Source organism: Mastacembelus armatus, chromosome 5 (genome assembly GCF_900324485.2).
Source record: "Mastacembelus armatus chromosome 5, fMasArm1.2, whole genome shotgun sequence".
NCBI lineage: Eukaryota > Metazoa > Chordata > Actinopteri > Synbranchiformes > Mastacembelidae > Mastacembelus > Mastacembelus armatus.
In genome coordinates, this window is record NC_046637.1 from 17,178,781 (window position 1) to 17,238,601 (window position 59,821).

A 59,821-nucleotide genomic window follows, 5' to 3' on the forward strand; every position below is an offset into this window, starting at 1 on the left:
TCTCAAATGCTACTGTTTTAATATGTAAATTCAATGGTATATTGCACCATAAGTATACTGAGGCCTTCTATCATAATGACCTGTAGACATACAGCTGAAACATATGATATATGATATATGCAATATCAGTATATTGCACTCATGTAGTCATGTTATAATGTCAATGTACATGCACAGACATATATACAGTACAAGTGGACTGTATATACAAGGTTTAGATCAATGAGGACACCTTGGATGCATAGGCACCTAAGCTGATTGAAAACTCTTAGCTGAAGTTTAAAGGTGGACTCATAAACATGTCTTATTCAACTACCACATGCCTAACATTACTCGTTATTATTCACATAGAAAACATTAGTTACATGCACAGGGCATATAGCAGTTTATCTCTGTGGACAGACAGCAGCAAAGGCAAATTCATGAGTCGGTGCAAAGTGACACAATTGAACCTTACACTGTAACCTTACACCAATCTGTATTATAAGTGTATTACTGTCTACTGTAACATAAATAATCAGTAGTTTTAAGAGCACAGCTTGACTACCTTTGAAACAGAATTGACAATTCATCACATTTGTCTTGGAGATGAACATGACCAGTCTGGCATGTGAGATTGCTGAACTGTGGAAGAGCTTGGTACTTTACCTATGGTGAGGAATGTCTTGTCACAAACATCTCTGTCTGCCACACAGCATGTGGTACAGTTATGAGCTGTGTTTTTGCTATACAGTATGTATACTGTGTATTTCTAGTTCCAAAATAAATTGGATATTGGTAATACATTATCCCGATTCTGATGGGGATTCCTCTGGGCTGTGTTGTATGTCCTCACTGAAAGGCCCATATGTATTTGTTGGATGCATCAGATCCTTAGAGTGCCTGTGTTTCAAATCACTCCCTTAGTCACTCCTCCCTATACAATGTACAGTACACTTGGTAGCTCTCTTAATAGTGAGCAGTAAAATCAGAGGTCAGGCACTAATAATCATTGTCAGTATGTGTCATCACTCACTGTTGTACAGACAAATGTTATTTTCTCATATGTAATGTATGGAGCATTATGGGATTGTTACTTTCTACATTTGATTGTTGAATGTTTGAGTATACTATACATTGCCAGTGAAAGGTTTGGCAACATTTTCCCACTTAGTTAATCTCAATGAATATGTAGTGAGTCGCACAAAAATAATAAATGAGCCTGTATGTATTTTTTACTCATGGGTTTTCCTTTAATTTTTGATGCGAGGTTTGTATAGGTATTGATATTACCAGTCTCCTGCAAGGACGGCTTTGCTTTGGCACTTTGGCTGTTAACACCTGTTTTCTTGCCCATTATAAGAACATTTTAATCTGTTCCATCCTACTATATGCTAATAAAAGCCTATGAAAATTAACAATAGTTTATGGAGACCAGTTGTGTTTTTGTCAGGTGATAATTCTACTCTTTTTTTATATCATGTGTTGTTGAATGACTTTATCAGAAGAAAAAGAAGTTTTAAAAATGCTGAAAACATGTACTGATTTTCTTTAAAAATCAACAAAATGTCAATTAAAAAAAAGTCAAGTATCAGTCCAATTCATCAAGCATCTGACCTACTGGTGTCACAAGGCAAGAGCATATACAACTACTTGTCATTGCTGAGACCAGATAAACCAAATATCTTCTTTTACAAAGCAGAACAAGAAAATGTGTATGTATTGTATAGTTCTTACTTGCCAGTGAGAAAACTGGTTTCAGCCGTAAAAGATTATACAGACATACATAACATTATTGTGGTCAGATCTGATGATGATTACAGTAGTCATAAATACATCTTACATTACAGTGGCAGTGAGAGATAATCACCTCTGGTATTCCTTCCTTCCTTCCTTCCTTCCTTCCTTCCTTCCTTCCTTCCATCCATCCATCCATCAGATCCATCATCTATACCTAACCATGTTATTCCTAACCAGGGTCACAGGGATCTGCTGGAACCTATCCCAGCTCTCTTTTGGGTGAAAGGCAGGGGTACACCTTGGACAGGTCACCATTCTGTCACAAAAAAACAACCTCACACACTCACACACACTCCTATGGGCAATTTAGAGTCACCAATCAACCTAACATGCAAGTGTTTGGACTGTGGGAGGAAACCAAAGTACCTGGAGTAAACCCACGCAAACATGGGCAGAACATGCAATCTCCACACAGAAAGGTCCATGACGGGTTGTGAAGCCAGGACCTTCTCACTGTGAGGCAATGGTTCTAACCACTCATCCACCATGCTGCCCCCTCTAGTATTCCTTTATCTAGAAATGAAGTATGAAATAATAACTTCAACACCATTTTCAATAATTGCCCTTTGACTGCCCATAAATGCCCTAAAAGATCAGTTCCCTCTGTGTACAAAAGACATAATTTAAGACATCTGCTGCCAGTCCAATCCAGTACTGTGAGGGGGATTTCTATTGTTACAGGGTTACAATGTTATATATGAAGAAATTCAACAGTGACCACACAGTGTCCCAGTTAAGTTTGAATTGTCAGAGAATAAAGTAATAATATTGTTGACTCTTTCTGGACTCTTTTTTGGAATAAAACTAGCATATTATGAAAATAAAACTTATTATGTCTATATTTCAAATTTATGTCTACTGTATGTCACTTCATAATTGGTCACATCATACTATAAGTATTACATACAGTACATACATAAAATGCATAAAATACAATAACAGTGTGATATGCCTGCTTAGATAGTGTCTGAGAAGATAGGGTTTCTTCCACCTTTCAGAAGAAAGGTTTCCTCCTGTGGCACAGGAAGTAGAGCAGGTCGTCCACTAACTAAAGGGTTGGTGGGTGAATCCTTGGCTTTTGTAGTCGAAGTGTCCTTAGGCAGGACATCAAACTCCAAGTTGCTTTTAGTAGCCCTTCCATTGGTGTATAATTGAATGATTGCCTGATGGCCAGGACTGCGACTTATATGGCAGCAGTGCTACCACTGATGTGTGGGTGTGTGTGAATGGGCAAATGGGAAACAGTGGAAAAATCATATAATAGTGTATGTATTATATGCAATGTACAAATAAATAGTGAAAACATGCTTTGAGTGGTTTAAGTGCTGGACTCACTGGATGCTGTCATAGAGAGAAGCACAGAGAAAAAGGTAGAGGCCATCCTGGAATACACTGACAATCCATTTCACAACATCCTGATGAAGCAGAAAAGCAGCTGCAGTGGATGATTCACCTCACTGCACTGCAGGACGGAATGACATCCCCTATTGTCATCAGGCTCTGCAACATGCCAATGGCAGACGACTAAATAACATGAACTGGATTGTTACTGACTACTTTTATTACTTATTTCTTATCACTTTCACTATAAGACCCCCTGTAATCATACTTTACAAGTGTTGCTATTGGCAGATTATCTAACTAGCATCTCAGCACAACAGAGCAGGAGTTATAGTTTGCTTTAGTAGCAGCTAATGTCAAATTGCTACAATCAAATCACTGTTTCTGCTCATTTGGCTGTTTAACAATAAAAACAATTACTGAACAGTAGGTATAGGCATTAAAATACATTACGTATGGCAAGGGCTAAAGAGAGGTTTAACCACCTGAGACTGACTGTTGCAGTGTTGGCTATCATTAAAAATGTAATTTTTACATTTACTCAGAATAAAACTTCAGTCTCAGAAAAAGAGCAAGCAAATACATCTATCAAAGTGTTGGGAGCATTTGTTTAAACATCTTTCTGGATATTAAATCAATTACATTTTTGACCTTGAACAATAAGCTCTAGAAATTTCACCTGTGACAGCAAGTCATGTTTTAAATGATAAAAAAATAGAAGTGACACTATCCAGTACTAAAAGTATGGTTTTTAGAGAAAACGTCTGTTTGATTTATTTTTAATTTGTTCCAAAAAAAATAAAATATTCACCCTGCTATGTCTGAAACTTGGCCCATGTGTTCTTTTTTTTCAGATGAAAAAGTGCAATTCTGATGTGAAATGCTGTCACATATATGGCACAGTTCCCGCTGTCTTCATTTCCACTGCATCCATAAAAGCTACAAACAGTTCAGGCTCAGGTCAGATGGCCACTCATCAGATATGTGTCAGACTTTTTAATGGGGATTTTCTAATAAGCACATGTGTCACACAGGAGGAAAAATAGATCTGAGACACGCACAGTTGCCTTTGGCACTGTTGTGGACATAGCTGAATACCGCAAAAATGTTACAGGCACCTGCAGAAATTAAAAAAAAGGGGGCTAAGATATTTAGTCTCAGAGAAACCAACTTTAACTGGAAACATTTCCTTGCTGTAGTCATTAAAGGCTGTCAAGTTTAAGTAATTACAGTAATGAATAAATATATCATATTTCACTACATATGTTTTTATTTGCAGTTTTATTGATCAAAGGTATTAAGTTTCAATAATCATATCAGCCTTAATACTATAACTGATATATTCATTTTCAACAATCTCTTTTGATAAATTATTTAGGGTATCTGTGAGACATGATATATAATATATAACTATATATCAAATATAACTAACTGGTAGGTTTGGCTTCATACATCTTAGAGATTTTACCTAATTTTATTTATTTTAACATGCTTATAAAAAAGTTGCTACTTTGCAGGAAATAGAGATAGTACCTGACCTGGTGAAAGTAGCAGTGGAGACAGCAGAGTGGAGCCAGGTGGCAACTGTCATGAACCGGGTGGAATGAGGACCAGTAAATTACCAAACACCACAACTCATATGTAAAGTTTTTATTCTTTCATTATTTTCCATAAAGTATTGGGTGCAGCTGGAGTAACCAGGAGGTGGAATGTAAACCGAAGTGTTTATTGAAGGATTGATTACTACCCCAGCCTGGATCTGGTAACACCAAAGGAGCGAGGCAGATGGGAACTGGAGTCCAGGTTGTAGTTCCACAGAGCAAGATCTGGTGGCGTAGTGTCCTTGGTCAAAGGTTCCCAGGTGATCTGGTACAACACAAAAGACACCTTGGCTGAGTGAATTACAGACAATCTAGTCTGTGGCTGTGGGGAGGTATATATGCTGTGACCAGAAGAAAGAGAACAGGTGAACTCAATTACATAATCAAGTGTCTATAGATGAGTGGGTGACCAAACCAGGCATGAGTTTTCAGAATAAGGGCATGAAACACGAAGTGAAGCTGCCGGTCATCACAACAAGATTAGACTGTAGACCTCAATGTCTTTCTTGCGTTGCACATGCAGCTCATTTCATAAAGGACTGTGAACAATGTGAACAGCAATGATTTCCAGTTCTTGGTGTGACAAAACATCACTGACATGTAAGTTGTAAAATGTTTGTGAATTCTTGAACATACAGCAGTGTAGAGTGTTTTCCACGTAGGGTATTTTCTTCCTGTAATTTGGAATAAGTGCACATCTAAAGTCATTCAGCAGCTACTTCCACTCAGCCATCACTCTCATGATAGAAATGGTTTCTCCAGGCAAAAGAGCAACACTTACTGCAACACAAAATCTTTCTTTAAGTACTCAACTACTGCGTCACAATCTGGGTATATTATGCACAAATCTAACAAGTTATTTAAGAAAAATAAGACTATGTGTGCTAGTTGTGAATCTGTTTTTTTAACACATTCCTGAAAACTATCATTAGAGTTTCAAAAAGAAGACTTATAGCCTACCTGACGTTATTAGAAGATGAAAAGATTACGAAAAAGCTCATCTATGCTCAACATGATTACACTTTATGCAGGACTAGCATGTTCATGTTTAGCATGCTCCCAGGTGTCTTACCATATGATTTGGTTTAAGCTGGTCCTCAGTGGCAGGAAAAAACACAAAGACTTTTTTTCTCTTTCTTTTTTGTTCACATCATGATTTATCGCAGTCACTCATTACAGCCACTTGTAGTACCCAGTACCCAGTGAGTACTTGACAGTTTGTGAGTCATTACTGAAGCTGTTCTGTTGGCAACAGGCCCAGAACAGAAATAAGAACTTAACTGTCGGATGTTTGCTCAAGGCTGCATCCTGAGCCACATTCAACATAACAGTAAACCTGATACAATTCTGTAAAGCCATGACTTATGTTTTTGACAATGTTATTAATTGCCAACCTATTTAAAATTCTTTCTTTCTTCAAGAAAATATGACAACCACGGTGTGCCTGTGTTACTGGCCTCAGACCTAGGGGATATCTGGGCCAGCAGCAAAGGATACTCAGGCGTTAGGCACTGTGGACTGGTGAATAAACTGTGAAAAACACGAAAGAACAACGAAGTTACATCTTTCCACAGCGGCATTCAGTTTATTACTGACCCCGCTTACCAGGGGGAAGTAAATCTCTTGCGTCTTCCACGAGCACTCGATGCGCCATCTATTGGCATGGCAGTGTAATGCCACAAATTTATACTGTTTTACCTTCATTAGAAAAGTTCTCATGTTGTAAAAGTTTTTAAAAAAACACAGGTACACACAAATACACATATACACTGTTTTTCAGTCAACTCATAAATGGCATTTTCTCAACCCATTGCACCTGTGTTGTGGTTTTGGGAACAGACTATAATTAAGGTTCAGCAGCTAAACACTTTGGTTATGGCTAATAACCAAGTGGGATTGTCACAGGACAGAAACTCTTGCAAGACAATCTGGTGTGCACCATGCTAGTTTACCACTCCGGTGTCTACACTCCAACTTCTCCTGTGGTTGGGGGAAAATTGTTGGATTGTGACTAGGAGCAAACTCTTCTTCTGGCTTCCACATTAAGGTTAGTTATGTTACACCTTCATTTACAACTCTGATCTCCACACTTCTGCCTCATTTCATAAAGGCCACGCTACTTCTTGCAATAACAGTGAAAAGCATTAATCCATTAGCGCATACAACACATAAAAAACTACAGATAGTGTAGAAGACTAGTGTAGTATGTAGTGTAGAGGTATCAAACTCAAATTGGTGCCTACAGTTCAGTCTTCTACCATGGTTGTTATGGCCCCTAACAGTTTAGGATGTGCCCATTTCAAAAGGTAGAGAAGCTACAGAAAACATTCAGTGCCTACATTAGTGGCTGGGAGCTCCCCGCTGCCTAAGTAGTAGCCTGTATGGTAAAGGGATTTTTAAGCTCCCCAAAACAAGTTTAAGAGAGGAGTTTAAATGTGCAAAGGTTAGACTGGAGATGACTTTGTCAGAGTCTAGAGATGTGGCAGTATGGACCACAGAACCAACAGTCTCAGCAGGGAGGAAGTGGAACCCAGAAAAGGCAGTGTTGTAGGCTCTTAGACATAGGGATATTGCAGGGCATGTACAGTATGGTCACTATGGATTTGGTCTAAATACATCACTGGTTACTCTGAGTGAAACATCAGCAGCTGACAGGAGAACGATAGTTGTTGAGGAGGGGAGGAGACAGGAAGAGGCAGTTTCACAGGTACAGCAGGGACAGTGGATGAACTGGGAAAGTGTAGAAAGAAAGAAATTAAGATGAACAGATGTGTGAGACATGGTGGCAAGTAGGATTAGATTTATTATAGGTGCAACCTGTGATGTACTATCTCCTCAAAATGTAAATAAATGGGTAGGAGGACCTAAAGTGTCTTTTTTTCTGGACTGTTGAGAAGGCACTTTCTATCCAGCATCTTAGTTCCACCAATGATAGGTGAATTTTAGTTGTAGCAAATGTGTGGTGTTTGGCTAGCAATGTTTCGGGCTAGCAAGGTATGGTGCATAATACAGGCCAGAGGCCTTTGAGGTTAGTTTCTGCTTCTATATTAGTTTGTTCTGCTGCTGAGTGAGCTGTCCAAGCTGGCAACAATAGTTAGTGTTATTTAATGGTACCAACTATCAGCTTAGTTTCTGCTGAGTGGACTGTCCAAGCCAGTGGCAATGTTTATTTAATAGTGTCAGGTTAAGCATATTTTGTTAGCTTCTCTTTCCTTTTTCTAAGGAGACTCTAAGGTAGGCTCAGATTTGGGTGTGTGGGTGCAGGCAAAGAGGGAAAGGGATTCTGGGACCCTGGAATACACTGTTGAGCCTTCTCAGTGTCGAGGACCCAACTCAATGAAACAACATTATTGAAAGGGTGCCCCCCTGATGACCCTGTAGACTTGCCTGCTCTCTTACACCTACACTGAGGCTCTGTGGGGCTTGTGTATTTTGCAGTAATGAAAGCTATAGCAATAGTAGGAGCTATAGCAATAGTAGGTTAGTGACGAGAGGGCGGAAAGTAACATAGGATACATTATGCAACCAGGTTTAGGATAGGAAAGGTTAGAGCACGATCTTGTCAACGGGCTTTGAAGCATGGCCTGATAACCCCCTCTTTGGGGTCACATGACGGCAGTCTAGATAGGGAGCGTCCATATGAAGGCTCATCTATTTCTTGGCACATTCCATCGTGTATTTTGGTAACAGAAAACCATGTCTTGCTTCCATCTTTCCTTCCATGGTCAGTTGATTGAAGAATTAATTGAAAGCCCAATAATAAGATATTCCACAAATATATCACAAAATGATGCAGTTATTTTTTACTTGGCTGGGTTCTTTATCATAAAAAACTTACCATTATCACATATATAATTTTATATACAACATCTCATTATACATATTTATAAAACATATTGTATACTGTAGGTATTGTGAGAAAATATAATTTATAGTTGATATATATATTTAGAAACACATTTCATATACACAAGACTTTGGTATGATTCAGCTTGACGAAGAAGAAATGCTGCTCATTTTTGCTAACTATTCCTTCTGTTCCAAAAATCTTTGTTTCTAGTAGCAATGTTTTAATAAAATGGGTTGAAATAGTGGAGTCTGATGGCAGCAGCTCTTGAGGTTGACTTCATATGATACAGCATGAACATGTGTGTGCAGCACATCTACCAAAGTCGTTTATGGCTTACACAAACTGACTATATAAGCCATACTCAGTTGTGAGAGGATAATGAAAAACATCCACACATGTAGAACGCACTGCTAGAAGGGGCTGGGGTGGCATGCACTCCATTAGCATCCATGCTGTTACCCCTTGCTTTCAGTGTTCAAGCAGCTTTGCAGTTATTCATCCAGCAGTCTGATCATAAGACATTGAGCACACTATAGATGTGTCCATCTAGAGAAGTCTATACTGTTATAGAAATAACTGCTACTGTTCCAAACAAGAGGATGTGTTATGTATAGACAATGTACTGTGTGTCACTTTCTGAGCATAACACTTCATTTCCTAGCAGTCCTACTGTACAGATTTGCTGTCCTCTTGTCTATTCTGGGCACTGCTGGTGGCTGCCTCCTCTGGCTGCTGGAAAGAAACACACATAGATGTTTAAGGCTACATTTAATCAGGTGTCACTAAATGAACTGATAATTTGAGTAAATATAATTTGAGTAAAGGCCACCCTGAATCACAAAGTGGACCTTTGTGCCAATACTTTGCAATATTTTCTATGATGGGACAACTCAGGCTGAAGTGTATGTATGGTATGTATACTATAGGCCCTAATCTGATGATAAAATGGTGGCCATGTTTAAATCTTCATCTGCCAATCTGTTAATTCACCGACAGATGCAGCTTATGAGTTGATCTTGACATTATGATGTATGGAGCGAGTGCAGTGACAGTTGAACTTTGGCACTGAAAATATAATCGGAAGTGAAAAATAAAACATTGGCACTGAAGCATTTGTGCTGAAAAGAAAAACATTGTCACTGAAAAAAGTATTGATACAGTTACTACATGTCTGCATACAAATTCAATATTAAAGTATGAATAGTACAGCTCATGCCTCGACGTTCACTCTATGAACTGCTTTGCTGTGAACATCATCAAATAGTTTCAGCTCAACAGGACAGAGACAGAGCTTAGCATTACTTCAGTAATCCTTCAGTATTAACACTTTTTTCAATGCTTTTCAGCACAATGTTTCAATAACAATGTTTTTTTTTTCAGTTCTGATTATGTTTTCAGTGTCAAGTTTGATTTTTCAGTGCCAAAGTTCCCTGTTCTGACTTCATAGCATTGTAGTTTCAACAATAGGCATCAATGGTATAGAGCAATATATCAATGCAGTTCAACAGTTTGATTTGATTTTAATACACACCTCTATAAGTGGCTGTGGTGTAGGCCTATTAAATAGTATACAATGATATGGTTAAAAATGTAATTTTCCTTTGGTGTCTCTTCTTTTTGGTAACATTTATTATGAAAACAGCACTTGTGGAAATTGGTGCTAAAGATTTGATTCTGTTCATTTTCTGTGGCACAGTTACCTGTCCATGCAAAAGCTGCTGCAGTCAGAGTCTGTCTCCAGTGTACACACACAGCGCTGGGTCTCCATCCCACCCTTCCCCTGCTTAGTCCCAGGTGAGCGCCTCATACGCAGGGAACCCCGGTAGCTGGACATACCATATGGTACAGTGTGCCTAAAACAGATACATACATAAAAGCATTGAAAAGAGCATCTAAAAACAAAGACATTTAACATAAAATAAATTTAAATCAAATAAAGTAAATTAAAATAAAACATAAAAGCACATTAAGAAAACAAAGATGAACAATTATTTGAAGGCAGCAGTAAACAACAGTCTTTTCAGTCCTGATTTGAATGAGCTGACAGTTTGAGCAGACCTCAGGTGTTTAGGAAGTTTGTTCCACAAGTGAGGAGCATAGTGACTGAATGCTGCTTCACTGTGTTTGGTTCTGGTTCTGGGAACACACAGTAGACCTGTCCCAGATGACCTGAGGGGTCTGGAAACCTCATAGGGAACTAATATATCTTGAATATATTTTGGTCCACAACCATTTAGTGCTTTATAAACTGGCAATAAGATTTTAAAATCTATCCTTTGACTAACGGGAAGCCAGTGTAGTGATCTAAGAACTGGTGTGATATGGTCCAGTTTCTTGGTGTTTGTAAGGACGCTGGCAGCAGCATTCTGGATTAGCTGCAGCTGCCTGATTGACGTTTTGCTAAGACCTGTAAACAAGCCATTACAATAATCTAACCTACTGAAGATAAATGCATGAACAAGTTTTTCTGCATCTTGTTTAGACAGAAAACCTTTTATTCTAGCAATGTTTTTCAGGTGGTAATAGGAAGATATAGTGATGGATTTTATGTTGTTGTTAAAATTCAGGTCTGAGTCAATGATTACACCAAGGTTTCTGGCTTGATTTGTAGCTTTCAATGACATGGAGTCAAGGTGAGCAATGACCTTTGACCTTTCATTTTTGGGGCCAAAAACAATCACTTCTGTTTTGTCTGTATTGAGCTGGAGAAAATTCTGGCACATCCATTCTTTGACTTGATTAATACACTCACATAATGAAATTAGAGGACTATAATCATGAGATGATACTGATATATAAAGTTGGGTGTCATCTGCATAGGTATGGTAGTCAATGTTGTACTATTCTATAATCTGAGCAAGGGGCAGCATGCAGATATTGAATAAGAGAGGAACAAGAATTAGACCCTTGAGGAACCCCACATTTCATTTTTGTTCGCTCAGACTCTTGTAAGTAAGATTTTAGCCAATTTAACACTGTGCCAGTAACTCCCACCCACGTTTCTAGTCTATCAAGCAGCACATCATGATCAACTGTGTCAAATACCAGTTATGTCAAATGCAATATAGGAAACAGTAGTATAATGCAGTCCAGTAAAACACCATTAAAGACTGCAATCTTCATAATCTACAGTTGCAATGGTAGGGTTTATTGCATAACTGTTATTGGATTCCATATATAGAGCTACAAAATGTGCCAGAGGCTGGTTCTTGTCCATCTCCATCCTCTGGTGAGCTCATCTATGGACCCCTTTCAGTTTGCCTACCAGCCTGGCATTGGGGTGGATGATGCAGTCATCTACGTCCTCCACAGATCACTTTCTCACCTGGAGAAGCACTCTGAGGATCATATTCTTTGCCCTCAGTACCATACAGGCTCCTGAGGGACAAGCTGGAGCAAATGGGGGTGGACTTCCATTTATCAGACTGGAATCTGGACTACCTCACCAACCACAATCTGGGAGTATATATTGTGTGTCTGACATGGTAGCTTGAAATGCAGGGGCCCCACAGGGAACATTTTTAGCACTTTTCCTCTTTACTCTGTACACTGCAGACTTCATGTACAGCTTACTGAAATGTTTTCTGCAAAAGTTCTCTGACGACTCTGCGATTGTTGGCTTCATCTCAGACAAGGATGACAGGGAGTAGAGAGAAGTGATCCAGGACTTTGTGGACTGGTGTCTGAGAAACCCCCTTAAATCAGTATGGGGAAGACCAAAGAGCTGGTTGGAGTTCCACAGGTGCAGACACACCTCAAACAACTACAGTGAACATCCAGGGAATGGACATTGAGAGAGTGTACTCTTCTAAGTACCTGGGTGTTCACCTTAACAATAAACTGGACTGGTGTGATGTACTCTCTAAGAAAGGTGAGAGCAGGGTCTACCTGCTGAGAAGACTAAGGTCATTTGGAGTCAAGGAGACAATCCTATGGATCTTCTTGGACACAGTAGTGGCATCAGCCATTTTTCATGGAGTGGTCTGCTTTGGCAGCAGTATTTCAGGCAGAGACTAGACAAACTGATAAAGAGGGCCAGCTCTTTACTGGGAAGTCCCCTAGACCAAGTGCAGGTGGTGGGAGACAGAAACATCTCTGCTAGAGAATAACTCTGACCCCATGCATGAGACTCTGGCAGCATGAGCACTGGGCAGCTCTAACAGTAATGGAGTGCTTCATCCCAAGTGTGTGACCGAGTGCTATCACAGGTTTTTCCTTCCTGCTGCTATCAGACTGTACAACCAGCACTGCTCCCAGTAAACCCCCAGTAGATCCACTTTCCTATTTTTATTACATTTAATTGTAAACCTTGTTTTGTTTAGTTTTTTTCCTTTTTCCATTTTTAATTTACTTATTTTTATCTAGTGCCTTATCCTTTTCTGCTGTGATAATTTCCCCACCGTGGGACAAATTAAAGTTCTTCTTCTTATCGTAATTAAATATATAAATAGAATATTATGTAATAACTAATTATTTGAATAAATTTATACAATCTTCTAATATGACCATTAAATTGAAAAATAATGAAACATCTTTACAATTCAGGTCATTATGACATTTTCATTATATTTTAAAATTTTATTTCATCCTGCTTGTTTTCATAGTAAAGTTCTTTGCAACACACACTTTTAAATTCCAGCAGTTTTTATTTCAAAATGTAAGTTTCCAGTGTTGGCTTTTATTTCACAATGCTGTTTTCCCCAGTGTTCTTTTTATTTCATAATGCTGTTTTCAGCAGAATGACTCTCTGTCAATCAAGGGGGGTGGGGCCAGTAATGTAATTGGCTGCCTGATAGTACTGGATATTCAGCATTGTCACCCAGGTGCTGGCTGCAACAACAAAGCAAAATTACCATTGGCCTTCTTCCACCATTCTTCTCGGAATTGTGCAGGGTGAGCGAGCAAACATATTATCTATATATTAGTTGTTTCTGGCAGGAAGCACAAACTGGAATTTAAAGAGGCGGATGGCAACATTGCAAGACAGTTTGATGGTCATATTTTATAATTGTGTATATTTATTTAAATTATTGGTTATTTCATAATATGATATATATATGCTATTATATTTGGAGCTCTGTATCCATAGAGTATAAAGGTATACCTACTAAACTGAACTTTTCCAATAAACTGATGCATCAATGAAGGACAAGCTTTCTATGATACAATCCCACTTTTAGGCAGATAATCATAAACTACAGCCAATAAAGCATGAGCAGGGAAGGCTCTTTTTGTAGGTATGCATGTAATCCTTTGGTTCACTATATTTTAATATATATTGCTAGGTATATAAATAAAAAAAACAAACATAAAAGCTTAAGTGAATAGCAAAGAAGTTCATCCCTGCCACTAGTTAAATCTGATAAAGCAACCTATGTCATAAGCAAAACATCACATTTCATTATTATCACTCAAGACCCCCAGCTTTAGTCCTGAGGTGTATTCTTATGCTATGTGATGCTTGACTATAAAAAACTTTCCTCCAGTCCCCCCGGGCTGCCTCACGCTCCATGGCACTATGCACACTGAACATGATGTGAAAATGCCACACCAAGCAGCTTTCACACATGTTTTAAATGTTTTCATGGTCAACTGTTAAATGTACCTCAGGTTACATAAACCTTTTAACACCCCAAAAATCCAGCCTGCTATTTTCCACAAGTAGTCATCCATTTTAGATATTTCATTTTCTAAACCACTTTTAGCAACTAAACCACTTTCCTGTCATTTTGTCTGAATGCTCATGTCTCTTGCCCAACGTGATTATATTGTGGTGATGTTGCTGTGTTACCAGATCACAGTAATTAATGTGGTGAGTACAATGTTATTAGAAATAGAAGAAATTATCTCAAAACTACAAAGATCAATTTGTAATAATCCACATCTAACAGCATTCACATAGTACACATCAGAACGGCCCTGCTATGAGATCTTGTTGTCTTCTCCCCACATGGCTGTAAAGTGCTAAAAACTACAAGCTAACTTTAAAAAAATCCTTGCTAAGGTTATCTAATGTCTTTATACAAAAACATTTCTTCTTTTATCTGAAGCAAGACAACCCCAAAAATTAGGAGAGACAGAAGGCAGATGGAGTCTGGACATTGATGAATGTTTTACACTGTCATTGGGCATTCATAAGGTCTTCTATTGGGTATCATATTTTCCCCATACTAATGAAACTGTATGAGATGACCAAAATGTGGACCCCTCCCTGCCTGTTGGCCCCTGTCAGCAATCCTCAGTGGAATTAAAATACCTGTGAGCTCAAGATCTAGATCGCTTCAGATTACATCAAATCTTTACGTTCTCCGGAATTACTGGCATATGAAGAAAAAGCGTGGTTTGTTTTTGCGGCTCAGCCTTTAAAAATTAGGAATGTTTCTTTATGATGGAGTTTGAGGCTTCCTCTACCCACATATTTGTGCCTTCTATTCCTGTAATAATGGGATGGATAGCTCTTCAGCACTTACAGTCTACTGATAGGAAAAGACAGACATTTGGCTTCAAGTGAGATGTGACCAGAGTGAACAATTAAAGACATCATCAGATCATCATCAGACACTGCATAAGCTGCTTCAAGTTGTACAGCACAGTATAGACAGTGATGTCACTAGAAACCCGTGAACAGCACAAACACATGCAGGAGCATCCAAAATCACTTAAACACTGACACACAAGGACATTTGGAGAGCGACTCTTACTCTGGTGTGTTGATCCAGATGATGTCCAAGTGGCAGTAGTACACACACTCCTTGTCTTTGTAAGTGTAACACGTGCACCTTTTTGCACGCCCACGGCCCCTCAGAGAGTCACAGGTGGAGCAGAGCTTCGCCTCAGTGTGTGGAGCAACCTTGTCAAAGGTGTCCATACTGCCAGGCAGGGGCAGGCTCAGCTTCACTGCTGCCACCTCCGCCTTCTGACTCACATCTTTGCTGGATGACAAACCTGCAAGAGAATAGCAATTTGAGAAGTGAACTTCCTTTCACCTCCTATGGTATTCTTACAGTAGTCCCTATAAATGGTATTGCTGAAGAATTATCACAGCAATTCAAAAAGCATTTGAGAGGTTTGGCCAGAAACTAATCTTGCCTGGTCTATACCTCTGTGGGGACATAGAGTGTGTCCACAGGTGCTCTAACAGTCAATACAGTCGATACACTTTCTCATTCAGTTCTCTGGGAAAGTGTGTCCAAACCTTTGACTGGTAGTGCAAATGCATAATAAAAATAAAAGTGAACACCTAAAAGACATTCAGAGTTTCACTTTTATGATAGTTTTATGGTGTATTTGCAATATGCAAAGTGAATTTTGATCTATTATTTGCTGAGTATGCTCATTAACTGTATATTAAAATTGCAATTAACAGTTCTTACTTTAATTTACGTTAACTGCATGTTCTGATTCACCTGTTCTCCATCCCAATATTTTCAAATACAGTCAGTGGGCCAACAGCTTGTGCAATGACCTGTTAATGAGAACACTATTCATTCACTAAAGCCACACAATAATAATAAATACATGCACAGTTGTACTCACCATGTACCATAGCTGCTGCCAGCACAACAAGAAACAAAACTCCCACATCAACAGATGACAATATAGCCATCACAGACAAAGCATTCAAAATTATAATTAAAAAATAATGATATTTTTAAAAAATCAAAAGTTTGAGCAGGAGGATGTGAACCTCAGAAACTCCAGAGCGTCTACTGGTTTGCTTTAGTGTTAGTGTGAAGGCAGGGCTCAGGCAGCAGCCACAGTCTGGAGAGCTGCTGCTGTGATTCTGTTTGCCTCCCTTGGCAGACTCAGGTTTATTGAGCCAACCGCCTGGTGGCAAGTCAGCCACAATAACACACAGGCTTCCAGTTGCAGCTTTCAAAATAAAAGTATTCTAGGCAATTATAACAATCTTTCAATTCAAATATTGCAGCTCAGTAGGAGCTACAATGAAACCATAATCAAACAACGTAATCTGCTACATACATACAATAGCATAATTCAAGTTTTTGAAGATACATGATGCAAAATTCAGTTTTATGATGTAAGTACTAAGATGTTGCTACAAAACAAAGTTTCATTTAATAAGCTACATTAATAGAAGTAAAATACAGTTATCATTAGTATCAGTATGGCAGCACAGTGGATGAGTGGTTAGAACTCTTGCCTCACAGCGAGAAGGTCCTGGGTTTCCAACCCAGCCTTTCTGTGTGGAGTTTGCATGTTCTCCCCGTGCTTGCGTTGGTTTACTCCGGGCACTCCAGTTTCCTCCCACAGTCCAAAAACATGCATGTTAGGTTGATTGGTGACTCTAAATTGTCCATAGGAGTGTGTGTGAGTGTGTGTGGTTGTTTGTCTCTGTGTCTATATGTGGCTCTGTGATGGACTGGTGACCTCTTCCAAGGTCTTCCCTGTCTTCCACCTGAAAGAGAGCTGGGATAGGCTCCAGCAGATCCCTGTGACCCTGGTTAAGGAATAAGCAGGTATAGAAAATGGATGGATGGATGGATTAGTATCAGTAGAAATAGCCTTTAAATTTTTTCAATAACTGAGAAACATTTAAGAACTGTTAATCATACAACACACAGACTTTGCATTTATCAATTAGCATTTTCGTTAGAATGCTGGCCCTTTTTTCATGTTTGACCCTCTTTGTCTGAAATGCAGTCATTTGCACTGTTTCATTTTCACTTCACTCATCCTTTTGTTTTTTTAGGCAATTCAAACATTTCTGTGGTTATTTGTACTGGTTTGATGCTTGACGTTGATGTTTGGTGCTTCAGTGATGCCAGAGGGCTCAGTGCCTCTTCAAGGATGCAATCTCACACTGGTTCCCATGCTGTGCTTTAGGGATTTGCAGGGTCCCAGGAGTGGAAGCCAGAGGTCCACAAGCACATGATGAACAGGGCTGCATAACTGTTGTTTAATTCATTTGAAGTTAGCAGGTCAGAAGTCTACAGAGGCCTGTCTTTTTATTTAAACAAAAGCTATAAGAGACAGGTATTTGCAAGATTGAACTACTAACCAGAGCAAAGCGAGCAATTATCCCAGGGTCTCATTTCTGCACACCTTTCTGTAAAGGGTCTCAGGTTTACTTTGTGTTATTTGGTTTGTGGTTAATCAAATTGCAGTAAATTGCAAATTTGTCAATATCAACAAAACCAATCACAATATCAATATAGCAGGTCCTGCATATTATCTTGGGGTTCTTTATTGTATATTGCATGAAATCTACAGCAGTTTTAATTTAGTATTGTTAGCAAGTTTCCAAGTTACAGTTTTACTTTTACATTTATTCATCATTTAAGAACTGAATTTTCACTATTGGCTGATTTATAGATCTTATCTTATTGTTTAATTTATTTTCTGTCAGCCAGGTCTTACTCAGGAGGCCAGTGGTATTTTGACAGAAAACACACAGGTATAACAGTGTTTGGAGTGCAGCACTGGTTGGGGGGCAGAGGAATGTCTTTCATAAGCTACCTATATAAGCATGAGAATACAGGGCTTGTAATTAGAGCTCCCATTCCACATAGATCCATAGGGAAAATAATCCAACCAAAGCACTTCTACCCAAACACATATACATTGTTCTACAGGTCTGTGAAGACAGTACATTACAACCTGTGTGGTCCTGATCACAGTGACCAGTCTTTTATTGGGCCAGACTATACAGTAAGATAAAGTTTGTGGAATAAGAATGAATGAGTAGTGTCAGTGATCAGCATGGACTATTTATCCAGACTCTTGTTGTTCTCTGAGTCAGATCCTGCCTTCATTCAACTCATGTACAATGAATAACATTAAAGATATTTTAATTGTTTTATCTATGTTGAGCAGGAATCAGCGCTCAGTCACTATGAGTAATGAAGTGTTAGCAGCAGAGGGATTACTCACTCCACAATCAACTAATAATCAGAGTAAGTATCGTGTGAAGTTTTATGGTTCAGACAGGCAGCTAAGATACCTGTGAAATGAGTCAAAGTTAGCGTCAGAATTGCTTTGTTGGCTGATTTTAGGACATGAAAGGAAGAATGCTTTTCAGTCCATTTAGTTATTAATAGAACTCATATACTCATATACACTAACCACAGTGCATACCTGTAAATCTAGTGCATGTGAAACAGCTCTAGTTACATGTGTTAAACAATGTTTGGTAAAGCTGAATTAGGACTGCCAGATTGGATATAAACACTAAAATTAAAATCTAAGAAAATTTTGGGAAAATATGTTTGTTTTATTTCTTGCTTGTGAGCACTGTCATGCATGCTACTAGAAGTATGCTACAACCAGGCTACCAAATGGAAACTGGGGGAAACATCTAATCTAGCTCCATTCAAAGGTAACAAAGTCCATCTATGCCTAGCAGCTCATTCAAGTTCCTTTTTTTAATTCTGTAATTTAATTTTATTCTAAATTTACTGGTCCAGCCAAGAACTGTTTCAGGTAACTACAAGTAACTACAAATTGTCATTTAAACATTTCTAGTTTTGTATGAATTTAACAATATAGATTACGGTAATTAGGAAACTTTAAAGGTGTTGGAAGGAAGATTTTGCCCTTTTTCTTACCCTGCTTTCATTATTCATGCTAAGCAAAACTAATTGTCCTCTCGTTGATGGTTTGCAGCTGAAGCATGTCAGAGGTTTCAACCTTCTTGTAAATATCTTTTGGTACCCAATATGTCAAACTTTGAATAAACTAAGTGTGTAATACCAATACCATAGTTTGTAGTAGTTTTTCACTTTGTCACTAATCAGTTACTATTTTAGTGTTTAATGTCTCTGTCTCTGTTTTTCAGCAGTTTCTGGAAATACTGCAGTAAGGTAAATAAAAGGGAGTAATGAAGTGGCAGTAGTTTAGAAATCAGGAGCTATTTACTAACATGTAGTTCTTAGTCATTCACTCTAACTTATGGACTAGACAACAGACTATATTCTGGAACTAGTGTAAATCCATATAAACGTTCTTATGAAAAGCTAAAAATGTAATTTGAAATATATTACTTTTAGAAATGCCTTTCTTAAACTATAAAAGTGATACATTTACAATAATATCCATACCCTGTACAACACACACACAGATAAATGACTAATGACTAAATGACTTCCAGCAGGAAGAAAAAGTGTGCTTCAATGTATGCTTTGGCTCAGCACCTGAGGAACTTGTGGAGACCAAACCAGAACTAAAAAGGGGAATGAATATTGGACTTAAATCACAGATTATTCTGTAAATATCATACTTTTAGATGCAGTAAAATGTTTTATAATTCACATAGTGGCACAGACTGGATTCAGAGGTGCTGTCAAAATTCCCACTCTTGGGGTTGGAGCGTAGGAGATCCTGAGTGAGACACCACATGGGCACATGCTGCTCACTTCATTTAACTGTAATGCTTTGGTGTGCATAAGCCATATAATTAAAATGAGAACCCTAGTGTGGGCTAGGCTATAGGTAACACAATATGTGCCTAAAAAGTGGTCCAATCTAGTTTAGCTACCTGGAAACCAGATCTGAGAAGGAGCACATATTCAACTGAATTCAGAGTGTTTCAGTAGTAAATTATCCTTTTTTTAACATGCAGGGCTTAAGCATGTCCCAGCTTGCTTGGAGATAGATTTGTCATGTTAGGCCCAGTAAAGGTTGTCAATCGGACGCTAGACATTTAGTGAGCAGCAATCTCACACCAGGCTATGAGTTCAGGTAACTAGTATGTAGTTAAATGTGTAAAGAAACTGGAGCACCCATACACATCTAACTCTTGACTGGCCTTGCTGTGAGAAAACCGCACTAACCACTAGCCATATACCAACCATTTATAAATCAGATAGGTGTCAGTAGCTATTACATTTCTCAGTCTTTATTGTCTGTTTTTTTGATATATTCTTCTTTGATTGATGGCAGTTTTTTATGAGGACTTTCTATGGTGGCTGACAAGGGCAAATACCCCACAACAGGCAAAACACATGCAAAAGAGAAACCCAGCAACAGCCAAAACAGCAAGAAGTATACAGTTCTGAAGGCATGAAAAACTGGAGATAGCTGAATAATCTTCCAGATAATGCATTTACTGTAATAGTATTTCCTTTCTGTCAGACGCCTTGTGACAAACGACATAATTTTTCATTAACAAAAACCCAAAGAAAGATGATCCATGCACAAAAGTTTAAAGGGCTGTTCCATGTAAAGAATCATATGGGAATATATTCTATATATTATGTAATCATATACCAAAGGGGCAAGGTGTGCAGTTGCTCCCCCAGGGAGTCCTCAGGCCCCCTGTTCCAGAACCCAGAGTCCTGGCCTGTTAACTGATTTGGAAGTTTATCTGGGAACATCAATTATCAATTATGTATACACATGAGCCTGTGGCCAGTTTGTGGTCATAGGATACAATGGGAATTGAAGGTCAAAAGGCCACAAGATCTAATATTTCCCATGAGCCACCCCTGAATGTGGCCACCATTCAAATGTCCATATATTTATAAATTACAACTGTGGTTTTACATAATTCCTAAATAATATCATCTAAGTTGTTAGCTTGTGTTGCAACTGACATAAATCACATAATCTATGCACAGAGTAGACTCTGTGTTCAGTATGGGAAGAAGAGGATACTATGAACTCACATGTAGAGCTGAAGAATGCTGAAAAACCTTTCAGCAAGCACTCTATTACACACCTTATTGTGGTGGTGGAGTTTGAGTGCCCGAATGATCCTAGGAGCTATGTTGTCCAGGGCTATATGGCCCTGGCAGGGTCTCCCAAGGCAAACAGGTCCTAGGTGACGGACCAGACCAAGAGCGGTTCACAGACCCCCTATGAAGAAAACAGCAAGGACCATGACATCGCCCGGTACAGCGAAGCTGGGGCCCCACCCTGGAGCCAGGCCTGGGGTCGGGGCCCATTGGCGAGCACCTGGTGGCTGGGTCTCCCCCCATGGGGCCCAGCTGGGCAAAGCCCGAAAGAGTGACATGGGACCGCCGTTCTGTGGACCCACCACCCGCAGGACGATCCATAAGGGGCGGGTGCTTTGTGGATCAGGCAGTGCTTGAGGGCGGGGACCTCGACAACCCGATCCCTGGATTCTGAAACTGGCTCTAGGGACATGGAATGTCATCTCACTAGGGGGGAAGAGCCTGAGCTTGTGCGGGAGGTCAAGCGGTACCGACTACAGATAGTCGGGCTCGCCTCCATGCACAGCCCTGGCTCTGGGACCCAACTCCTTGAGAGGGGCTGGACTCTCTTCTACTCTGGAGTTGCTCGCGGTGAGAGGCGGCGAGCTGGTGTGGGCTTGCTTATAGCTCCCCAGCTCAACCGCCACATGTTGGAGTTTTCCCCCCGAAATGAAAGGGGCATTTCCCTGCACCTTCGGGTCTCTCACAGTGCAGAGTACCCGGCCTTTTTGGAGTCTCTTGCGGGGGTGCTGAAAGGTGCTCCTACTGGGCACTCCGTTATTCTGTTGGAGGACTTCAATGCTCACGTGGGCAGCGACAGTGAAATCTGTAGGGGCGTGAATAGGAGGAATAGCCTCCCCGATCTGAGTGGTGTTCTGTTGTTGGACTTCTGTGCTAGTCACAGTTTGTCCATAACGAACACCATATTGGGTGTCCATCAGTGCACATGGCACTAGGACATCTGACCTTTGGCCATATGTCTTGGACAGACAGGTGAAGAGAGGGGCAGAGCTGTCAACTGACCACCACCTAGTGGTGAGTTGGATCCGCTGGCAGAGAAGGAAGCGGGACAGACTTGGCAGGCCCAAATGTACGGTGAGGGTCGATTGGGAATGTTTGGCCAAATCCTCTGTCAGAGGGGTCTTTAACTCCCACCTCCGAGAGAGCTTCTACCAGATCCCGAGGGAGGCTGGGGATATTGAGTCCGAATGTACCATGTTTTCCACCTCCATTGTCGATGTGGCGGCTAGGAGCTGTGGCCATAAGGTCTTGGGTGCCTGTTGTGGTGGCAATCCCCGAACCCGGTGACTGGGGATATTGTTAGACGGTGAAAGGAATATTTCGAGGATCTCCTTAACCCCGCCAAAACATCTTCCATGAAGGAGGCAAGGGCTGGGGATTCAGAGGCTGATCCATCCATCACCCAAGGCGAGGTCACTGAGGTAGTTCGGCAGCTCCTCGATGGCAAAGCAATCGGGGTGGATGAGATCCGCCCCAAGTAACTCAAGTGTCTGGATGTTGTTGGGCTGTCATGGCTGACATGCCTGTGCAACACCGCTTGGCGTTCGGGGACAGTACCCCTGGTTTGGCAGACCAAAAGGGTAAGAAAGGGGACCGGAGGGTGTGTTCCAACTACAGAGGGATCAAACTCCTTAACCTCCCTGGGAAGGTCTATGCCATGGTGCTGGAGAGGAGAACCTGCCGGTGATCGAACCTTGGATCCAGGAGGAACAATGAGGTTTCCGTCCCGGTCATGGAACACTAGACCAGCTCTATACCCTCTCGAGGGTGCTTGAGGGCTCTTGGGAGTTTACCCAACCAGTTCACATGTGCTTTGTGGACTTGGAGAAGGCATTCAACCCAGTCCCTCGCGACATCCTGTGGGAGGTGCTCCAGGAGTATGGGGTCCGGGGCCCTTTGCTAAGGGCTATCTGGTCCCTATACAAACGGAGCATGGGCTTGTTTCGCATTGTCAGTGAGACCTGTTCCCAGTGCACGATGGACTCCGGCAGGGCTGTCACTGGTTCTGTTCATTATTTATATGGACAGAATTTGTAGGTGCAGCCAGAGGCTGGAGGGAGTCCAGTTCGGGGACCACAGGATCTCATCTCTGGTTTTTGCAGATGATGTTGTCCTGTTGGCTCCATCGAGCCAGGACCTCCAGCGTGCGTTGGGGCAGTTTGCAACCGAGTGTGAAGCAGCTGGAATGAGAATCAGCACCTCCAAGTCCGAGGCCATGGTACTCAACCGAAAAAAGGTGGCTTACCATCTCCAGGCCAGAGGAGAGATCCTGCCTCAGGTGGAGGGGTCTTGTGCATGAGTGAGGGAAGGATGGAACGTGAGATTGAGAGACAGTCAGTGTATCGGTCCGTTGTGGTGAAGAAGAATCAATCTACGTTCCTATTCTCACCTATTTTCATGAGCTTTGGATCATGACGGAAAGGACAAGATCTTGGATACAAACGGCTGAAATGAGCTTCCGTCGCAGGGTGGCCGGGCGCTCCCCTAGAGCTAGGGTGAGTAGCTCGGTCACCCGGGAGGAGCTTGGAGTAGAGCTACTGCTCTCCGCATCGAGAGGAGTCAGCTGAGGTGGCTCGGGTATCTGTTCCAGATGCCTCCTGCGCGCCTCACTGGGTAGGTCCCACTGGGAGGAGGCCCCGGGGAAGACCTAGGACACGCTGGAGGGACTATGTCTCCCAGCTGGTCTGGGAACGCCTCGGGGTCCCCCCGGAAGAGCTGGAGGAAGTGTCCAGGGAAAAGGAAGTCTGGGTATCCCTGCTTAGGCTACTGCCCCCGCGACCCGGCCCCAGATAATTTGAAGAAGATGGATGGATGGACAATTCAATGTTGAAATAGCATAACCACTCATTTTGATACTGGCCATCAACTGGTGATCTGCCAGGCTGCGGTTTTAACCTCCTGTGACCTGTCGTCCACATACGTGGACATCTTTTTTTTTTTTTTTGCTTCGTAAAACTTTGTCTTTCACAAAGGTTAAGTGTGATCCAACTGTTCCCACAGACAAATAGGACATTCCTATTTTAGAGTAGTAGTTTTGGAGCATTATAAACAAACAAAAACAAAAGTAATAACAAAACATAAGCACATTATTTATTGGGTACATCTAACCCCAAATAGCTAGAAGAAATCTAAAATGCAAGCCAAACCAAAGCTCGGGTCTTAGGAGGTTAAATGCAATCATAAATTGTATTCTGGTACTGTACAACACTGCTTCTTATTGCTTTCTTTGGTGCTGCAAAGAACTCAAACAAATTAGTCCAGAAATAGTAGGATTGAGCTGTACCTCAACTGACTTGCATAATTACCACTATGATCGGTTTATCAGCATGGGTAGGGGATTTAATCTTTAACCTTTTAACAATTTTAAACTGTCACATCAGCTCGGAGAACTAGGATATGTCCATCCTTCACTCATGCTGTCAGTTTCCCAGGAGCCTGGCTTTACTGGTGAAAGAGCTGTGGGTTAGCCAGACTTACTCCACTGACTGGGATCCATCCATCCATCCATTATCTATACCCGCTTATTCCTTAACCAGGGTCACAGGGATCTGCTGGAGCCTATCCCAGCTCTCTTTCGGGTGGAAGGCAGGGGTACACCCTGGACAGGTCACCAGTCCATCACAGGACCACATATAGACACACAAATACAAACAACCACACACACTCTCACACACTCCTATGGGCAATTCAGAGTCACCAATCAACCTGAAATGCATGTTTTCAGGCTGTGGGAGAAAACCAGAGTACCCAGAGTAAACCCACACAAGCACAAGGAGAACATGCAAACTCTACACAGAAAGGCCAGGTTGCAAACCCATAACCTTCTTGCTGTGAGGCAACAGTGCTAACCACTCAGCCAACATGCTACCCCTCACTGGGATCTTTAAATATCCAGTATCCAGCCTAGCCTGCACAATGGAAATCCAAACCTCAGAAATGCAGTTTACAGGCCCGCCAAATGCCGAAAGGGAGTCCTGAATGTACATGTTCCAGTGACTAACATGTGCTCCAAGAAGACAAGTTTATAATTTACCCGAATTTGTACTTCCACTAGCCCACAAAAAAAAAAAAAAAACAAACACTGCATACACCTGTGTAACTTAGCACTGAAGATAGTAATGTCAGATTTTGGCCACCTTGTGGTCATTGTTCTTTTAATGGCTTTTTACTTAGTACTCTACTACAGGTAAATTATAGATAAACAACTTCATTAGAAAACATCCAGTTATTTGATTACCGTTGAACCACAAGTCCTTGGGGGAGATGTTTACTCTGACTCCCAATGTGCATTTTGTAAACAAACAAAATCAAATCACTGAGTTTAAAATTCTACATGCACCACTAATGGCAAATGTTAGTTAAAGATTACACTGTTGAGAAACCTCATAATACAGTCTTACAGCTTAAATCAGTTCACTTTTGGATTCCGGGTTAGGTTTGAATTGTTCAATTGAATTGTAATTCATCAACTACACCTCTGTGTTTTGTTTACAAATTCAATGACATTAATAACTGGCTATTGCTCAGTGGCTGTCTATTGCTGGCTATTGCTCAGAGTAACTTTCATAAAAACAACCAAAATAACAAGCCAAAGCTTATAGTCAGTATTTGAAATATTTAGAGCAACAAAGTTACAAAGCCTGTCCCACACAATCAGTAAACAACATTTGTTTTTATTGACAAGATAAAATGATATGCAATACATTTGAGATGAATTCATTTGTCAGTTTTGTGGAAGTTTATAAAATTTCAAATGAAAAAACAAATACTTGAAACAATAATAAATCAGCTTTTACAGTAGCTTTAATAGTAAACGGTTGCAGATTTTTGCGCCCTTGCCTTTCACTGTGTTAACTCATTTAACATGTCAAACCAAACAGGCCGGAACAGATACACTGTAAATAAAGCTCATTCAGCACTAATATACTTGCCAAGTCCAAAAGGTTTTCTGAGCACTAATGGGCTGGCAATTGACAAGCAAGGCAGTGTGAGCTACAGCTGGATTTATGTACAGAAATGTTCGCATCCACCCATTTCCTCTTCCTGTGAGTTCCGTTGTCTTAACATAGCTTGCTGACTCATTGTAAAACCCAGACTGAAAACAGGCTCATGCCCCACCAGCCAATGCCTACTTTACCTGGGTGATGTGTGATTGGCAGCAGAGATCAACTTATTTTGGCAGCATGTGTACATGATTCACACGCATGCAGGTGTTTTCTGGGAAGGCAGACAGAGTGAGAGTGTTACAGAGTCCAGCTTATGACAGAGAGTGTGGGAATCTAGACACAAATTATGGCAAATTATGCATGTGTAAACATGTGTGAGCTGAGCGGAAGTCACACAACATTTCTTAGTGGCAGAACTCATGGGTTAGGTTAAACAGCAGAGATAACCACAGTCTTCCTGTTAGGACTTATGTAAAAATCACTTGTTCCCTACCAGATCCTAAAATTATGTAAATACAACCTCAGACTATTAACAACACAGGACATACTGTACTTTACATAAAAACAATGCCAAAATGCAGAAACAATGTGTGAAAAACAAAGTACACTGAATGTTTTCATAAGTTGTAGAACCAACTTTAGCAGCAATAACTTGAAGCAAACTTTTTCTGTATGTATCAGTCACATTGTTGTAGAGGAACTTTGGCCCACTCTTCTTCTTTGCTTGAGTACATTGATATTTGAGGGTATTTTTTTTCTTTTTTTTTTTATGCACAGCTGTCTTAAAGTCCCGCCACAGAATTTCAATGAGGTGGAGGTCTGGACACTGACCAGGCCATTGCAGCACTTTGATTCTATTTATTTTCAGCCATTCTGTTGTAGACTTGCTGGTGCTTGGGGCCACTGTCCTGTTGCATGACCCAAATGCCACCACGCATTAGCTGTCAGACAGATGGCCTCACATTTGAGTCTAGAATACTTTGGTATACAGAAAAGTTCATGGTCAACTCAATGACTGAAAGGAGCCCAGATCCTGTAGCTGCAAAACAGGCCCAAATTATCACCCCTCCACCACCATGCTTGATGATTCTGGTGAGGTGTGTGTGTTGATAAACTGTGTGTGGTTTTCACCAAATGTATCGCTGTGCATTACAGGCAAACATTACCACTGTGATCTTGGCAGCAGGTTGCTGCTAATTACCTTCTTTGTTATGGAAGCAGTGGGTGTACTTCCTCTTTCACACACTACTGCCTTTTAGCTTAGTTTTTATTAAATAAATAATGACAGGGTGAAATATGTCATGTGTAGTTGGTCATCTGAGGTTGTATTTACTTAATTTTAAGACGTGGTAAGGATCAGATGATTTTTTTATGTTCTGACATGTAAAACCATAGAAAGAGTGACTGTACAACTTCAGATAGTATACATGCATCTGTATGTTCACCTTTGTCCTAAAGCTCAATGATAAGCTTTCCTTCATCATCACTACTGCTGGTGTCCTCTGAATAGTCTTGGCAGCTCTGCACAGGCCTCACACCACTGGTCAGATACTCAGCTGGCTGGTAGCTGTGAAACTGTCCAGCTAAGAAAAACGACTGGTATTTGTTGGAAACGTCAGGTCTCCCAGAATTACTGTTCTGTGTTGTGTAGTCATTTGATTGCCAGTCCTTGGTGTCCTGCTCAGGTTTTGGGTAAACACAGGGCTTTGGCAGTGGTCCAGTATTATTATCCAGCATATTGTTTCCTTTCCATCCAGCACTAGCTGTACTGACTTCAATTGATTGAGAGACTTGGCAGAGGTGTGTGGTAGATGATATTTTGACATCAGGTGGGACACTTGGGTTTTTATGACTTTCTATAGTAAACTTGGTAGAACAGCTTACCTCTGTGCTGTTGTTACCTTTAGTAGGGATTACTTGCTGAGTGGACATACCCTGCTTTTGCTCTTGCTTTTCAGCCTGACTTGAAAATGTTTGTGTTTGCTGAGGGCTGGGCTCAATTTGTGAAAAAGCATTTTGCAGTTCTGTTAACTGGGCCTGTGCTTTGATATGTTCACTTGAATGTGATTCACAAAAGATCATCTGTGTTTGGTGGTTATGGATGATGCTGTTTTCCCAAAGTTGTTGTGACAAACAAAAGTTACTCATTTCCAGTGGGGTTTGTAGAGAATTGAAATGGCTATTTTGACTGCTGCTGACTGGTAAATTAAGGTTATTTGATGTGCTCAAAGCTTGCTGAGGGCTCAGTGGAGGGCATTCAGACATTCCTGAGTGTGTCTGGGAAAGATGCTGAAGATGCTGCTCAGATAGCCAAGAATTTTTAGAGGAATTTGTCTTGACCCTTCTCTCGTTCCCCTGTTAATAAAAGAAGAATGTAAGGATGAATATCACAATAATACAGCCATTGTCTCACTCCATTAAACCACTCATTAGCTTCCTGCATTTCTTAAATACCACAAAACATAATGTGTCCAGTGAGCTGTAGCATCATCAAAGAGAACATATTAAATTAATGGAGCTCTGTTCTTAAACTATTCACCATACATTTTAAGGTTTGAAATCATAAGGAAAGACATTCTGCCAGCTGTCTGCTTCTGGTACCGTTTTAATGGGCTGCTGATGTTTACAACATTGGCAGAATGCTCATAAATCCTCACCATTTATATGTCTTGCCCCTGTGTGTGAAATGCTTTTATTTCTTGCTTCACTTTATTTTCAGCTTTGACTCATCTTTAGGATAATTTATTTATTGTGCTGCAAATATTTCATGAGAAAAGAAACAAAATTCTTGCTTGGGCGTATCTCTTTTCTTGGTAAGTCTCTAAAAAATGAAAAACAATTCTGTGATGTAGCAACCCTATTGCCTCAAACCTGCTTCCACATGATCCCACATGATCAGGAAAGTCACTCGTGACTTTGCCATATCTAGTAAAACTATGTATCTACAGGTAGTGTCTCAGTGTTGTCCCACTCCCATGGCACCTGGTCTGTCTTGATTCCTCTGTTCTTATTCTCTCCTTTCACCCCTACACCATCCTGCTGCTCCACGCACTGGTCGTTTTCCTCTCCAACCTCTTGACTGCGCTTTGGCCTCGCCCCGATGCTGGCTAGATGCTCAGGGGTCTCTTTCCGGTATGCACATCCCATAAGGGAAGCTCCCTCTATAAGTCCTAAGGGAATAAAGCAAATGAAATGCAGTTAAGTCATCTGACTTAATTCTTTTCCATCCATCTTAACTTGCCAGTTATAGAACTATGGTGGGATCGTACAACTTACATTAAAGTGTAGATGAACCTTTAAGTGCTATTTACATTTTCATTTGGATAATAAAACAAAACATATAATTGAATGCCATAGTACCAGCCCATCTACAACATTAAAGGAAATTGTTTTCTGGTATGAATACATTATTCTTACATGGACAAAAGCGGACAGAGATAATATGCAAACTTGATGAAAGACAAAAGAGCTTTACACTTTATATAATAACAATTTTCTTCATCTGCAGCATCTTGTGTGCACAGTACTCTGAGAAAACTCACATAGACAACACATCTCCCTTTCTGCCTACTCCCCTTTAAAGGTTTCAATCCATGACTTCAACAGACAAGCAGCAAGAGTTAACCTTAACCTGGCAGACATGTGATGTTTATGTGCAGTATTACAATACATTTACTTTGAACAAATATGCATGACTACCACCTTAAATCCACAGTCAATGACAAGTCTTTCCAGGACAACTAGAAAGCATGTTTGTTGTTTCAATTTAGCCAGGAGGCAGTGGATTGAGGTCTTTCAGTGGCAACTCTGTTGCTTAGCCTGTACTTCCCAGGACAGTTTGATATAACTTTGTTATTGTCTGTAATCCTGAGCTCCTTTAAATTAAACAGTGGGTAAGCTGGTGTTTTGTGCTACTTTGGGGATCAGATGTCATTTTCAAAGCCTGCAGGACAATATGTTTCTGTGTGAAGGCCTGATAGGCCAGAAGGAAAATCATGTTCGAAATTAAAGCCACATGGATCTTGAGACAGGCAATCTTATTTTACCATGAAGAGATTTTTAAGTAAACTACCATTTGATTATTTTATCTTGAATGAAAATACCTGACAGAGCATTTCTGTCAAAGATCTTCATATCTAGTGCTGGTTTAGGACAGTTTGTTTTACTCAAAATCCGGTTCAGATAAGGGCTTCATCCTGTAAACCTCTGAACATTTACTGCCATCTTGTGGTTGAAATGGCTGTTTGTGTATTGAAATGTGCTCAGATCAACAATTGTCAAAGCAAATATAGTGCAGTCTTTACATAAGATAATATTTTGTTTTACGGCATATACCAGCTGAACAGTGTGAGTGCACCTTATATTCTTTGGATCTTAGACAATATGATTAATAAAAAAGAAATAAAATAGTTTATACAGTACCTGCAATTGGGTTCTGGATAGCTGGCTCAGATGAGTTGTTTTGGGGTCTTTCCACCTGGATGTTAGAAGAATCTGAAGTAAACAAAGCCAGTTGTTGTTCTGAATGGCCTGAGCTGATTCTGTTCTGTAATTCACTGTCCAAAGGTCCCACCCTGTCACAGCCCCTGTTTGCAGGATTAGATAGATTCAGAGTCTCTGGTAAAGTAGGTTCCAAAAGATTACTGTAGTTGATGGATGCTTGTGGGGTCAACTGTCTTGGAGATTTGCATTTATTGATGGAACATGAAGGAAATGAACCAGATAGCTCATCAGCACCTGCACCACTGGATGGCTGACTAAACTTAACCTGCAGAGAAGGTTGGGTTTCTTCACTTTCCAATCTGCTGCTTTTGTATGCAGATACTTCACCTGTGACTTTTAATGTGCCAGTATAACAGGAGTGTTCTTGATTTTTAATTTTTATTTCACTTTCTTTTTTCTCAAGATCACTTCTTGTACTACTCTGGCTTATTGTGCATGGAGACAGATGGGTTACAATGAGATTGTGTTCACCAGAGCTTGTTTGCAAGATCAGTGGACCTTGGCTGACCTTGTTGTCCAGCAAAACTTGCTCCTTGACATAATGCTTCAGAGAAAGCGTATGTTCCTCCTCTGAAATTTGGCTTGTTTCTGACTTCACAACCTCGACTGGAGCAGTAGTTGACATAACTTCACCTGCAGAGGTCAGGGTCTTTGTGACAGTATTTACATGACTGTATTTGCATTGTGTCAAGCCTAGATTTTCTGGAGTCTTAGATTCAGCTGATACTGTAGCCTGAGTGGAATTTGTGTGTTCAGTCATATGGATATTTGGCTGAAACTTTCCAAAGTGGACAGACGGTGGTTTAATGTTGTCCACATTAAACGTAGATACATATTCAGTTTGATCCAACTTCTCTTGAATCCCTGGCTGTTGATGATCCCTTGCTTCACTGCTCATTTCCATGGTGACAGAAGTGTGACCTTTATTTTGGTTTACTTCAGGTGCTAATGCTTCCACGTCACCTGTCAGTGACTGGCTGCTAGCAGCTTGCCGCTCAATCTGTGGTTCAATGAGAGCCAGCTGCTCATCAGATATGATCTGAAAGCTGATCTGGAGGTCTGCTGTAAGAACATGAAACACTTTCTGAGCATCTGGTTGCACCTGATCAAACGGTGCAATTGGGGTGCTTGGACCACCATGTACTCTGTTTACAGGGTTTAACTGATCTGATGCTGGCGAGAGATGTGACTCTGACACAGAAGAGTCAGAGTTAGGTTGATTTTGTGAGGAAGCTGTAATGGCAGCAACAGATGCTTGATTGTTTACAGTGATTTTGGTAGGTGTAGCAGGGATATTTGCAATCATAGGTGCAACAGGTCTGGATAACTGCACGGGCACAATGCTTGTTTGAGATTTTGAGGGCTGTATTGAAGTACTGCATAATCCTGTTTGATAATTCTTTAGGCAAGTTGTGGTTATTGTAGTTTCTGCAAATTGCCTGTGTATTCCAAGTAGACTAGATGCTGCATTTTCATTAACTATTGGTGCATTAGCATGACAAAGGGTCGTGCCTGTGCAGGTGAAGAGGAGTTGGGTTTCTGCTGAATTAAAAGCATTTGACTTTTTAATATTGTAAGCCTGCACTAAACATGAAGTAAATGCATCCCTGCATTTATTTTCAGACGTTGTGGCCGACAGTGAAGTTTCTTCAGTGTGAGAAGATGACAAAGTGTTGCTGTCAATTCCTGTCAATTTATTCACATGCGGCAAAGTATTTGATTCAGGTTCAGCAGAATTAGGTAATTTGAGCTGGTACTTGGGCAGGAAGCTGGTCTTGTCAGCAGAAGAGATGGAAGTGGCTGGTGAGGTGGTAACAGGTGGTTCATTTGTATTGATGTACGGTGGGAAGAGAGCTCCTTCAAACTGATTGGGTCTTTGAGCTTTTTGAAGGTTAACATAGCTGCAATTTACATCTTGCTGAAGCACACTGCCAGTGACAGAGGAAGCGGGATGAATCATTGTGTTTGTTTCGGCCTCCATCTTCATAGGGTAAATTATTCTGTCATCAGTTCTCTGTTTTTTTCTGTCAGAGGGAACATGTGCTCCAGAGAGTCTTAATATAGAATCAGTATGTTTTTCATCATTAATCAATCTACCTGCCTCTGGACTGCTCATGCTGCCTGTTTTGTGGCTAACCAGTGATGCAGCTGAAGGTAATGGCAGTACTGACAAAGACAGATTTCTCTGGAGTGGAGTTTTGAGAGAGCTGCACGATGGATGAAGCTGGCTAGCTTGTAGATTCAAATTTACAGCAGAGATGAGAGATGACTTGGTTGGTGGGCAGTCTGAATGGCACATTGTTGCATTGCTGTTTGTGATGCTTATTGTTGAGTCTGTTACTGTTACTGTCTCAATATGAACTGCTGACAACCTTTTTTGTGGACTCTGAACATCATCATGCTCTGGGTTTATACATTTCTTGCCCTTGATAACACCGTTATCACCTCCTTTCTCAGCACTATAGAGCTTCTTAAATGTCCCACCCCCATACATGTACCACTTGTTGTAGGCAAACTTCTGCGCTTTCTTCCTTCTAAACTTTCTGTTGCTCGGCTCTCCACTAATGTAACCACCATCCCCATCACAGCTGAGACTGCTGGTGCACGCCTCCTCCACAGATGAATTCATGAAGAGACCGTCTGTTGTATGGTTGCCGTCTACGGCTGTCTGCCGGACCAGTGGGCGGTGAGTGGATGACTGCTGGTTCACAGGCTTGATCGCAAAACCTGTTGGACTGATCTGTCCAGCGCTTCCTCTGCGTATGAGTGTTACATAATCATTCTGATACGAGGAGGTTGGGCTTCTCCTCTCAGGCTGCAGCAGGGTAATGCTGAAAGGCAGGGAGTTGCTCCGAGTTAAGGGGGAATGTTCAGTAGTGGTGGAGTGCTGAGTAGGGACTGAGCTGTACAATCCCGGCTTCCTTTTTCTTTGTAATCCAACATTTACAGTTTTACTGCTCCTCATGTCAAAGTGAAAGGAATCCTTGTATGTGTATGGCATAGGGAGGTCAATGCTACCCTGTTTTGACAGAACTGTCTTCCGTGGCCTTACATTGTCCAGTTGTTTATCCTCCACAACAGCTGTGTTCTCAGAAATTAGCTTAGTTATACGCTCCTCCAGTGTCTTCTGCCCCTGCTCCCTTGCAATGTCTTTGAGCTCTTGTCCTCCTTGGCTTAGTTCTGAAGCTGTTTGTGTGCTGATGATTTCTTCAAGATGCTCTTTGGTGGACTCGGTGAGGGAATCCATACTATGGTCAGGTAAAATGCTGGCAGGGCTCGGGTAGTGGTCACTGCTTTCACTGAAACCTGAGTCTGTGCTCTCATGGCTCTGTGATTTTCCACTTGATACAGAGTTCTCCCATTGCTTGGAGAACAGAGTGGCTTCTTGTCTCTGGAGGGGAAGATGTCGATTAACAGTCACAATGGGTTTTACCTCTTCTTTTTTTGTCATTCCACTTTCCTTTGGTCCTGTGTTATGTTCTATAGGGTCGGACTCACTCTGTTCACTGTTAGACCCCTGTGTTTCAACAGAACACACATTTGTATTTTGCGTTGCAGACATAGTTGCAGGTAGTGTGGAATCCCTCTCCATGCTGCTCAACTCCTCAGCACACTCATCCACAGACAAACTAGGGGTACACATCTCCTTGGAACTGGACATGCTGTCAAGGCTGCTCTGTTCTGACTCGGACGAGAGGCGGGCATGAGCTTGAGTACGCTTATGTTTGTAGAGGTTGCTCTGAGTCTTAAAAGACACTCCACAAGTTGTGCAGGGGTAAGGCCGCTCCCCTGTGTGGCAGCGTAGATGTTTCTCTAGCACGCTGGGCTTCATACAGTCCCGTCCACAGTGTGGGCACACATGCTTTCCTGCTGATTTAGGTCTGGCTGCAGGAACAGCAGCTGCTAGACTCAATCCCGGCTGAGACTGCAGTCCACCTGCAATATGGAGTGTCAGAAAGGAAAGCGTCTCCTTGGAGTAGAGTGGCGGTATGGCCAGATGGAGCGTAGCTGGTCCCCGGGCATCTGCAGAAGGCTGCGGATAAGACTGTGCTGGCAGAGCAGGCACTGTGTGGATGTAAACAGCCGTCAGCGGGGCCTGGATGTCCATCCTCTTCTCTGTCTCAGCTGTGACGGAGCTAATGTGCACTGGAGCACTAGCACTCGCCGGTCTTGGCTTGCCAGTCTCCATGGTAACACTGCTACTGTCGTGATGTAGCAGTGCCAGGTCTCTAATTACCTGTGAGATAAGAACAGTTTGGATTAAACCTCTGCTTTGCCTCAGATCAAAAGGGACAGATCTGTCTATTTGAGCAGGATGTTTCTAGGTCTTGCTCTTAAAATATTCTCTTCTTTTGTAATTGCATTAATGGAACAGAGAAAATGAGCATAGCAATGAATAAATGTACTAAAGCAGTTACTGATGCAGATATTGAGGACATACAGCCAATAACACAACTAAACTAGTCTGGATTTACCATGTTGATAAATTCCAGAGTGCACCAACATAAATACAGAGCACAAAAAAAAATACAGAGTGAAAAAATTCAAACTAGTAACTTTGATTTTACCATTTAATTCAAGAGGATGGTGAACAGGAATACAATTCTTAAGATATGCTTTGTATGCAGGCAATGGAAATAAACAAGATGAAAACATGGGGATAAATGTATACATACAATAGATTGAAGCATGGGATGGTGGAAAGTGACTCACGTCAGGAGAGAGAGGTGTGAGGGAGTGAGATCAAATAATCATACATCAGAGGTTTTTAGCTCCCCAAATGAAATGTCTGCTGACATTTGCTGTTGCCTCTGCCACCAGTCTGCACCAATTAAATGGCATACCCTTGATTTTCACTCTGGCATGTGGTGGCTATGTCTGTCTTTGTCATGTCTGTGTAGTAATCTAATCAAAGCATAAAGCCACCTACATGAAAAAAAAACGGCTTTATATTAGGGCAAGCAAATTTTATTTCCTGTTGCTTCAACATGTGTGATGATTTTGCATAATTCACCCACAGCAGTACACTTGGCATAGAACATACTCTTTGTTAGTTGTACAGCATGAGCACACCCACGTTAGCTACTTTTTGTGGTGCTGTTGCAACTGAGGAAAGTTTGAAGCATGCAGTGCTTCTCTTCAGAAGCTTGATTTGATTTTTTTTTTCATATTTTTTACTTGGAAGCCTAGGTCTATCGTCTTACAAGAATGGGCTTTCACTTCCTTACAACTACAAGATGTCATTGTTATACATGCTGCAATGTCATGCAGACATAAAACTATAGTATGGACCATTGCATTATAAAGAGGCATGTTTTATTCTTGAAGCACTTGCTGTTATTTTAAACTTGTGTCCTGGGTGAAATGGGTTTAAAATGGGTCAAACTAGCATGGTATGACTAGCATCAAAATGTAAACACAAAAGAACAGTTTCTAGATTTTTCAGCTTTCATTTGACACCCTGAGAAATCATTTTTTGTTTCATCTTTTCCACTCTCCAACAACTGTTCTGACTTTATTAAGAACATTTGACAAAAGCAAATATCTGATGGTAAAAATAATACAATAAAAAAATCCAGAACATGCCCAAACTAGGCCAAAACTCGGGTGCAACAGTTTAGAAAAACAGAAACTGTGAAAAAACAAGTCACTTACCGTGTTGCATCACGCTAGAATCAGGACCGGTTATCCAGGGTAGAGGGTCTTCCACACTCAGTGTACCTGCTTCTCAATGTGTCATCCAGTTTTCCTCTCCAATCTGATTTTCTCTCACGGCTCTTAAACATGAACTGTTTCTTGTCATGAGGAAGCAGAACAAATGCAAATGAGAGAGAAGATGCACTACGAAAGTGGTGAGGCAGGGAGGAGGAGAGTGAGAGAAGGAGAAGGGCTGGCTGGGTGGGTGTTTGGCTGTTAAACAAAGACTTCCGGAGGACAAGATGAAGACACAGATTACACAAAGTGATCAGCGGGAGTGAAGGAGCGCAGAGGCCTTGAGCACAGAAGGAGAGATTTAAAGCTAATACAAAGTGTTTTGCAGAAGTTGAAGCGACTGGCAGAGGAAGTGCAGGCACAGTGCAGACGAGTTCCTTTCAACAGTCACGTTAGCTGAATAACTGATTACCATCAACAGTTTGAAGCAGTACCTGACTTCTGGCTCACTTATATACTCACTCCCCCCACCTACCTACTTCCTCCCACACAGTGTATTTCATACACCCACACAGACAAGGGTTCAGCAACACTAACGTTGATGTGGCTGCTTGGCTGCACATGCAATGCTCTTACTCTCACAGGCAGAGAACAAATGGATGAGTTGTGAGTGGCTGGAGTGAATTTTCCCACCTCCAACCACAGCTCCTATTACAGTATATGTCATTTTATAGTTGTACACCAATTCACACAGCACCTGGCTGTAGTCATACAATTGTACTCTTTTGAAACATTAAGAATTTATTTATATTCACATTCTTTCTCTACATTTAATGTTTTACTGGAAGCAGTAAATTCTGTGCAGATCCATTTCACACCCAAATATAGTAATGAAATTGTTATTTTTGGTTTAAGAAAACCAGTAAACAAAACAGATGCTCATCTCTCATAAGGACTACAGTAAAACATTAATATAATTCATTGTACTGTGCTATCAAGTAATAATATAGATCAGTGATAATTGTAATTCATAGTAACATGTAGACAGAAAGCAACACACAAGGCAACTTTATCATTATATACCTTTCTTGACAGCTTTGACATTTTGCATGTAGTTTCAAATGGCCTATGACGAGCATCCATAACTACAACATAGTGTTACTACATGTAAATGTATATTAATATCAATATCACATAAGGACTGGATTTATAAGTTTTTTTTAGGAGAGACTGAGAAGGTGAGACTGTAAAACCAAATAATTTTGTCAGTACAAATAAACACTTAACACTAGACTTTGTTTTTTAATCCTTTAACATTTAATTAACTCTTGCAATGATCAGTTTTTAGAAGTTTGTTTTTATTTTACTATGTGAATTAATGTATGAATTTAGACTCTTAGTATGTTTTCAAAGTTCTGTTTTTTTTTTAACAGCATATCATTGTGTGGGATCGACCATACAATAATCAGATGACATCTAGTGAAAGAAAACAAATAGTTTTTATATCATTTCAGTGCAACAGACTCTTGCTGGTCTCCAAGGCAACTGCAGGCTGGTCCTCTGAGAACATGCTTTGTGTTGACATGGTAACAAGACACCTCCTACCATACATGTTTTCCACTGTCCTTACACAGCTCATTCCTGCTGGGTGGAGGCATGCTGACACGTTTTTAAAGACTGAGTCACATGAAATGTTTTTACATTGCAGTATGTGTGTAGTCTAGTATATGAATTTGTACTGATGTCCTCTCTAAAAGTCAGCAGGGGTTTGATGTCTTTACTAGATGATATTTTGGCCATGTTATTCGGGTTACTAGGATACAAGGACTGAAGCTTGGTCAACAGTGACAAAATGCCAAGAGAATGTGTTATCCTGCTCCTCATGGTCCTGCAGTTGTTGAACCTCTGCACTGTTTAAGGAACTTAAAGGTTTGTTGCTGTTATTAAGCATTTATCTATGCAGATGCATCTACAAATGTGTTTTTAACCAAGTGACACATGTTGAGCTATATAGCCAATTCGACTGTTGTCTTACTATTGAATAAGTATTATCTGCATACATCAGTAGGACCCTGCTGGAGTCAATGAGAGTCAGTGGCAATTAGTATTAGAATGGACATAAACATTTCTGAGGGGATATTTACATTAGATTAATGTGCACTCATGGTATCTAGTGACCTGTGTTGCTTGTAGACCAATGTAATGTTGTTATTTTGTTGTTTATTTTTGCTGTTCATCCACTCACCCCAACCAGTCGACGGCCGCCCAAACTGTGTCCAGTTCTGCTGAAGGTTTCTTCTGTTAAAGAATACAAATACAAATACAAAAACTTTATTGTCCACAAATGTGGAAATTTGCCTTCAATTTCACCATAAAATGAACATAACATACCAGACCAGACCATATAATAACACTTTAAAAAGATCACATGACACCACAGGTAACTTGACAATCCATTTCATGTAAATAGCATCAAAAATATAAAATACCTAAAATATAAAACGAGATAAATAAATAAATAATTATGTAAACAACAAGGTCACAAGAGCACTACCTTCTATCTGGTATTCTTAGTTCATACCTAGTGTTATTAATGCAGCCTTGGGGACAAAAGAGTTCCTAAAGATGTTTTTGTTTGCAGATATTACTTTATACCTCCTTTTTGACAGTAACAAATCAAATTCACTGTGTAGAGGATAAGAAGGATCATTAATGATACTTACAGCTTTTCTTCCCATAAACTCTTCATAAATACTGTTTACATGACTTTGTGGCTTCCCAATTATCTTTTGAGGCCTTTTTGATTATTTTTTGCAGTTTGTTCCTTCTCTGTATGTTCAGCTTATCATACCATATTGACATGTTAAATGTTAAGATACTTTTTCCTCTCCACTGTCATAGGGATCATAAGGGTGATAATTGCTAAATGTAATTATCACCCTTATGATCAAGCACTTGGTCATTAAACACAGATTCTTTCAGGCTATGGCTTGGAATGGAAGGCATTCAAGGGCAATATCCAGCTTACATAATCAATAAGTCTATTTGATTGGACCCTTTTGCAGCATTTCTGCACACAAAAAGGCAAATGACAGATGTATTATTTGATTAGGCACCTCTCTTGCACACACTAAGCTATCATCACCCATTTGTATGTTCTGGGCCTACACTCTTTTTAGACCACATTGCAGGAAGAGGCAACAGCGAGTCTGTGTGTGGGTGGGTGCTGAATTGCTGGAAGCCTATATCCACTTACATATTAACTTATGCAGCTAAAGAATAGCCGACTCATGGCCCACTTTAGTTTGTAGCACCATTACCAATATCACCACTACTATCTGCTGCCACACACAGGTTATGTATTATTTGTGTTGATGTTACAATGCGAACCCTAATACTCCTCACTGTTTTACTCTGTAACAGTCTTAGCCGCAGTCTTCAGTGTGTAACTCTGTAACTGCAAAGCTAAGACAAGCCTCCAGCTTTGTTGATGTAATATTACATCAACAAAGCTGGAGGCTTGTCTTGTTTTTATATTTTTGATGCTGTACTTGTACACCCTCTGCTGGATCTTGAGCGTAAGCCTAAATATCTGGGGTAAAATAAGGCTACATTGCACCTCAACTTTCCTGTTGTTATAAAAATGTATGTACTTTACTCAGTGTTTTCTGAAATTAAAGCTTAATAGCAAAGCAAAATAGATTATGGAATCTTTTGATTTAATTATATTTAATCTATATTTTTGACTAATCCAACACACTTGTGGCATTTTTTTTCTCCAACTGAAATCAATCTTGGGATAGATATTAGTGTTGGAAAAGTTACTACAAATATGTCACATTTGTAGATTTCTTTGCTTTCACTCCTCATCTGGACAATGTGGAGACAGGGTTGCTATTCCATAATCTGTCGGAGACCATTCTTTTCTTATGGAACCTGGTAGGTCCCCACCTCCGCATTTTTATTATTTTATTTATTTATTTTTGAGCATTATTTATTACTATCCGTCCAGTATACAAAATATGAAATGTCTGCATAACATGAGGCGACCTCAGTCTGTACCCTATAGTCCACGTGGTAGGCTGTGGGCGTCAGCGATGTGACGTAGGACGCAAAGACGTATAGCGTAACACACGTTTCATCCAGGAGCGCCATTGGAACTTCGGAGAGAGAGGTAGATATTTCATGTTTCGCTATTAATAACGAAAACGTAAGTTTTGTCCAGAGCTGTGAGCTAATATCATATTGTTGCAGAGTACATACGTCCAGCCAGTTTAAGGTTTTACCTGCCCTAATCGACTGTTGTTTTTCATCCGTCTTAGCTGTAGCAACAAAGCTAACGTTATTAGCAGTACTGCTAAGCTCAAAATCCATTCATTGGCAGTGTCTGGCCATAACGTTAGTGCAGTCACAGTTAACGATGAACGTTTTTAAACTTAGTTAGATGTAGCTAAACATCTCGTCTTGTGAAGCAAATATAACATTTCCACATCAGCGTAGTCAGAAGAGTAATAGTTGACATGAACTCTTTGTTACCCCTAGCTAAGCTGAACGTATTGACGGTCCGGTTCTGGTCACAACATGTTTCGTCCCAAACCAACTCTAAAGGACCGACAACACCTATACAAGCTCATCATAAGCCAGCTCCTCTATGATGGATACACTAACATAGCCAACAGCCTGATCAATGAAGTCAAACCTCAAAGTGTAGTGTCGCCCTCTGAGCAGCTGATGCAGCTGGCAAAGATAGGTGGGTGTTGTTTTTGTTTTTTTATGTTCCTTTTGGATGTGTTGGTTTAAGTGGCCCTAAGTGCACAAATCCTTTCAGGGATGGAGAATGATGACAGTGCAGTTCAGTATGCCATTGGGCGCTCAGACACGGTGGCACCTGGAGTGGGTATTGACTTGGAATTTGATGCTGATGTCCAGACCATGTCTCCAGAGGCATCTGAGTATGAGACATGCTACGTTACATCTCATAAGGGTCCATGCCGTGTTGCCACATACAGTCGTGATGGCCAGCTGATTGCTACTGGCTCTGCTGATGCTTCCATAAAGATCCTGGATACTGAACGCATGCTAGCCAAGAGTGCCATGCCTATTGAGGTGAGGCAAGATGAAGAATTGAAGTACACTGGACATTTTGGAGCCATTGTGCTAATTTATACTGTTCTTTCCCTTCCTGAATATGTTAGGTGATGATGAATGAGACAGCACAGCAAAACATGGAGAATCATCCTGTGATTCGGACACTGTATGACCATGTTGACGAAGTTACCTGTCTCGCCTTCCATCCAACTGAACAGATTCTAGCTTCTGGCTCAAGGGATTACACCCTCAAACTTTTTGACTACTCAAAGCCCTCTGCAAAAAGAGCATTTAAATATATACAGGTCAGTATTGATAGGCAGAATGTCTTTTACAGTTGTCATTATGTTATTTGTTATATGTTTGGCCAAATAAAAATGATCTGATGAATGTGAGGGTGCCTTGTTTCATAGATGCTGGATCAGCAAGTGTAAACATTGCTGCTAAAAATAATAAAGCTTGTGGAATTAATGTTTCTTTGTTGTGACTACAATTCTGTTCCGTCCAATCTTATTTTTGTCTGTGTTCCTGCAGGAAGCAGAAATGCTGCGTTCAATCTCTTTCCACCCTTCAGGTGACTTCTTGTTGGTAGGAACACAGCACCCCACCCTCCGCCTCTACGATGTCAATACCTTTCAGTGTTTTGTGTCCTGCAACCCTCTGGACCAACACACAGACACCATCAGTGGTGTCAGCTACAATCCAACTGCCAATAGCTATGTCACCTGCAGCAAGGATGGCAGCATCAAGCTGTGGGATGGTGTCTCCAACCGCTGCGTGACCACATTCGAGAAGGCCCATGACGGCGCTGAGGTCTGCTCTGCTATTTTCTCGAAGAACTCGAAGTACATCTTGTCAAGTGGCAAAGACTCTGTGGTGAAACTGTGGGAGATCTCTACAGGCCGGACACTGGTCAAGTACACAGGTGAAGATTTTTATCTTGCAAGAAACACACTGTAGTTTTAATTATGTATCAAACCATTTACATTTAGCAGATTATCATGATTTTAACCAGCAGCACTTATGATTTCTAGGGCACATTTCTAAAATAGACAGATCAGGGGTGCCGGGGCTGTACAGTATGAGCATTTGTTTCATGTATTGAGAGAAAATTTGCGTGTGAATGTGCAATTATTTGGGCACTTAGAAGCATTTTATCTGTACCTGAAGAGACCAGTGAGTGGCATTAGCAGATTGGGAAAAAATGGCTTTGGTGTTCATGATACATGCCGCTTCTTCTCTGGCTTGGCTTTTCACATTTGTGTTTGACCAAGGGTTGGGCTCATCTCCCGTGACACAAAGAGCAGACAATAGAACAGAGAGGCCACATCATAATGGGTAAATTTAATTTCTATGAACAAGCTTTTAAAACAAACAATTGATAGTTAGGTTCTAAGGAAAAATCTGCAAACAACTGAGGCTGCGAACTCTGAACCAAGACACTGTTCTCCAAAGGAAACTTTGGTTTGTAGACACCTTTTTATAGTTCTTAGAACCATTGGAGGAAGTGCCCCTTTTTTCTGTATCTGCACCACAGGAACTGAGATCTAATCTTAAGAGTTCTTAGAATATAGGACTGTGTGGGACTTTTTTTGCTTCCACTTCAATGACGTTTTTATGTTTAGTCATCAAACCTAAAACAGTGCGGCAGAGGCAACTGCCTTTTTTAGAGGTTAATTTTAGGTGTGTAAACAACAGCTTTTGTCACAGAAAAAAACTCACACAAATGAAGTGATGCCATAGTCCGGGCTGCCTACAGGACGCAGAAAATTCAAAGACATTTAGCCAAATCAAAACAAAATGTTAAAGTTTTCTCTAGCATTGTTGCTCAATGTCACGCAGAAGTGAGATCACTATAGTAAACATTAGCTGGCTTACATTACATTATCAACATTCCTATTGCCAGTAGGTACAGATGCAGTTCTATCAAACCCCAATCCTATTTTCAAAAGCCTAAATTGAATTATTAGAATCTATGATCTTCAAAGGGGATGCATTCACATAGAATGATGCAGTGTATCCTATTTAAAATTTCTTTAGTAATCTCATCAGTGCACTTAAAAATATATTATGTTGTATTGCATTGTCAAGTATATATGATATTATTCAATTTGCCTTAATTCATGTCTGTTTAACTAAGTTAGTAAAAACTGAATAAAAATGAATACAGATTGTATAAATGCAGAAAATTATTCTCTCACAAATACTAATAACAAAACATGAGGAGATATATTGGGTAATCATTCAGGCTGTGCTGAAGGAAGTAAAAAATTTCACAAAAACATTTAGTGGTTTCAGCATTGATAAACTGGCTCAAAATTTCAGTTAACTTTTTTTTACTTTTTCACCAAAGATGATCACTTTACATAATAAAATAATTATATTTATACAAATACAGTAAAATAAAATATGAATAGGGAAATTATATTTCATTGTGTATGAATGATGAACAAATGTGAATGCCATTTCTGACACGTCTATAAGGAATTCATTCAACAAGATGCATAGCATGATTTGATTTTTTGACATCAAATCATTTTGCTCACCCTCACCAAAGACATTTGAGGGTTGGTGTCGAGAATGTTCATTGATCTGTGAAGACTATATTGGATAGTAGCTACATGTCATTGTTGGCACTGAAGTGTTTCATTTAAACTGTGAAGCAGTCGACACCTGGGTCAGAACCTGCTGCTGTTGTAGGATAAAAATAGGGCTATGCTTTAGCTACAAATTCTGTATTGATATAGTTATATATTACTCAATACCATAACTGGCTCCTTGTCGTGTACATTTTTCAGTAATATCATAACATCAGTCACCGCTATAATGTATATTAGTAAATTCCAACCTGAACAATAGCATTTACACAGAAGAAACATTTTCACAAGAGGTCTTCCCCCTTTTTTTTTTTTTTATTTTTTTTTTTTTAATGAACATGCCGGTGTTTATACAGTGATGACACTTTTCTGTCTGAAATCTCCGCAAATCCTACAACCCATTACAAATTTAACAGTGTAGTGCACATTATCAGAAACATGTACTGTTTTTAGGTAAGAAGAGCAGAAGCTGCAACACAGTACACTTAAATTGTAATCTGGTCCGTGATGTAACTTCTGTCTTGTAATCGGAAGCGAGGGAAGGTTACAGGTTACGTTGTAATGAAGAATTGTATTAGTTGTAGGATTTCTTACAAACTCTTGATAAGCTGTTGATCTGCTACGCAAAGTGTTTAGTTCTGATTTCATCACATTGCTTTAGGCATGTCATATTTGCTTAGTTACAGTGTATGGTTAAAACTGGCAATAGCTAGCAATATGCTAAATTAGTGACACATTTGTATTCTACTGGCTCTGTACTCTTGCTCGTTGGCATTGTAATAACACAGTCAGGGTTAAAGAATTGGCTGTTTATGTCTACATCAGATAAACAGTATAGAAATTGGTGTCCTTCCAATACATGACTCCAATTTTAAGGCATAGGAAACAGCTGTGGAAGATCTTAAAATAGCTTTTTATTTACATTTACTTGTGTTGCACTGACACTTGTCTTTTCTACATCTGCATTATTTCACTTGTGTGTCTGTGAATTTGGACTCTAAAAGTTGACGAATTCACTGCTCAGTTCCAACATTAACACATCCGTTATTTCTCTTTTCTCATTAACAAAGATTGGTGTGCAAAGGTAGCAGTTTCTCATTTTTTGCCAACACAGATTTAACCAAGAACCACTAAAGTGGCAGGTCATATGAAGTGTTGCTATGAATGAATGAAGTGTCACTAATTAACATTAATTCACTGAGTAATTTGATAAGAACACAGTTAATCTCATCTGTTTTCTATTTAAAATACTTCGTGCAAGCAACTACTTGGCTAAAGATAATTTGCAAGGGGAAGAACCTCCACTCTATACACCACTGTACCGTTGGAGTGGATTGTTCAGAGTGATACATCATATCAGTAACATAAGTTGATCACTTTCTATAGTTTTTCTCAGGACCTTCAGTAAATGAATGAAACAGCTAGTGGAAAAATAAGGTGTTTCATATTAAGAAGGGGCTCGGCTGGTCAATGTCTTTAATGTCAGAAATGCCAAAGAGTGGAACCTGAACAGATTTGTTTGGTGATGAAGCTTGACAAGTAGGGCTATTTTACCAACTTAAAACTGAATCCAAATAGAGTGAACTATCAGAATCATCCCTAACTTCAAAAGGAAGCAAGAGTACTCTGACAAGAAGTCCTTTGTTTAAATATCTACTCATCATGTTAAGGATAAACTTACGGCATTTTGTTTAGAAAGATGAGTGCTCGCCCATATGCATATAATTCTTAATTAAGACATAACTGTGTCACAGGTGATGGAACAAAATTGTCATGTATCTGATTGTTTTTTATATTTTGCTTCTCTGTTGGCACTTCCCTATCGGTATTCACCCCCCAGTTGGCATTTATTCCTTTTCTCTATTTGAGTGAGCCTGAACAGACATGATTAATTACATCTGTTTGTTAAAACAATACCTGACTTTCCCTATTAATATGTAAACACAGATGCTCACTGACTCAGTTTGTTAGGTGCTTATGTTTTATGTATACTGAAACAATAAAGTTCAGTTTGTTTGTTATATCACCCAGCCTTATTTGGAAGTGAACCCTGCCAGTGACATGTTCCTATCTGCTGTTACAGGTGCTGGGCTGAGTGGCCGTCAGATGCATCGCACACAGGGTGTGTTCAACCACACGGAGGACTATGTGCTGCTTCCCGATGAGCGCACCATCAGCCTGTGCTGTTGGGACTCTCGCACAGCAGAGAGGAAAAACTTGCTCTCTTTGGGACACAACAACATCGTCCGCTGCATTGTGCACTCACCCACCAATCCAGGCTTTATGACCTGCAGTGACGACTTCAGGGCCCGCTTCTGGTACCGCCGTACCACCACAGACTGAGACACACCTGGGCTCAGTGTTTCCACTCTGCTGCATCCCCTCCCTTCCAGTCTCATCCTCACTGCCAGAGAACCAAACTGGATACTGGACTCTGCCATCTGTTGATGACTGTCTAAATCTTTTGCGGTCTTCCATGACCCTCATTGCTGTCTTCTGATCTGTAGCATCTTTCATTTTCATTTCATATGAAAATGCGAGACAGTACATACACACATACTGTGTGACAGTAAATAAGAAAACAGTGACAAATGTGCCATCTTAAAGAATAGATTTGGGTTCACTCAGTTTCCCATATGTATGTTAATGTATATTGTTACAATGGTCCCTCCTGTTCATAGATACCATTAAGAGATCTCTTCCTAAATTGCTTCCAGTATAATTCACCATGGGACAAAAATCAGTTTCAGGTTAGAATGAGGCTTCAGCAGTCTGAGTGGATATTTCAGATTTCCCTATTTTTGGTACTATCCCACCCTCAACTGTTAATTTCAACTTGGAAACACAATGAGGGAATTCTGTTCTAAAATGACTTTGGAAGATATAAAGCTGATCTGATTAATTCAGTCATAGTCACTCATATGATTCTCAGATACACTTGAAATATATTTTTGCATAGACCCAAGACTACAGATGTTACCTTGCCATAATTTCCATTAAGAAGTGATCTTTGAAATGGATGAACAGAATGAATGATTACAGCAAACATAGTCTGTTTCAATATACTTATGGGGACTTGGATGTTGAAAAAGTAAATGAAAAAATCTTTTGGATAACACTTTGAATAATACACTGAAATTTGTCAGGTTGAATTGAAAATCCTTTCACTGCAGTTGTAATCTCACATTTCTCATTTCTATGCCATAAATGACCACACAGCTGGATTGTTCTCTTTCCTACTTTTATACTTTGCCCATTTCTTGTAATTGAGATTCTTAATAAATGCACAATTCAAAAGTAAGAGTCTCTTCTATGATCTGCATGGCTCAGAACCCCAACCATAAACATAGCTATGGTAATATCCTGTAGATATTTTAAGACCATGTTTGTTGCAGCAAAAAGCGAGCAACCTGCAGAGTGCACAAACAGACGCCCATATGCCACAACACTCATTGTATGCATTTACTTTTGGTGTTTGTTTCTGGCTACATTTTTGTTTCATTTGCAGTCTGTCAGGAATTCATACTTGCCAGATTAGTTTTTGTTGGCAAATCTTTTTGTGTTTATTAATGTTAAAATTTCCCAACTGAGTAAGGCAACAACTCTGCTGATTTTCTGTCTTGACTCTGGCCTGCAACCTCCAACTGGAAGGTCACCCTGCCCCATCACCCCCTCTGTATTCCCCAACCCCCAACTCTCACAGGCATTGTCGTCTGTGTTCCCCAGACAACAACAAGGAAACCCACAAGAATTTCTGCTTCAAACAAACTTCCCCCAGCCTACATCCCAAACCTGCCCTAAAATTGTGATGTATATGAAGGACAGTTAAGTCGAATTTATTTAAAGGAAAGAGGAAGCAAAATAATAACATAACAAAAATTCCCTCACTTAGTTGGAAAAGTAAACTAGTGGCAAGTGAACTTCTGCTTTACCAGAGAAATGGAGGGGAAAAAGCAGTGTCAAAAAAAAAAAACAGCAGTGGGGTGGGGCAGCTGCTGAGCTGCGGGGTTCTCTTCAGCCAATGACACAGAGCTTTATTTCCCCGCCCAGGGTGTAAAACAGTCTGACTCTCAGTGACAGCTCAGACAATATGCTTGTGAGAAACAGAGCAGAAGTAAATCCCCAAGAGTTTTCACACACACTCATTATTGAGATGGTTCACTGAAAGCTGAAAACCTCTGGACTACCTTGCTTTTCTATGTGGACACTGAATGCAATTTCCTAACCAACATGGTGAGTCTCTCCTCCGCTTCTTTAAATAGGACAAATTGGTCTTTGAATGGTATTATGAATGATTTCTGACATAAGCTTTGAATTTATAGTGCAATATCTTATATTTCATATTTGTGTACTGTTGCTCTTCCAGAGAAATGTCTCTGTAGACCACTTGCTTCCATGTCACTGTAACTTGCGGTGTCAGCTACCACTTATTTCTATACACAGCCCCGCTGACCTGCTCAAGCCTACTGTAGGCTGTAACCTGATAGGGCTGATCCTGACACTGAGCTGAGACCAAAACTTTATGGGCCTCATTAACACACAAGCCTTTAGAAGTGAGATTATCAGCTCAGGCTGCACAGAAACATTTGATTTTGGGAAGAGTTGATAAATGTTGGGCTTTACATTAAAGGCCATGTGTGTCTTTAATGTTTTGGTTTATTTTACACTAATACTATATATGAATGATAAAACCAATGAATGCCTCATTTGTACATCTTTAAAAGCTTTTAATTATTCAAATGCTGTGGATCAAACTGCCTTTTAATATTTACAATTTTCTGCACACTTGTTGCTGTTCTGTGCAAGTTTTGTGCATATATGTTGAGAAACCATTTGTGTCAAGTTTGGTTCCCACACTTGCCTGCTGAAACCTTGCATTGTCTTTATGACGTCAGCTCACTAACTTCGCTAAATGTTACCAAAATTTATGTAGAATTTTAAGTTTGATTACTCAATGGTGGTCCACTTGTTTTTTCTCTTGGATTGCAGGCAAAGAGTGTTAAAAGGCTCACTCCCCTTTTGCAAGCAATGATCAATGGATGTGTATGATTTAATCTCTATATGTCAGTTTTTGTCATAAGACCCTCAGAGTAACTCTGTGCGGATGCACTATAGCCAACAACAGCTGGGAAAAACATTAAAATTTTGTATAACAAGAAGACTTTGCCCTAATTTCTGTAAAGCTTTGTTAAGTCTAGTTAGACAGTTGTGGATCTCTCTCTCAGACTGGGATCTGCCAGTTCAGTCAGTATTTGAGTTGGGGGTGTTTGAGTGGAAAAAGTTTCCCAGGACCTGTCTAGAGCTCATAGCAGAAGGAAAGGACATGTATCATCCTGACATGTTCCAATTCAAAGTCATTTCAAGACTGAGCTCATCTTATTCAATGCTTCTTTAAAAAAAAAAAAAGAAAAATGACTAGTCGGGGATGATGACTAACTGCTAGTGTAAGCAATCTCACTTCCGTTCTATAAGGTTATTTTGTGCTGGAATTTATTCTTTTTTTGCTTGTAGAGAGCTATTTTGGGAAGCATCGTGTGCTGCTGTTGTGTCTGCTTTTATCATCTGGTAGCAGGAGTCAGTAGACAGTCATGAGGGCTTACACAGCAGGAGGTTGGCATGGAGAAGTGGCAGCATCCTCTTCACATCCCACTCAAGGAAGTTGAAATCATTTTCTTGAGTCTAATTCACCATCTGTCCCTTTTGTTGTCAGTCCATGTGTTAAACTGCTGAGGATTATTAATCAACCTCAAAAGTGAGAGGCCCTCATCACTCATCCTGTCAGCAGTAGGATCCTAAATAGACTAAACAGAGTAAAAAAATAAAATTTACTGGGTCAATAACCAGCATAATAATAATAATAATAAGAAGAAGAAGGACACATAACTGGATAAATAAACAAATATATAACAATGGCTTGCAACAGGGCAAGAGCAATGTTTTAGTTCAAGCACACTGCTCTTATCAGTAATGTTTCTAGCAGCTAGCGGAAGTTGAATTCAGTAAAAAAAAAAAAAAAAAAAAAAACTCCAGTTAATCCAGTGTATGTTACTTACCCAACTCCAATTCATTTATGTAAATACCAGGATTGTACCTGGTATTTACAATACTAGTACCTATACTAGGTACTAGTATTGTTTAAGGCAGTGGTCCTACCAGTAAAGCATGTGATTTTTTTTTTTTTTTAGTTTTTAATTTTAAGGGTACCCGATTTATTTATTTTTTGAAAAATTATGCTTAGTCTAATTTTTTCTTACCAGACTTGAGCTCCAGGTCCTGAAAAAAATCATTTGAACTGCAGCAGGTCCACTTGCTATCATTCTTCCTGGGCTTTCAGCAATAGATCAAAACATCTGTTTGTGTATCACGTTGCTGTGTTTCTTTGCATATAACTGTCACAAAAAAATTGATCTGTGGAATATTGCGATACCCTTGGCAGGAAACAGTAGCCATATGCTCATGCATGTGCATGTCCTTGAATGCCTGCTATTAGCATATGTAAATAAAAGAGGAATCTGACAATCAAAACACTGCTCACAAAAGTAGTGCTACAAATCCACAGTACCAGGTACCTTTGAGTAAAAAGATTCCCCAGTTTGCTTAAAGCTGTTATTGTAATGCCTCAAAAAGAAGGCAGTCATCTTCAGATGTTTCCTGTAGGGCCTTCAACTTTACCTTTTATCTTTAGAGTAGGCAAAAAGGCCATTTTTGTTTCTGCAGGGAGAAAGACTGCAACATGCAACAGATCTTCACTGCAAAAAAGCCTAGTGTCATTGTAAGTCAGATTTGCTACATACATTATTTCAAACATCAAGCATAATTTTAAATAAAGTAACAACTACAAAATGACCACACAATGAGTATTAAATGTTGTGACAAAAGCCAGCAGATGAAACTGAGGAAGTGTGAGTATAAATAAAAGCAGAGTGAGTGGGAAGATAAGTATTGAGCAGTGAGCCTGCAGCCTGGCAGTTATCTACCACTCCTCACATTGTCCAGTCTGTCATCCACTGTTAGCGCAAAGCTGATACTTACTTTTAACTACACATTTGTGGTTCCATCATGGCTACCACATGTATCTTGACTTCCTTGCGAGCGTTGATTGTGCACTTCAAAAAGTTAACACAATGGTTTTGTGAGGTGCAGTTCAGAACTTCACCACCAGTTTTTTCTATTTTTTAAAGTCCTTAATACTTGAAAACTTTTCAAATACTTGCACCAGTAATCTAATCTCCTGCACTGTTAGAAAGCTCAAGGCATTACAAGCTGACTCAATATTTTTCCTTCACTAATACAGATTTTCAGATCTGATTCGGGAAAAAAAAAAAGACTGATTCTTTCTATATTGCTATATTTCTATAAGAAGATTAGCTGGATGTAGAACGCTGATTGTCAACTAAAAGGTCCTAGGAAGTCTTCATCAGTCGTGTGTGTTTGTGTATGAGATTTTGACATAGTTCTCACCAGATTCCATACAGGAAATACCAGGGCAGCCTCTTCTCCGATTTGTTTGGGTTGGAGAAAGGGTTGACAAAGGTGATTTTCCAAGCAGCACATCTGAGGATCATTTAGGATGATAAAATTGATCGACCAGGAGCAAATTCCCAACATGTCGAAAGATAATTTACTAAATGCCTTATTCAGTGTTTTTCCCTCTGTTGCTCTGTCTGTCTCTGCTTCTCCTTCTCATCTTTTGCCCCTGATCCCTTCTTTGCATCTGAGATACTGTGGGAAAGTCTAATATGTCATATTTACTGACTTCCTGTTGAAATTCCAGAAAGACATTATGTCAGCTATGTGCTCTGCCACATCTTAAACACTCTGCTCGCCCCTTTCTGGCCGTGAAAATGAACGTTTCTGAATTTAGTGAACTGTACACCCACATTGGGTGTTGTGCTGAGCCTGGCATGTGTCTGAATGTTTAATAGACAAAGTACTGACCTGGCCCTGAGGTCAGCCCCTGGGTGTCAAGGGGTGAAAGGTTAGGATGAACCAAGAGGCCTTCATTCCAATACTGGGAACCACTTCCTGAACTGATGTCTGCTGCAGAGGCTCTCTGGGACTGGACACGTTGCCCTAACTGTGTGCCTGTACAGGTGATCTCTGATTGAATGAGAAAGAGATTGCAATTGCACAACAGCATTGCTCTTTTAAAATGGGGATTTCCATTTGTTAACACAATTATGAAATACTTGATGAATTCACGTCATCTGCTGCAGAGTAGTTACCTAATAACACCACCAGTGATTAATTTGAATCTGAAAGCACTGAGGATAAATCATCAGTCCTGCATCCTTCTTGATCTGACAATCCATCAACTATGTCACATTTACAAGTAGAAAAAAAAACTCATGCTCACTCACTGCAGTAAACAGGAGTTTTGTTGCTATAGCTTAATTTGTTCTAAGATGGCCAGTCCTTATGATGGTTAATGTTGACTTTTTTCCCCACTGACTACTGTTATAGTAAGATTCGGCACTTATCACATAATTGGGTAGTTGGCTTTGTAAAATCAAATGTGCAGATTTTCCACCTTTTTTCTTTCCATATTTTTGAAAATCAAATATCTTTGGGGTTTGGAGTGTTTGCCAGACAAAACAAGTTATTTAAAGACATCACTTCCAACACGTTTAAACACATCACAAGTCCTGTACAGTTGTGATGAACACTTTTTTACTGGGGTCTGAATGCAGCAAATAAGATATTGATGGGAACGGTAGTCATCAGATCAAAATAATAAAACTCTTTAAGATATAGAATTTATTGTCTTTCTTGCAATATGCAAAACACGGTAAAATGAAAAACAGTGTCTCTTCAATTTAGACAATATAAACAAAAGAAAATGTGATTAGTATAACATATAATATATTAATAACAAAATGATCAGCATTTGCAGCTTTTTTTCTGCCATAAAACTGTTTGTCATGAAAAGAACTTACTTTATGTCTGTATTTGTGTCTATTTTAGAAGTAGCTTCATTGTGTGACCCTACCCCATGGTTTAAAAACCATTTCTTGGTTTGTGCCTGACAGGCCCATGTTAATTTGTGAACAGGATGGAGCAACGAGATGGGAGAGACCAGGGGAGAGGCAGAGACAGCTGTGCAGTTTGAGTGCTGAAGGCCAGCTGTCAGAGGGGCTGATCAGCACAAGCAGGCGTGTGCAGGAATCCAACAGTCACAGCTGAATCTGACTTTGTTACTGTACTTGGTGATAAACACACAGGCACAGAATCAAGGGGCACAAGCACAAAGCAAGGCAGGGACTCTTCTCGTTCTGGAGAAGTGACCTGAATTCTGATAGTTTCATTGGTTGAACTGTGGTTTGAACACTGAAATATGTAGAAAGTAGACAGATTTAGGTGCTGTCACTATTCAGGTCACACAATACATTATGTTTTGTGGCCAACTTGCAAGTACAGACACTGAAACTCCACAGGGTTTAAACATTATTATTTTGACCTAGATAGAGAAAATAAATGAGTAGTAGGTACCACAAGCAGATGATCGTGTGATGATAGTGATGATCCTGAAACTAATCAAATGTCATCTGGGACAGTGTACACTGAGGATTCCAGGGAGAAAGTACAACGTAAATCTCTGTGGTGTGGCTGTTGACTGTCATCTGACCCTGTGTATTTTGCCTGCATGTCTGTAGCATGAACCAGAGGATTAGGCAGGGAGTTTGCTGATGCTTGGTGTGTGTGTGTTGATGGGGTGAGGGGGGGGAGTCAGTTTGCACCACAGGCCTGCATCTTAACAGGTGCTGAGCGTGTTGGGCTCTGATGGTGAATGTGGTCTTTGTTGCAGAGGATTCAGACCAACAGAATGCCACCCCCCTCCCACACACACATCAGCTGAGGGTGGTGGGTTTGTTTTGTCGACAATCTGGCTGTCTCTACCTCTACTGCAACAGTTTCTTTATATATGTTAGCTTTAAGTACTGTAATTGTTTGTGTAATGAGCCAAGAAATGGAGTGCATGCTGACACCTATGCATTCCACTTCTGTCACAAATACCTATATGTTAAAGCGTGAAACCTGTGGTGGATATGACACTGACCTGGCAGCTGCCTGTTATGTTGCAATTCATTTTGTTGTCTGACAAATTGTGGTTAAAGTCAACACAAGCAACATCATGACACAATAACCACGCATGTTTATGTCATCATCCGATCTATGTCAAAAATATATATTTTTTGTACACCCATTCTGTGTGTGTGTGTGTGTGTATGCAAGGAACTCAAACCACAAGTTGCTATCTGTCAACTCAACTCTGCCTAGTGGTTTTTGTTTAAGGGCATGTTTCATTATTTAACTGTTTGCTTCTCCAGCATGAAAAAACACCACCACAGCACAGCAGTCACAGTCACAGTATGTAGGCCAATCTGACTTCACATGCATAGAAAAAACTAACACAGTTAAAGGCCTGCCTGATTAAATACAGTGAAAACTGCCTCAACACATTCATAAAACAGTTTTTGTTCTTCTAACAGAACACAAATGGGATTCAGAATATGTACACCGAACTGAAGTATGATACCTACATGTCAGCGTATTTTTGGAGTGAGAGATGGAATGCTTTCAAGCCTGAAAGAGGAAGCTTTGTAAAAACTTCTTTTGCATTTCTGTCTTTGTAGGAAGCACAAATAGGAAGTGAAAATGAAGTGCAAAAGAAGATGTCATTTAAACTGACTAACTTGTGGGTTATAAAATGACTTTGTGAGATATGTTTTCTGGGAATGTCTTGCGAACACTTTACATGAGAAAATGTTTTTCAGCCAGCAGCACCTAAGAAGAGCTATTCAGAAATGCAGTTCAGGGCCTCCAGAATAAAACAAATGCAAATTTTACTTTTACAAAGTTTACATAACTTAAGTCTCCTACTTTTGTCGAGTAACTGTCTAAACAAATGGTTACTTCATAACTTATTTCAATTTTCTCTGTTCTTTATTTTAGAGCAAACTCGCCAAAGCTCTGTATGACAATACAGCGGAGTGTGCAGATGAACTGGCCTTCAGAAAAGGAGACATTGTCATGGTAATAGATCAAAATGTTGCAGGCACCAGTGGTTGGTGGATGTGCTCTCTGTATGGACGGCATGGTTTGGCCCCTGCAAATAGACTGCAGCTCTTACCACAAACTGTAACCAGTCCAAGGTCCCTATGTCATGCCACAGAAAGATCCAAATTAATTGATACCGAAACTGATGATAGTATGCAAAATATCTACCAGATCCCAAGTGTGCCTCGACTGTCCAGCAGTCCAGCTTATGAACGCATGGACATGATATACAAGGTCCCGTCCATTCCTCTATCAGCTTCAAAAAGTCCAGCTCCATCAGAAGGACATGTGGGAAACAAGGTATAACACGTTTCTGCAGAAAATTCTTTGTTTATGTTTAAAAGAGAAAAATGTAGATGTGACTCTTTTGCTACAAGGTCAAAGTTGGTTCACTTCCTTGGGAAGTGCTATTTCTTATGATTAGAGAGGTAGACTGTTGCAGAAATGCAATGCTGTGAACCCCCTGCTGGCAAAAGAGCTTACAGATGGGAACCGGGGGCCTCTCTCCATGGGGACAGGCATGCAGTAGCAAGGTCTTTATGGGCCTGTAAAAGGCAAACAGACACAGACCTCAGACACTTTTAACTGCTAACAGCAATTTATTCTGCTAGCAAACCCAGAAAGAGAGAAGTATCTGTATGGGTGCATGTTTGGGGAAATATATACCCATATGTTCACCATTCTCCTTCCTGCTCAAGGGGAGTCCTGTTCCTTTCTGCAGTAGCCACCTCATATTCAGTGAGCAGCATGGTTTCTATTACTGAGCTATGTTAATTGGCAGTGTATTCATAATGGGGTTTCCTGGCACTCTAAAAAGGCTTCAGAGCGAGCACTGTCCCTATAAATGCATTGATGCGGAGTTCAGTGAGGTAGCTTTTGCTTTGATCAAGTGCAAGTGTTGCCAGTCCACTCTGATATTAGAGCCTGTCTGTCCTGTCTGCAGTCCATTTCCTTCAAAATGGTGTCCAGTCCAGAAGGGGAGGTTTATGATGTCCCATGCCAAGCGAGACGAGCTTCTATTTTACCTGTGAGTTCCTGGACACACACGCAAACAAACAAAAATGATCAAAAGTAGATATTTTCAACTGCCCCTTAAGGGGGCATTGCTCTGCTGTCTTCATTTTTATTGTGATCTTATATATGCAGGCATCAACAACTCCAAGACGCATGTCACAAAAACACTCACTGATTTCAAGTTTGGACCTGGAAAAAAGATTTGACTCTCCGAAGAGTTTAAGGTGTAGCAGTCCAGGAGACTCTTATGTAAGTTTTAGACATTACAAGGATTATTGAAAGAACTTAAAATATGCTTACTTTGAAATGCAGTCTTTGTTTCTAAATCTTTTAAATATTCTTCACCTCTTCTAAGGCTTCATCATAGTTGAAACAACCTAATATGTTTCCACTAATGGCGTGGAAAAAGCAGCTAACGTACTGAGCGGCAGCACTAGGCACAGTATTGAGTGTAGTTCACCCATGATTTTTTTCACCATTTTAACTACTTTGACAACATTGTTCTTGTGAACAGGTGTATGCAGTTCCACCATCTTTGCCTCAGGACCCGAACTATGACATCCCTGTCCCCTCAGCCACAGAAGCCCAAACAAAAGTGAATGGTGGGTACAGCACCCTTCCCAATCCATACAAGTCTGAGTGGATCTATGATGTCCCAGTGAGTCCTGAGAAACAAGGTTCACCCCAAGGCTCCCATAAAACCATGCCCTCCAAAGCCATTTGCAGGCCTCTCTATGACACTCTTCCAGCACATGCTCGGCCCAGTCAAAGAAAAAATCCAACATCACTTTATGATATACCAAAACACAGTTCACTTGAAGCCTCCAGTCCACCCAAAGATCTGCCAAGGGTCCAAATTTATGACAAGCCCCCACCTCAGACTCTTCCAAAAGAGTCAATATATGATGTTCCAGCCCAGGAGGAACTCAGTGCCCAAGTTCTTAGCCATCCACCCAGTGATCATACACCCCTAGAGTGCAGGGGTGACTCAAACAATGCTCATGAAAGGGTGCGGCTGCAACGGATAATCAATTTTATGGCCTGTACATCTTTCCATGACCTTACAGGAACTGGGGAGTCACTGGTACAGGAGAAGAGCAAGACAGGTAGAATACTATGTCACACTGCAGCAGATAGTCAAAGAAGCAGCACAGCCTCCAGCTCTTCCACCAGCTCCTGTGACTCTCTGGCTCTCAGCTCATCCTCGCCAGAGCCTCTGCGAGAGGTCACACTCACGCAAGAAGAGGCCTGCCGCAGACTTCTGGACCTGCAGGAGTCTGTTTGCAAAGCAGTGCCCAAGCTCATGGAATTTGTCAGCAGTCACTGGAGGAGCAAAGAACATCTGAAGAAACACCTGAATGAGATCAAACAAGCAGCAGAGGGGATTGCATGCTCTCTGTCATGCTTCCTAAACTTCGCCTTGGATGTTAAGGGTAATGCCCACCGCCTGACTGATGCCAATCTTCAGACTAGGCTCTATAAGCAGCTGTCCATCGTAGAGGACTCAGGCGTGATCCTACATCAAACAATGAGTGCTCTGAACACAGCTGGCTGGCCCCTCAACACACTGAGCCAGGATCCAGGGCAGGTCCAGACACCTGATCAACTGGAACGCTTCGTTATGGTTGCACGCACCGTTCCAGAGGACGTCAAGCGTCTAGTATCCATCATCAATGCCAATGGCAAACTTCTGTTCAGAGCTCTTCAGAAGGATCCAGAGGCTGTCAACACCACAGGTCAATTGGAGGCAAAGAAGAGTCCTAACAGGAGTGAACAAGGAGATGATTTAGTGGAGGATGACAATGACTACGTAGAGCTACAGGTAAAAGCTTAGCTCTCTGTCATCATCACATTTTAAACAGGCTACTTAGGGTACCTGATCTTCTAACTAAAAACAAGATAACTAACTTGCTTATTTGCATACTTAGCAATATATATGCTTTGGATTTTCTTCAGAACAAAAATGAAATTGAAAAGCAGCAAAAAGAGGTGCAGAGGGAAGCAAAAGAAGATGTCACACCATTCTCCAACAAAGCACTGGTGAGTATTTCATATTAAGACAAGAGATTTGTTTTTGCTCAAAAAACTCCTTGGCCTGTTTGAAAATGTGATTTTTTACATTTTCAACAAAAATGTAGCTACTAACAATTTAAGACTTTCTTAGTAAACACTGTGATCAAATATGTGGCCATTTTCACCTTCTTTGTTCCATTTCTCTGCTGCCCAGGCTGATAACAGGCGCCAGTCCAGCACCAGTACAGGAGAACATGAATCAGCCTCCCTGTCAGAGCACTGTCGGCTTTACTTCGGCGCTCTCCAGAAGGCCATTGCAGGATTTGTTGGCAGCCTTCAGGCTGGCCAGCCACCAGAGAAATTCATCTCGCAAAGTAAATTGGTGATCATGGTGGGCCAGAGACTGGTGGACACCCTGTGTAGAGAGGCCCAACGTGCAGGTTCCAGCCAGAGCCTCCTATGTAAAAGTAACCACCTGTGTGCTCTCCTGAAGCAGCTGGCTGTGGCCACCAAGAAAGCGGCACTGCACTTCCCAGATAAACAAGCCCTACATGAGGTTCAAGAGTTTGCAAAGGAACTGGCCCAAAGAGCACAGCACTTTCGGATAACACTTGAGCTATAATATATATGTAAATTTGCTTGTACAGCAAAAGACATCATCAGTTTTTTTTTAGCTATTTCTTTATTTAGTCATTTTATCATCAACGGCTTTTTAGCTTCACTAGCCAAAAAGGTAATTACTTTTAACTGAATGTTGTAATAATTAATGCTGGTTAAATTTTAATGTTAAAATGGTCACCAGGAATAGCAAAACCTTTTAAATATGGAGATGTATTTGTATTAAAATAAAAGACAAAGTGGAGTTCCAAAATAGATTGCACATTTATGATATATTATTCAAGCCAGTTTGAAAATGCAATTTAACTACAAAGAATATATATATTTTTTATAATCCAATTTCATTTTCTTTGAATGTTGTTTGGTATGTGGCTCTTTTATGTGTTTTATTACTTTGTTGTATAAGAGGTATACATTCAAGATTCGTAGTGTAATATTTTTTTGAATATCTAGATAAATACTGCAAAAGATGTGTTATGCATTCCCAAACTTTTCTTAAGAGAAGCCTGAGAGCAACACATGTTGGATTTTTATTGATATTAAAATTAACAACAAAAAACTGTGTTAATGTCAGTCTGAAGCTTATAGAAATAATATGATTTAATCTCCTAGGCAAAATGAGTTTTATTTTGCATATAAAAGTGAATTTCTTATATATTATATATAATATATTATATATATATTAAAAAAAAAAAAAAAAAATTCCCGTCTCACCCCTATGGGTGGTGTGTCCTTCTCAATCTCGGGTCCTCTACCAGAGGCCTGGGAGTTTGAGGGTTCTTCGCAGTATCTTAGCTGTTCCTGGCACTGCGCTCTTCTGGACTGAGATCTCTGATGTTGTTCCTGGGATCTGTTGGAGCCACTCTCCCAGTTTGGGGGTCACAGCCCCAAGGGTGCCGATTACCACGGGGACCACTGTTGCCTTCACCTTCCACATCTTTTCTAGCTCTTCTTTAAGCCCTTGGTATTTCTCCAGCTTCTCATGTTCCTTCTTCCTGATGTTGCTGTCACTTGGGATCGCTACATCTACCACTACAGCTTTCTTCTGTTGTTTGTCCACCACTAC

At 40.3% G+C, this 59,821-nt stretch overlaps 4 protein-coding genes across 5 annotated transcripts; 2 read left to right on the top strand and 2 right to left on the bottom strand.

The window, feature by feature from the left end:
- Positions 1 to 8,685: 8,685 nt before the first annotated feature.
- LOC113130651 (endothelin-3) lies at positions 8,686 to 16,352 on the bottom strand. Its single transcript, XM_026307440.1, has 4 exons — positions 16,108 to 16,352; positions 15,273 to 15,516; positions 10,272 to 10,424; positions 8,686 to 9,303 (listed from the first exon to the last, which is right to left on the bottom strand). Exons 1-4 carry the CDS (start codon positions 16,175 to 16,177, stop codon positions 9,222 to 9,224), a joined length of 549 nt encoding a protein of 182 aa, XP_026163225.1. The 5' UTR covers positions 16,178 to 16,352; the 3' UTR covers positions 8,686 to 9,221.
- A 9,567-nt stretch (positions 16,353 to 25,919) lies between these two features.
- On the bottom strand, positions 25,920 to 36,806 carry znf831 (zinc finger protein 831). 2 transcript variants are annotated; one of them, XM_026306390.2, is made up of 5 exons: positions 36,371 to 36,806; positions 30,635 to 34,952; positions 29,195 to 29,382; positions 27,658 to 28,567; positions 25,920 to 26,483 (listed from the first exon to the last, which is right to left on the bottom strand). In XM_026306390.2, exons 2-4 carry the CDS (start codon positions 34,902 to 34,904, stop codon positions 27,665 to 27,667), a joined length of 5,361 nt encoding a protein of 1,786 aa, XP_026162175.1. In that variant the 5' UTR covers positions 34,905 to 34,952; positions 36,371 to 36,806; the 3' UTR covers positions 25,920 to 26,483; positions 27,658 to 27,664. The 2 variants fall into 2 exon arrangements, with proteins under 2 accessions (XP_026162175.1, XP_026162174.1); XM_026306389.2 differs by having other exon boundaries at positions 25,920 to 28,567.
- Positions 36,807 to 40,477: 3,671 nt separating this feature from the next.
- Positions 40,478 to 47,353, top strand: cstf1 (cleavage stimulation factor, 3' pre-RNA, subunit 1). Its single transcript, XM_026307965.1, has 6 exons — positions 40,478 to 40,541; positions 40,910 to 41,117; positions 41,196 to 41,473; positions 41,563 to 41,760; positions 41,990 to 42,380; positions 46,136 to 47,353. Exons 2-6 carry the CDS (start codon positions 40,949 to 40,951, stop codon positions 46,393 to 46,395), a joined length of 1,296 nt encoding a protein of 431 aa, XP_026163750.1. The 5' UTR covers positions 40,478 to 40,541; positions 40,910 to 40,948; the 3' UTR covers positions 46,396 to 47,353.
- A 774-nt stretch (positions 47,354 to 48,127) lies between these two features.
- Positions 48,128 to 59,418, top strand: cass4 (Cas scaffold protein family member 4). The gene is made up of 7 exons (XM_026307406.1): positions 48,128 to 48,285; positions 55,006 to 55,410; positions 56,054 to 56,137; positions 56,257 to 56,373; positions 56,639 to 57,946; positions 58,081 to 58,164; positions 58,352 to 59,418. The coding sequence occupies exons 1-7, from the start codon at positions 48,283 to 48,285 to the stop codon at positions 58,757 to 58,759; spliced, it is 2,409 nt and encodes an 802-aa protein (XP_026163191.1). The 5' UTR covers positions 48,128 to 48,282; the 3' UTR covers positions 58,760 to 59,418.
- Positions 59,419 to 59,821: the final 403 nt, after the last annotated feature.

Bases quoted from the DNA above. Each gene is read 5' to 3' on its own strand.
- LOC113130651 (XM_026307440.1), bottom strand. From the start codon at position 16,177: ATGGCTATATTGTCATCTGTTGATGTGGGAGTTTTGTTTCTTGTTGTG. The intron at 15,517-16,107 runs GTGAGTACAACT...ATTCTCTTGCAG, and splicing joins GGCAGCAGCTATGGTACATG to GTTTGTCATCCAGCAAAGAT. The intron at 10,425-15,272 runs GTAAGAGTCGCT...TATCTGTTTTAG, and splicing joins ATCTGGATCAACACACCAGA to GCACACTGTACCATATGGTA.
- znf831 (XM_026306390.2), bottom strand. From the start codon at position 34,904: ATGGAGACTGGCAAGCCAAGACCGGCGAGTGCTAGTGCTCCAGTGCAC. The intron at 29,383-30,634 runs GTACTGTATAAA...TTATTCCCTTAG, and splicing joins TATCCAGAACCCAATTGCAG to GACTTATAGAGGGAGCTTCC. The intron at 28,568-29,194 runs GTGCCATGGGAG...TTTTATTAACAG, and splicing joins GAGGAATCAAGACAGACCAG to GGGAACGAGAGAAGGGTCAA.
- cstf1 (XM_026307965.1), top strand. From the start codon at position 40,949: ATGTTTCGTCCCAAACCAACTCTAAAGGACCGACAACACCTATACAAG. The intron at 41,474-41,562 runs GTGAGGCAAGAT...TGAATATGTTAG, and splicing joins AGAGTGCCATGCCTATTGAG to GTGATGATGAATGAGACAGC. The intron at 42,381-46,135 runs GTGAAGATTTTT...CTGCTGTTACAG, and splicing joins GACACTGGTCAAGTACACAG to GTGCTGGGCTGAGTGGCCGT.
- cass4 (XM_026307406.1), top strand. The intron at 56,138-56,256 runs GTGAGTTCCTGG...TTATATATGCAG, and splicing joins GACGAGCTTCTATTTTACCT to GCATCAACAACTCCAAGACG. The intron at 58,165-58,351 runs GTGAGTATTTCA...TCTGCTGCCCAG, and splicing joins CATTCTCCAACAAAGCACTG to GCTGATAACAGGCGCCAGTC.